Source organism: Lathyrus oleraceus, chromosome 5 (assembly GCF_024323335.1).
Source record: "Lathyrus oleraceus cultivar Zhongwan6 chromosome 5, CAAS_Psat_ZW6_1.0, whole genome shotgun sequence".
In the NCBI taxonomy this organism is placed as follows: Eukaryota; Viridiplantae; Streptophyta; class Magnoliopsida; order Fabales; family Fabaceae; genus Lathyrus; species Lathyrus oleraceus.
The window spans coordinates 245179149-245251237 of record NC_066583.1 but is presented as its reverse complement, the minus strand read 5'-3'; the positions used below and the strand labels follow the sequence as shown (position 1 = coordinate 245251237).

At 35.3% G+C, this 72089-nt stretch overlaps 1 long non-coding RNA gene across 1 annotated transcript; it reads left to right on the top strand.

Annotated features, from left to right (window-relative positions):
* Positions 1-33175: 33175 nt before the first annotated feature.
* Positions 33176-59013, top strand: LOC127083485 (uncharacterized). The gene is made up of 3 exons (XR_007788426.1): positions 33176-33440; positions 33530-33643; positions 58364-59013. It is a non-coding gene; the product is annotated as an uncharacterized LOC127083485 (long non-coding RNA).
* The last annotated feature ends 13076 nt before the right edge of the window (positions 59014-72089 follow it).

Here is a 72089-nt window from a genome sequence, read left to right as displayed (position 1 = left end):
CATTGCCAACTACCTGAGGGTGTGCACTTCAATTAGGGTTTTCCTAATCCTTCAAAGGTTGAGCATTATCTTGCCTGCAAGGATATGTTACCATCATCATGGTTATGTCATCCTCAAGGGCTCCATTGTGCTTGCTCAAGTTCCTTTGGATTAGGGTTTTGACCTCTGGTCAACCCTAATCAATCTTCTATTCCAACCAGGGATTTTAAAGGAAGTGAAGTATTCTATTGAGATGGAGATCACATGGTCATGTGGAGAGCTTATTGGAGCTAGGGGTTCATTTCTGAGCCATTTCCTCAGGTGGTAGAGGCTCAAAGTCCATAGTGCATTTTCAAGTCAACTGAGGGCTAGGAGGGGGAGAAATGGTTTGAGACACTTCATTCATGTCTTGAAGGGGTTTATTCATCATGTCAAACACATATATTGAAGATTTTGAGGGCAAGTCAAAAGTTTCCCAAAATGGAAAGTGACCTATAATTTCAAGTTTCCAAAAATAGTAAGTTTTTGGACCATCTTCAACTTGACTTTCCAAAAATAGTAAGTTTTTGAACATGTATGCAAATGTGACATGCTTCATTCATTCTATTGTGAAATGCTCATACATTGGCCAATTGATTTGAAATTTGGTATGCTGATTCCCAACATGTTGCATGATTTTTGAGACTTGGTTGTGCATTTTTATCATTTTTCATCTCTGTTTTAGACACATGATTGTATGGTGTGACAATGTGTGTCACACAATTTGATGTCATACTTGGGCATTTTCATTTCTAGGCCAATTGAGCTCTGTTGATTCTAATTTTTGGCATGATGATTGTGTTTAACATGTTATGTGCACATAAAAAGTTTCATGATTGTTTGATTCATTTCTGTTTTAATATGGAATTTTGATTCTTGATGTCCAATTATGTGCTTTGTAATTGCCTTTGCCATATCTTGCTCATGTAATGACTTTGCTTGATGCTTTAGACTTGGTCCTTTTTAGGACATGTTCTTACTTGTTTAAATGAGCTTTATGTTGAATATTGGTTGCTGTTTTGACTTTTTACTTTGCCCTTGACCCCAGGCTTTGCCCTAGGGGTTTGTACTCACAATTTGAGCTTTGCCTTTCAGGTTCAAGCAATTAGTTCTAATGGATGATGTGATCTTCTTGCTTGAGATGATTTTGCTTTGTTTGCTAACCCTTGGTTATGTTGTAGGTCCTTTGGTGGCTAACTCACTTGAGTGTTTGCCTCTTATGGCTTACATGTTGTACATATTGGGAATGTCTAACTGTTGTTAATTGTTTGGGTTGTCTGAATGTGAATAATGACTTGTTTGATTTTCTTACAGGTACTTTAGTAGCTTTAACTCATTACTTGAGTTGCTTTGCTTTGCTTGTGGTTGGCATACCACTTAGGTAATCTCTCTAACTCCATGTAGTCTGGAAGCCCTGTCGTTTATGTTTGGCAGGCATTTGGCTGAAGTCCTCCTTAAGAGGCAATGTCTGTGATTGTTTATATTTGTGCCATGTACTTCAAGTCCTCCTAAGTGAAGAGGCAATTGGCAGATAGAAGGGACGTGCAATCCATCCCCTGCTATTCAGTTGAGTCTTTCACTTTGCTCACACTAAGTGCTGACGCATTTTGAATAAATACCCAAAATCTTGTATATAGAGTCAGTCAGGTGGAATAGGGTCCCTCATTCTGGACCCCCACACCTTCTTTGTCTTAAGCTCACCCAGGCCAGGGTTAAGAGCTATGAGGTTTTACCCTCATTACCTTTCATCTGCTCACCCTGACGGTCAATGTCAGTGGTTAAGAGCATCAGACACCCCTTCCAGTGTTGGCTTGTTTGTCGAGGTTGATATGACCCCTTGACTAAAGCCCAGCCTTGTATGAGCCGCTTGTTTGCATATAGCGTGTGGTGATTGCTTTTGATGTTTATCTGCTTTTGCTTCTCACCTCCTTTTCTGTAGGAATCGTACGTTTAACTTTCGAGGAAGTTGAACGTATGTAGAATTAGGACTTGAGTTGACTCACTTCTTGTGTGAGTCAAACTCTTGATTAGATACCTCAACCTAGGGCTATTGTGGATTGTATAACAACTATTAGGCTCGAGTCAGTCTCCCTTTTAGTTCGTTATTCCCTCAGTCTCTGGTTAGGAGGAAGTTTCTCCCCTGTTAAGGGGAACTACGTCGCCCTGATCCTCATACCAGATGAGGTACGTAGGCAGGAGATCGTGCGAGATCTCTCCGGGCGCCCTTTTTCTTTTTTCAACCCTTTTGTGTTGTGTGTGTTAGGAGATGGATGTAAGCCCAGCGATTGGCATTCCGTTTCCTGCTGTTGTTGTTTGTTTGTGGAGTCTGATGTAAGCCCATTGAGTGGCATTCAGTTTCCTTATGCTGTTTGCGTTTCTTTTGTTCGGAGTCAGACGTAAGACCAACCATTGGCAGTCTGTTTCCTTTGTGTGTTTATTTTGACGTCTCAGCGTCTTTGTGTTGTGTTTTGTTTCGGCGTGCGTTAGCCGAACTACGACAGCTCTGATTCTCATTCTAGATGAGATATGTAGGCATAGGATGCGATATCCTAGCGAGCCTGTTTCCCATTTCCCCGAACTACGTCGACTCTGATGTTTGTTCCGACAAACTACGTAGGCCTAGGATGCGACATCCTGCCGAGTCCGCTTCCTCCGTCTTCATCCATCTGTGTTTTATTCCAGTGTGTGTGCATTCTTTTGAGCAGTTATTTAGCAACCTTATTCTATTCTCTTGAGCGTGGATCCCATCAAGTACGACGGACGTGAGGGGTGCTAATACCTTCCCCTTGCGTAACCGACTCCCGTACCTTGTAATCTCCGGTCGTAAGACCATTCCTTTTTTAGGTTTACTTCGAGCGTTTCCTTTCCCTCCTTTGGGATAAATAACGCACGGTGGCAGCTCTGCTTGTTTTGTTTTTTCCCGCCGGTTGTTTTTCGCGTATGCGACATATGGGATCGTGGCAGTTTCCTCCTGGTTGAGGGCTGATGTGTCATGGCTTCTCCTATAGCGACCGCTATGCAGAACACCACGAGTACAATATTTGCCGAAAACCCTAACTTTTTGGTCTTTTTGCTTCGTTTCTTCTTCAAAGGTCCTGAAAGAGCTAAATATCTGAAAACAACACAAAAGAAAGCATAACACAAGCAAAATGATAATAAAGACCTAATAAACATGTGCAACCCGAGTCAAATACACGGTGTGATTCAGTGTTATCAATATGTATGTACTTGTTCTATATAATGCACTTTCTTGATGTTTAATTTATGGTTTGGTCTAAGCTTAATCCATTTCTATGTTTGAAATATGTGTAAACTTTCTTAGGAATCATATTTAACATGCATTTATCATTAGGACCATTGTTGCATTTCATGTTTGCATGTTATTGTGTTTAGCTTATTTGTCTTGGAACTTATGTTAAATAAACTTGGCTATGTAGTGTCCTAAATTTCTTTTTCTAGTTCTGTGTCTTATTTATGATTATATTTCTTATATTAACTTCATTTTATGTGAATGGTTGTTGATGTTTATCTGTTGAAAAATGGTTGATTACGTGCTTATGAATATATTTTGATTCCGGTTGACCTTGTCCTTGTCTCTATTTGATGTTGTCAAAGGGGGAGAAGTAATGGAAACACAACTTATGATTATGATATCAAATTTTTTCAAAGGAATGCATAAAATCAGGGGGAGGATATCTATCAAAGTACGTGATATATGAAAGATTGTGCCACGGTTTTCCATCATCAAAAAGGGGGAGTATGTGAGGGCAACGGTTCTTAGTCCTTATTTTAATGATGTCAAACCTTTTAGTAGCTCATATTGTGTACTTTAGACGGGGTTATCATATCATAGAATGCATTCATTCTTTAACATGCTCAAAGTATCAATTTAATATGTCTATGCATATAGGAGCATCTCATATATGTAAACATTGCACTTGATCATTGTTGGTACCTTAGATCCATGAGAGAATGGTTTGGATTGACCAAAATACATCTTAAAAACTCATTTTTGACCATTTAAAATATTTCAGTCGACTCATGCTTTTGCACGGTCGACTCATTCATGCATGTCATTTTCTTTGTGACTCAAGGGTCTGAACAAGTCGAGTCTTTGAGTCGACTCATCTCCTGTTTGAGTCGACTCATAACCTGTTTTATTTGAATTATGTTGTTGCGGGTCTGAACAGGTCGAGTCCTAGGTCGACTCATTTCTGGAAAAACAAGACGAGTCGACTCATCTCCCTATTTGAGTCGACTCATCTCCCTATTTGAGTCGACTCATCTCCCTATTTGAGTCGACTCATAACCTGTTTTATTTGAATTGTGCTACTGCGGGTCTGAACAGGTCGAGTCCCCAGTGTGAGCAGGTCGAGTGGTCGCTGATTTTACTCATTTTTCTGCTGTGTATTTTTGCTAAAAAATTCTGCTGTGCGTTTTACTTGGTCCATACATCATATATAAATATATATATGTGTGTATATATATATATATATATATATATATATATATATATATATATATATATATATATTCTTAAGTCTCATTTTCAAAAACAACAAGAAAAGTGAAAGATATACATTAGAGTTCCTCTTCATCTTCTTTTTTCATTGCATGTTTCAACAACTATACATAACAATTTTTGTTGATCATAGTGCATTGTTGTGGTGATAATGTCCAAATAGGATTGTGTATCTTGGTTTGGGTAGAGGTTTTTAGTGGGTTTTTCTTGAATAAAATCTTAGGGTTTTGTCCTCCAAGATTTGGGGGGTTTTGCACAAATCTTTGCTTCATAGATTCAGCCGAGTGAAAGGTTTAAAGAACAGTGGGTTCATTCGAACGACTAACGTTAACCAGAGGATTATGAAGAAAGGTTTGGGTTCAAGCGTGTTGCGTTCGAAATCAGCCGAACTAGAATTTTGGAGAACTTGGAGTTCTTGCAATAAGCTAGCTACAATCGGAGGTTTCACGCATATTCGATCGAAATCAACCCAGTAGAGTTTTATAGAACTTGGAGTTCTTGCAATAAGGTAGCTAAATTTGGAGGTTTGTTCGGAATGTTTGAATCACTTGGTTCAACTCGAATCAAGGGAGAGAAGTGAATATGATCTACAACAACACTTAGGTTTGCTTGGTGGTGATTATTTTTTCTCTTGTATAAACTTTGCAATTGATAATAAATATCTCAATTGTAGTTTTAGAATTGGAGGTAGACGTACCCGAAACGAGGACGAAAAGGGAATTGCCTAAACAAATTTGGTGTTGTTATCTCTTTCTTTAACTCTTTAATTTCTGCATAAATTGAATCTTGTGTGAAACTAATTTGTAACTTCATCTTGCTTAATTGTTGTACATTAAAGTTGTTTGATAAATAGTTGCAATCACTTTGGTTGTAACTAAGAAAAATTATGCACAATCAATTCTAGTGAAATTAAGACTTGGTATAGTGTGCACACCAAGTGTTTAATAAAATTAACTTCACACAAGTTTATCAAAAAAATTCTTGTTTTCTCATTGTTTTGAAGTCATCATTGATGGTAGCCATATCAAGGAGTTGTGTATTTGATCGATTGATTAAGATTGTTGTGATTAACTTAATCTTAGTCATTCCATTAGGTTTCACGCATATTCGATCTTTCCAGTAACAGGTCATTTAGACTATCTTGGTCTAGGGAGCTTTCGTAACCTTGAAAAGCAATTTTAAAAAGCACTAAATTTTTAAATACCTGATCTATTCAACCCCCCCATCTAGATCGATACTATCGTCTAACAATCAAAACTATCTAAAGCCGATCAATAATAATGTTTGTGTTAATACATGCTAGAGAAATGATTTATAAATCATTCTCCTAAAGACATGCCACACAAAAAATAAAAGCGATGATCAATCACAAAGGCTAGGAGGATGGTCTATTACTTCAATCTACACTTTATGACACTTAAGATAAACGTATGCATCAATCCAAAGTACCTTAAATGATATATGATCAATTAGGAGCCAGATTTGTAATGATGAAAGTTCATCAAGTACCAATCCACACATCATGAACAAGATGGACACAAGCCTCCAATTGATCAAAGGGAAAAGAAATAGATGAAGAAGAGAGACATAAGAGAAGTCACATCCAAATTGGACCAAAAGTTTGATCAAGTCATCATCAAAATCAATCATCCATTTTGGTGGATTAGGGTTTTCACCCCATCAACACCCAAGATCCATTGAGTTTGATGAGACTTGAAGTCTAAACCATCATGACTAGTGAAATTCATAAAAATCAATTAAAACAAAGGAGAAAAGATAAATTTCATAAAAAAATAGAAAATCACTGAAATAAAATGTGAAAAAATAAAAGTCAGATGAAGAAAAATAAAAGAGAATATTAGAAATTATTTTGGGATTTTTCTGATGAAAAATGAAATTACTATGAATTTTTAAAGAAAAAGAAATTAAAAATAATAAAAGAAAAATAATTAAGATCAGAAAAAACACAGAGCGTTGGATCATGCCTCATTAATTGGCGTGGCAGATCCAACACTCTAAATGGTAGAGAACATGATGGAGCACACTGCAAGCCAAATACATGATCTAGTTTAAATCTAACCAATCAAAATATTTCATTCTGCCAACGTGTCTGATCAAAATCAGACAACCTGAGAAATTTTCGGCCGTCTTCTTCGGTGAGCTCTCATCGGAGTTTCATCATTTGGTAAATTTAAGACCTGAGACCACCACCATTGTGATCCTCTTCTCATCCCAAATTCAACCTTATGCTCCAAATTCATTTATGTGAACTGAGCAACGGGAATTTCAGAGAAGTTTCATAAATAAGCAAGTTATAAAAAATAAAATTAAATGATGAACACGATGAATCAACACCAGATAAGTTATGGGAAAGCGTTAGAGAGTGAAGGACTACATTGTGGTAACTTGTTTGAGTTCAAATGATGCTCAGAATTACCTTGTCTAGATAGTGATCAGAAGTTGATAAAGCTCGATCTGGCTAGAGCACTTCAGAAGGTCTTAGGGCTTGGGAATTGTTGCAAAAGTTTCAGAGGATGCCGAAGATGCTAATGGAATAAAAAAATTGGATTGAAACTAGCTAAAACTCAAAACATGGTAATTGAATTTTCTGGAAAAAATTCAAGTTGCAGCAAGGATTTCTTGGCTCTCTAAAGCTTGGAAATGAATGCAATAGCTTCCTCTATTTATAGGGAATGTGATTGGATCCAAATACGTCTGAAATGATGCAGAATTAATGCAAAATGAATTTGATCCGAGTGTGTGAAAAGTGTGACTTGAAACTCATCAAAACTTAGCCAAATGATGCGTTCCAAAGGTCAACTAACTTCTGGAAACTTGGTTAAACATTTTTAGGTCCAAAACACTTGCTAATTTGGCTTGGAATTGAGATTACTGAAGTTCAAAACTCGGGCAATTGCAATTTTTTCAATTACAAGTCACCATGTTCAACCCAATAGGGCACCCTACTCATGAGGCTTTTTGATCTCATTCTTTTTGCAATGTGTTAACATCATGGCCAAGATTACAATGTGCCAAGAAAGGTTGAATTTGGATGTTTGAGCACAAAGTTATGCCATGTTGAAGTTAGCATGAAAAACTGATCATATAACTTAGAAACATTTGAGTGCTTCATGGCTGAAAATGACTTATAATCTCTCAATAAATTCCATGACCTTCCAAGCATATTCTGACCTTGGTCCTTGAAGAAAACTTGTAGAGGGCATCACAAGTGACATTGTGAAAAAAGAATCAGCCTCATATGCTGAAAATTGGATAAGTTATGATCTTTGAAAGGTGGGGAAAAGTCACTTGAAAATAGGTCAAATTTCACTAAGTCCACATATGACCTATAATGTCTCCAAACTTTTGATGATCCTCCTAGCATAATTGGCTCTTGTCATGTAAAGAAACTTTGTATAGGAGGTTGATAAGAGTCATATGCAAAAAAAAAAGAATTCAAAAATGTTTAAAATTGATGGATTTGTGATCCTTTGAACCTTGACTTCAAAATATTGACTTTTTGGTCAAACCACTTGGAACAAGCTTGTGTAGTTGGACTTTCCTTGCATTTCAAAGCACATGGGTGATCATATTGTCATACCCTAATTTTTAACCCTAATATACCACATCTAATTTGCATCTTTAGCATACAAGCAACGTCACATCTTGGCCCTTCCCCTATCCATCTTTGCGTTTGCTTCTTGTAGGGATCACCGAACACCCCATTTGTTTTACCATAATGTTTATTTGTTCATTTCTTATCTAACCACTAATCAAAATATCAAAAATATATCTTGTTTCCCTTAAGTTTATTGTGAAATGTAGGGCTCCTCAAGTTAAAAGCATCCTAAAGTTTGGTGGCTTACTTCTCAAAGAAAGTCAAAGGTTCATGTGTTTATTTCCATACATTCTTCAACAAGTAACTTCAAGCTTTGAGCAATTTAATCAAGAGAAAATTAAGGAAACCTCATCATGAGTTCATATGATCACCCATGTGCTCTTAAATGCAAGGAAAGTCCAAGTGCACAAGCTTGTTACAAGTGGTTTGACCAAAAAGTCAACATTTTGAAGTCAAAGTCTTAAGGATCACAACTCCTTCAATTCTCAAAAATTTCAATGCCCATTTTTGCATATTACTCTTATAAACATATTATAAAATTTATATTTACATGACAAGATCCAATTATTCTTGGAGAATCGTCAAAATTTTGGAGAACTTATAGGTCATTTGTGGACTTAGTGAAATTTGACCTATTTTCAAGTGACTTTTTGCCAATTTTCAAAGATCATAACTTCTTCAATCTTCAACATATGGAGCTGATTACTTTTGAACAATTCCATTGATAATTCCCTCTATAATTTTTCTTCAAATACCAAGGTCAATATATGCTTAGAATGCCATGGAATTCATTGGGACATTATAGGTCATTTTCAGCCATGAAGCACTCAAATATTTCTAAGTTATGGAACCGGTCTTTTATGCCAACTTAAACACATCATCATTGTGTGCTTAAACATTCAAATGAAACCTTTCTTGGCTCATTTTAATCTTGGCCATGATGTTAACACGTTGCAAAAAGAATGAGATCAAAAAGCCTCTTGAGTAGGATGCCCAATTGAATTGAACATGATGACTTTAAATTGAAGAAATCACCATTGCCCAAAATTTGATCATGACTAAACTCAATTCCAAGCAAAATTAGCAAGTATTTTCGTCCTAAACATGTTTAATCAAACCTCCAGAAGTTAATTGACACTTAAAACACATCATTTTGCTGAGTTTTGAGAAGTTTCAAGTCACACTTTTCACACACTTGGATCAAATTCATTTTGCACGAATTATGCATCATTCCACACGTATTTAGATCCAATTACATTGCCTATAAATAGAGGAAGTTTTTTCCTTCATTTGCAAGCTTTTGAGAGCCAAGAAACCCCTGCTTCAACCTGAAGGTTTCCTAGAAAATTTAACTATCGTGTTTTGAGTTTCAACATGTTTCAATCGATTTTCTTGATTCTATTAGCTCCATCGGCATTATATGAAACTTTTGCAACAATTCCCAAACTCTGAGACCTCCTGAATTGCTCCAACCAGATAAAGCTTCATCAACTTCTGATCACCATCTGGACAAGGTAGTTATGAGCATCATTTAAACTCAAACAAGTTACCACAATATAGTCTTTCACTCTCTGATGCTTTCCTCTAACTTATCTGGTGTTGATTGATTATGCTTATCATTAATTTTATTTTTCCTGGCTTGCTTGTTTCTGAAACTTCTTTGAAATTCCCTTTGCTCAGTTTACATAAATGAATTTGAGGCATAACATTAAATTCGGGATGAGAAGAGGATCACAATGGTGGTGGTCCCGTGTCTTGAAGTTACCAAACCATAAAACTCCAGTGAGAGCTCACCGGAGAAGATGACCGGAGTATTTCTCCGGTGTTCTGAGTTAGGACCAGATACGTTGGCATTTTAAAATGTTTTGATTGGTTAAATTCAAATTGGACCCCGTATTCTGATTGCAGCGTGTTCCATCGTATTTCTCATCATTTGGAGTGTTGGATCTGCCACGTCAATTAATGAGGCATGATCCAACGCTCCTGATTTTTTTTCTGATTTTAATTCTTTTTCTTTTATTATTTTAAATTGTTTTTTCTTTAAAAAAAAATCATAGTAATTTCATTTTTTAATCAAAAAAATCCCAAAATAATAGATAAAATTCTCTTTTATTTTTGTTCATCTGATTTTTATTTTTTCTCATTTTATTTCTATGATTTCCTATTTTTTTATGAATTTTCTCTTTTCTCCTTTTTTTAATTGGTTTAAAATTACTTTTCTGCATTTTAAAATTCTGAAAATTTTATTATATGCTTCTAATTTTATTTCCAATCTTCCATAATTTTCTTGGCCATTTATTTGGTGTTTTGAAGGACTTTGTGGATTTTCCATTTTAATTTTATTTTAAAAATCATTTAAAAATACCCTTGATGCATTTTTATTTCATTTAATTGCATTTAAAATTTGTATGACCTTGTGGACTTATGTTGGCCTTGGATCATGATGATTTTAACTTCAAGTCTCATCAAACTCAATGGATCTTGGGTGTTGATTGGGTGAAAACCCTAATCCACCAAAATGGATGATTGATTTTGATGATGACTTGATAAAATTTATGATTCAATTTGGGTGTGACCTCTCTTGTCCCCTTTCTTCTTCATCCCCTTCTTTTCCCATTGATCAATTGGATGGATTTGTGTCCATCTTGTTCATGATGTGTGGATTGCTGCTTGATTAACTTTCATCATTTAAAATCTACCTTCTAAGTGATCATGAATCATTTAAGGTACTTTGTATTGATGCATAAGTTTGTCCTAAGTGTCATGAAATATGGATTGAAGTAATGAACCATCCTCCTACCCTTTGTGGTTGATCATCCATTCTCTTATGTGGTATAGCTTTAGGAGGATGATTTACATATCATCTCTCTAACATGTATTAACACAAACATTATTATTGACTGACCTCAGATAGTTGTGACTTCTACATAAGTCCAATTACGATTGTTTAACAATGCGTTAAATTTGTCCCAAAGGCAATGACGTTTTTTAAGTGAGATTGTAAGTCTCCTATTCCTCATGGTATTGTGTGAAAATGTTGCTCCTTTTCCATTATTTGAGAGCCAGTGGCAAACTTGTTGATTTTATCTAAGTTGGAGCTCTTATCATAAATGATGTATAGGTTCATATTTTCATGTTTGTGAGTGGATAGTTGAGTGTTCTCCAAAAAATGACCAAAACATCTTTTACTAACATTTTAATTGTATTAACTTTTACTTCAAAGTTATTTACCTTTATGCCTTTATTTATGTCATTTATTTTATACTTTATGTTCAACATTTCATATCATAATATTTGTGATTTTGTCATTTATTTTTCTTGTCCATTTTGTTAGAAAACCTAAAAAGAAACTTGTTTTCCTTAATTCATGGATTTGTGGTTACTATCCTTGGCATCTTTGTGGAGTTATGGACATAGAATTAGGATTTTGACCTTTGCTTTGGGACTTGTGACTTGAGACCTTGGAATTAATCTAATACCTTTGACTTTGGATTTTCTTTTGAGGACTTGGATTGGTTACTTTAGTTTCATCTGACACATGGATTACTATTTGCTTATTTTGCTTGCTTGAGGCTTAATCCAAAGGAGGGAAATTCTTGCTTGACTTATGTCATAAAGCTTGGTATCTCTTGGTTAGACATTTCTTCTTTAGCTTTTACTTTATGCTTTAGGATAGTCTCTCTTTCTCCTCCCCTTCTTTGATTTTCAAAATCTTCTCTCATTTTTCAAAATCTTCTTGTTTTAATTTGAACCACTTTCTCAATAAATCTTAACTTTTGTCAAGTGATTTTCAAAACCTTTTTCCCAATAAATGTCAATTTATCTTAAGCATACTTAGACCAATTTTAAAAGACTAAAACGGCCCAACTCTTTCAAACCATTGTGTGCCCTTTGTGCACTTTTCTTTTCTAAAAACGTTTTCTCAAGGCATTAGACATGAGTCATTTTCATAGTTGAGTTATAATTCTCCTATCTCCATAGTATTGATGATAATTCTTTTCCATCTGTGGGAGCTAGTGACATACTTGTTGATCCTTATCGAAGTTGGAGTCCTTCTCATGATGATGCAAAATTCTCATACTTATGGGTGACTAGCTGAGTATTCTCCTTAAAATGAAAAAATGTATTTTCCATAAAAATGAATCAAAACAAACTCCTTTTGTTATTTTTACCACGAACTACGAGGTTTTAATCCTCCATTGCACTTTGTTGGTACATAGGCATGAGACTTCAAAAGTCTTGGCAAACACTAACTCATAATAAAAATGCTTATTTTCCTATCCCTCTAATCTTTTCACAAACAACACCTTTTTCAAGCCAAAATATGGATATTTTCAAAGAGGTTCTCATCGAGCACCATGGATGTTTAGGGTGATAATACCTCCCCTTTGCATAACTAACCCCCAAACCCTTGTTCTCTATTTATTAGTTTTGTTTTAAAACCACTTTGGGGTTTGTTCGTATTTTTTTCCTTTTCCTTTATCAACAATAAAAGTGTGGTGGTGATTCTTGCTTTGCGAGTTAAGTTAATCAATAGCTTAATCTCAAAAAATTTACCGCTACAGAAAAATGGCGACTCTGCTGGGGAGTAGTCCCTAGTGGGTTAAGCCCATCTTTGTTTTGTTTTGTTTGAGAGCTCTTATGATAGGAGGATGGTATAGTCATGTTTGGCTTACGTGGAGTTAATCCTAAATAAGATGACTTGATATCCCTCACTCAGTGGAGGCCCCTTTAGGATTACTGATGTCACATGAGTAATCGTAGTTAGCATTACTTTTTCCGACCTGATAGCCCGAGAAGCCGAGGACCTTAGAACCCTTAACCCATATTGGTCTTTTAGGATGTAGTGCGTTGGCTATTCAGATATACACTTGAATTAGTTGTTACATGATACTACACTCAGACGAGTTTCTCTTGAGAATATTATTGGTTGATCAATAGTCATATAAACCGATAATATCCAAAATATGGAGTTACGACTCTGAGAACTTTTTAGAACCTTGTTCTACATGTGATTATATCCTTAGTACATACATTGTGGGTTGGTTCTTACCCTTGGCTCCATGCTTGTGACTCCGAACCTTGTTTGTGTGCTTTATGTCACCTTGTTTGTGATTGTTGCATCATACACTCATGGAATTCATAAGAATTTTACTCAATTTTCAAGGAAATTAGAGACTCCTGTTGCAAACATCGCAGATATTTTGATCATGGATATTTGAAGAAGGAATACCCGGAAATACAGTTTCAGATATCCCGATCTCATGGAATTAAGGAAGCTAGCATCTTTTGTGGATGATCTTAAGGGTTTCAGAGACTGTTTTGGAAAACTTTTATTTATACTATCTACTGATATTGAGGATGGTTTACTCTGCATTTTGGTCCAAGTCTATGATCTTGTCTATTGATGCTTCACTTTCCCTAATTATCAATTGTTGCCTACCATGGAGGAGTATGCTCACCTTTTGGGTGTACCAGTTTTTGATAGAGTTCCTTTTAGTGGGGAGGAAGGAATTATTTAATCTCGGGTTATATCCAAAGTCATTCATTTGAGGAAGTCTGACATAGATGCCAATCTCACTGTCAAATGAGGTATCAGAGGGTTGACTTTGAAGTTTCTATTGGAAAAAGCCTTTTCTTTTGCTAATGCCGGTAGCATGATGGCCTTTGAAACTATTCTTGTCTTACTCGTCTATGGTTTGGTCTAGTTTCCTAACATTGACAATTTCGTTGATGTTAACTCTATGAGGATTTTCTTGATTAGGAATCTGGTTCCAACTCTGCTTGGCGATACTTATTTCTCCATTCATCATAGGAATTCTAAAGGAGGTTGAACTATAGTTGGTTGTGCGCCTTTAATGTACAAGTGGTTTATTTCACACTTGTCGTAGTCTCCTGTCTTCCAAAAAAACAAGGATTATTTATGGTGGTCTTAAAGACTTATGTCTCTCACCAATGATGACATAACTTGGTATTCTTCTATTTACGACGACGTTGAGATTACTGATAGTTTTGGGGAGTTCTCTAATGTGCCTCTTCTTGGTACACAAGGAGGAATCAACTACAATCCGGCTTTGGCAAGACGTCAACTTGGGTTCGCTATAAAGGACAAACCTAATAACACTTTGTTAGAAGGTTTATTTTTCCAAGAAGGGAAAGAAACTCAAGGGTTGAAAGCTAGGATGGTGCGTGCTTGGCACAATATTCATAGGAAAGGAAAATGTGAGCTTGTATTGAGGAATTTTGTAGATTTGGAGCCTTACATTAGTTAGGTGAAGAAGAGAGCAAAAGAATTCAAGATGTCATACGCTTATGAAAGACCTATGTCCTTAGTAATGGTCAAATCTCCCAATATTAAAGGCATAAAGGAGTTGCAAGAGGCTTTGGATACGATGAACCAAGAGAGAGATGATTAGGAAATAAAAATTCTCACCTCACACCATGAGAAAGTAGAATTGTAGGAGCAGCTAAAGGAAGAGGACGACTTTATAGAATTACTCGAGCAATGTGCTATGAAGATATCCAGAGGCCAAGAGGATTTATTTTCCTCTAACAGTTCATCATCTACTCATATTCATACTTCCGGCATTTGGAAAGGCATTGTAGACCAGTTCGTGATAAAGAAGGATGCTATGAAAAGCAACTACGAAAGAGAGATCAAAAGGCTTTGCAAGAAGTGTCAGCTTGGAGTTGGATCGTCATCGAACATGATTCCATAGATTTATTTTCTTTCCGCTTATGATCATTGAAATTGTATCTCTGATTGTAACCCTTTATATTATTAATAAAATGAGATTTTAGTACATTGGAATGTGTTATTATTATGTTTGTAATTTATGTCTTAAAGTTCCTTGGAAAATAAGCAATATAAAATTTGCATTTGCATATCATGCATCATGTTGCATCTTGGTCTTGCTTTGAGCAAGTTCACCAGGTGTCTTATTTCTTTCTTGGTCTTCATTCAGACAAGTTGTCTCACCGGTACAATACTTGAGCTAATCAGTTGAAAAAGGGACCTCCTAGAGAAAGTTAGTCGTGAGCTCTATGAAGAGGTGACAACTTTGAGGGACGGTTACGAAAGGCTTACTGTTATGATGGAAGTTTTGGCGGCTGCTCAGAATCAGCCTCCACCTCCTCCTACGACTCTGCTTCAGAGGACCGTGATTTCTGAGATTGTCTCTATGCCCGTCTCAGTGGCTCCCATCAGTACTCCGCATCACCACATGTCTTCTGGTTTCCCTTGGGGCATGCCTCCTGTCGCAACCTGAAAAATACAGTGTGCGAAAAAACAACCGGCGAAAGAAAATGACAGAAGAGTCGCCATCGTGCGTTATTTATCCCAAAGGAGGGAAAGGAAACGCTCGAAGTAAACTTGAAAAGAGGAAAGGAAAAGACAAGGTCTCGCAACCAAATCTTGGGTTCGGGAGTCGGTTATGCGAAGGGAAGGTATTAGCACCCCTACGCATCCGTAGTACTCTACGGGATCCACTTTTGTATTTCTTGTCTAAAGGGTGTGAGTTTATCTTGTTCTATTTACTAAAAAAAGGGGTTAAATGAAAATGACTTGCATGGATGTCGCATCCACTGCATACGTATCTCATCTGAATATGAGAATCAGAGTCTTCGTAGCTCGGCTGACCTATGGATTGGGGGAATGTGTGCTCGCTAAGACATCGCGTCTTATGCATACGTATCTCATCTGGAATGAGAATCAGAGCAAGCCGTAGTTCGGCTAACTACGGGGTTATGGATTGGGTTTTGGACGAACGACGTTACTACGCAATCTACGGGATGCTCGACCTTTGGAGACTTACTCGCCTATAGTAGAAGGAGTAAACGTGTTCTTAGGAGAAGAAAAATCAATAGGTTTGCTTGCGTTATAGGAATGCTCGTGCAAAAGGAGTCCTGGACAAAGGAATCTGCATAAAGTAAACACAAAAACATTGCCTCCTATCGAGGTCTTCCAGCTAGGAAAGTAGTAAAATGCGGGAAAAATGTAAAAGGTACCACACGGATGAAAATCCGAGGTAACAGCAATTAAAGGAACGATAAACCCTGAGATCCCTCCAAGCTAACATCATCAAAGAAAGTGGGTCAGTACGGGTAACCGGAATGAACCTCCAGGGGGTATCCCACAAATAAAGTGGAAAACCACGCAAGTTATCCCTGCAAAAGTCATGTGAGCCCTCACAAAAACTCAACAAACAGGTTAGAGACAAAAAAATAGGGTAATCAAGGGTTTCCCCCAAATCAAAATGTAACCACATGAATCATGCCATTAAAATTCACAAAAAAGACATGCATCAAAAGGGTATCAAATTCACCCATAATACCTCAAACATTCAGAGTATTCAAATTCAAAGCTCAAAGGTAATGGGAATAAGAGCAAACCTGATTGGAGAGCTTGATTGAAATTGAGTTGCACCCGTGAGGTTTACAAAACAATCTTTAGGGTTTATGTGAGGCAGAGGTGATTCTGTGCAGTTGAGTTCCCTTCAGGGTTTGGAGACTGCTCTGAACTCTGTTAGCTCTTCTCTCACTATCTTTTTCCAGTCAGGGTAATAGGAATAGAATTCCTTTTGTTTCACTGAAACTTTGAATTTATAACCTGATTTTTGTGGACCTGTGGGCTCAAATGAGAGAGGTCCAAGTCCAAGATTTTTCTTTTATTTATTTATTTATTTATTTATTATTATTTTTTTCTTTCGTTTTCCATTTTTTTTTCGTTTTTTTTCAAAACACGTGGGCTTCGCCTAGCGAGCATGACAGCTCATGAACAAACCTTTGCTCCTTCAAGATCAACGTTTTGACTGACGAATAGACCCCTGTTGGAAGTAACTCAAGTTTTTCCCTTGTGTTGACTGATCATCTAAATAGAGCCCACAAAGTGTCCTGGATGATGTTCAAGCTTCTTGGATCCGATTCCGATTGCCATGATGAAATGCAAATGTTAAATGACCTAAAAATGAATGCATGCATGAGGTGTAAAGCGTATGCTTTCAGGAAAAATGAAGGGTAAATTTTGGGGTATTACAGCTGCCCCTATTCAATCAACTGGAGACCTGGAAAGAAGATAGCAGCGGCTTTCGTGCTTTCGAGGTATCAAGGGATTGAATATAATAAAAGCCCAAAAGTTTGCACTGAAGTGAAGTGAAATAACAATGCCTGTCAGAATCGGCAAAGAGGTGGTCTTGAAAGAAGAATCCGTCTGGTACGGTGAGAGTCAGTCTGAATACCGAAAAAGAATGTTAACCTGGATACCAAAATAAATGGTAACACAGAAATAACCATGGCCTGAATGCCGCTCATCAGTCTGAATACCGAAAAAGAATGTTAACCTGGATACCAAAATAAATGGTAACACAGAAATAACCATGGCCTGAATGCCGCTCATCAGTCTGAATACTGGAAATGACTTCGATCTGAACATCGGGAGATATGAGGTTATTAATATCGGTCTGAACACCGAGAGGCTGGCCTGAATGCCACAAGTTGCGTCGACCTGAACGTCGGAAACTTCTTCGATCTGAACATCGGAAAATTGGCCTGAACGCCACAAGTTGCATCGACCTGAACGTCGGAAACTTCTTCGATCTGAACATCAGAAAACTGGCCTGAATGCCACAAGTTGTATCGACCTGAACGTCGGAAACTTCTTCGATCTGAACATCGGAAAACTGGCCTGAACGCCACAAGTTGCATCGACCTGAACGTCGGAAACTTCTTCGATCTGAACATCGGAAAACTGGCCTGAACGCCACTTCGGTCTGAATACCGGAAACTTCATGCCTGTCAGCATCGGCAGAAATAGGGAACGATAATAGAGGCGGCGCATGGGCCAATGACACTTGTTGGGGATAACAAAGGTAAGTCATGAACAATCTTCAGTCTGAGTACTGAAAATAACTTCTGGCTTATCACTTGGGATACCGAGAATGTTTTCTGCTTACATGCGTATGTTTGAATTTTTCAATGGCGTAATGCTCCATGAAAATGGAAATGCTACGCGATTTGGGAGGATGCAATGCAATATGATTCTACATGCAGGGATGCGAAATGCTGGGTAGAATGCCAAGTTGAGGCAAGGGGATCTGCTGGGGAAATGATCACCATCTTCTGGACCCTGGCAAGGCTGCTGGAGATGCACAGCGCAAAGAATTATGTGGGGAAATGACCTGCCACACGGTGTTCTAGCAATGACGAAATACCGAGATTCTGACTGGGGAGAGAACGACACTGAAAACCTGCTGTTGGGGAAAGCGATAGTGGTTCTGGCAACCACGATCTGCGAGAGATGACTCAGCAGGGGAAGCAAACACCGATACGGTACCGAGGTTCTGCTTCAAGGAAAGAAACCATGGATCTGGCATTGGGATTATCGATCTGGCCTCGAACTCTGAGGAGCAGCCGCTTCTGCTGAGAAGATACAGTCTGGCACTGTCAACTCCGCTGGGGGTATATAGTCTGACACTGTCAACTCTACTGGGGAGTGTATAATCTGAAACCACCGCTTAGGGGGAGGTACAGTGGTGAGAACCTACTGGGGATTGAAGAATCCAACGCTCTGATCAGCTCTGCAGGGATAAGATACCGAATTCGTTTGTTGGCGACTTCACTGGGGAAAACATTCATAATCATCTGTAGGGGATTTTAAGGAAATGCCCTGAGGGTACTTGTTCTGAATAGACGATCCAAAGCACTTAAAATTTACAGCAATTTTAAATGTTTATTAAGCATGTACCTTTAAAGCTCTTATGTGTCATGATGCAATGTTTATCAAAAAATTCGGACGTCATTTTTGCAAACAAAACAGAAAAATGAAAATGAAAACAGAGATATACTGAATAACATGATTTTATTGATTGAACGGCCTCTGAATAGGCATTTACATCAGAAAGCAATCCCTGGAAAGAGGTAATCGCACTACAGAAAAAAAACAGACATTAATCTAATGGCAATGTGAAATAGATTTCTATTGGGTTCCAATTCTGCTATGACTTGCTCGTCTTCAAGATCCTCCAGATGATCAGCTTTCTGAAAGAGTGATTGGACTGTTTCCTATCCTTAAAAAGTTTCCAGTTATTGACACGAGATGAGATTCAGAACTACTTAGAACGCAGTCATTCGCTTAATCCCTAACTTTTGCCTGGATCTCCCTTTTCGGGTTTTCAATCCACCGGGATACCCATTTTTGCCTAAGTTGCCTTTTTAGGTTTTCAACTTACCGGGTGTACAATCTTTTCACTTTTAATCCCTAATTTTTGCCCGAACCTTTTTCATTTTCTTGGTTCGCCAGGATGCCCATTTTTGCCTGGACTACTCTTTTTTATTGTCCAGCGGGTCTATTTCATGCGAAGTATTTTTTAACTGCGTCTGAGTTCACCGAGGAAGTGAAGTTTTCACCATCCATCGTTGCAAGCATTAAGGCCCCACCAACAAAAACCTTGGTGACAATATACGGTCCATCATAGTTAGGAGTCCACTTGCCCCTGTGATCTGTCTGAGGAAGAAGGATCCTTTTCAACACCAAATCTCTGACCTGGAAGCATCGAGGATGCACTTTCTGATCAAAGGCTCTCTTCATCTGACTTTGATACAACTGCCCATGACAAATGGATGCCATTCGCTTCTCTTCGATAAGACTCAACTCATTGAACCTTGTCTGAATCCATTCAGCTTCGTCTAACTTGATATCCAACAGGACTCTTAGAGAAGGAAACTCCACTTCAACAGGTAGGACTGCTTCCATACCATACACAAGGGAGTAAGGGGTTGCCCCGGTCGATGTACGTACTGAAGTACGGTACCCATGCAAGGCGAAGGGTAGTATCTCATCTTCTGCACAATCTTCTTTATGTTCTTATTTGCCGCTTCAACAACACCGTTCATCTTAGGGCGGTAAGGGGAAGAATTGTGATGCTGAATGCTGAAGTTCTGGCATAACTCCTTCATCATTTTGTTGTTGAGATTAGAACCATTATCAGTAATGATTCTTTCGGGAATCCCATAGCGACAAATGATTTCTTTCTTGATGAATCGGGCAACCACATGTCTGGTGACATTCGCGAACGATGCTGCTTCGACCCACTTGGTGAAATAGTCAATGGCAACAAGGATGAAGCGATGCCCATTGGAGGCAGTCGGCTCAATCTTTCCAATCATATCGATGCCCCACATAGCGAAAGGCCACGGCGAAGACATCACATTCAAAGGATTCGGCGGCACATGCACCTTATCAGCATAAATCTGACATTTATAGAACTTCCGAGCATATTTGAAACAATCAGATTCCATGGTCATCCAGTAATAACCTTCTCTCAACAATTTCTTAGCCATTGCATATCCGTCGGCATGAGTACCAAAGGATCCTTCATGAACTTCCTGCATTAACATGTCTGCTTCGTGTCTGTCCACGCATTTGAGCAAAACCATGTCGAAGTTCCTCTTATACAGAACATCGTCTTTGTTCAAGAAGAAACGGCCTTCCAATCTTCTCAAAGTCTTTCTATCATTGTTGGATGCCCCTGCAGGGTACTCTTGATTCTTCAGAAAGCACTTGATGTCGTGATACCAGGGCTTGTCATCAATTAACAGTTCAGCAACAAACACATACGCGGCCCTATCAAGGCGCATCACGTCGATCTTGGGAGCATGGTTCCAACGGATCACCGTGATCATGGAGGATAGAGTAGCAAGAGCATCTGCCATCTGGTTTTCATCACGAGGTATATAGTACAGCTTTACTGTTGTGAAGAAAGTCAACAGTCTTCTCGTGTAATCTCTGTAGGGGACCAGAGTAGGCTGGAGAGTGTTCCAATCACCATTCACTAGATTGATTACCAGAGCTGAATCTCTGAAGATGTCTAAAGTATTGATTCTCAAATCAATGGCTTGCTTAATACCCAAGATACATGCTTCATACTCAGCTTCATTATTGGTGCACTCGAAAGTCAGACGAGCGGTGAAAGGCATGTGGGCACCTTTCGGAGTAGTAATGACAGCACCAATTCCACTTCCTCTGGCGTTGACGGCCCCATCAAACATTAAAGTCCACTTTTCGTCTAGATCAGGTCCCTCTTCAACAACTGGCTCTTCACAGTCTTTCATCTTGAGGAACATGATGTCTTCATCTGGAAAATCAAACTTCATCGGCTCATAATCTTCAACCGGTTGTTGAGCAAGATAGTCTGACAGAATACTCCCCTTGATGGCTTTCTGGGAAGTATACTGGATGTCGTACTCTGTCAGTACCATTTGCCAACGAGCAACTCTTCCGGTGAGAGCTGGCTTCTCAAATATATACTTGACTGGATCCATTTTGGAGATCAGTAAGGTTGTGTGAGACAGCATGTATTGTCTCAATCGCTTCGCAGCCCATGCAAGTGCACAACATGTTGTTTCAAGCATTGAGTATCTCGACTCGCAATCTGTGAATTTCTTACTCAGGTAGTAGATGGCATGCTCTTTCCTACCTGTCTCGTCGTGTTGGCCGAGAACACAACCCATGGAATTGTCCAGTACTGTCAAATACATAATCAGCGGTCTCCCTGGGACCGGAGGCACAAGGATAAGAGGATTCTGCAAATACTCTTTTATCTTCTCGAACTCCCTTTGACAATCATCATTCCACCTGATAGCCTGATCTTTTCTCAACAATTTAAATATTGGCTCACACGTGGCTGTTAGGTGAGAGATGAACCTTGCAATGTAGTTCAACCTCCATAAGAAACCACAGACTTGTTTCTCTGTTCTTGGCTCAGGCATTTCCTGTATTGCTTTCACTTTGGCCAGATCCACCTCAATCCCTTTTCCGCTAACAACAAAACCCAGTAGTTTTCCAGATCTCACCCCAAAAGTACACTTGTTCGGATTAAGCCTCAGCTTGAATTTCCTCAAACGCTCAATCAGTTTCTGCAAATTCACCAAATGTTCTTCTTCTGTCTGAGATTTGGCAATCATATCATCAACATAAACCTCGATTTCATGATGAATCATATCATGGAACAGAGTCACCATCGCTCGCTGATATGTTGCTCCGACATTTTTCAGACCAAACGGCATCACCTTGTAGCAGAAGGTGCCCCATGGGGTTATGCATGTTGTCTTCTCCATGTCTTCTGGTGCCATCTTAATTTGATTATAGCCAGAAAAGCCATCCATGAAGGAGAATACCGAGAACTAAGCCGTGTTATCCACCAAAACGTCAATGTGAGGTAAGGGGAAATCATCTTTAGGACTAGCCCTGTTCAGATCCCGGTAGTCAACACACATCCGTACCTTTCCATCCTTCTTAGGTACCGGAACGATATTTGCAACCCATGGCGGATAATTTTTGACTGCTAGAAACCCTGCATCCAACTATTTTTGCACTTCTTCTTTTATCTTGACAGCCATCTCTGGTCTTGTTCTTCTGAGCTTCTGCTTGACCGGAGGACAACCTTCTTTGAGCGGCAAGCGATGTACCACGATGTCTGTGTCAAGCCCTGACATGTCCTGATAAGACCAAGCGAAGATGTCAACATACTCTTGCAGCAATTCAATCAACCTCTTCTTCACATTGTCTTCCAAAGCAGCCCTTATCTTGATTTCTCTCTTGGTGTCCTCGGTGCTGAGATTAATCACTTCAATAGACTCTTGATGCGGTTGAATGACCCTTTCCTCTTGTTTTAATAACCTGGTAAGTTCTTCAGGGAGTTCACAGTCTTCATCACCCTCTTCTTCAACTTGAAAGATTGGATTTTCAAAGTCGAAGCGAGCCATAGCAGAACCGTTATCAATAGGATCCGGTGATGTGCATCTGCATGAGTGATGGTATGTGCTTATGAGTGTGAAAAAAAAAAGAAAAAAAGTGGAAACTAAACAAAACATTGCCATTTTTTTGAAAAACTGCAAAAATAGAAAGACAGGGAACGAAATATTTGAATGCAAAAAGACGTCCTTTATTTATGATAAAAATGCAAGTGTCACATAGCTGAGCCCTACAATGAGTCATTACGCCCTGGCGGAACGTAAGACTTGGATATGCATGAATAAACAAAGAAAATTACTCCTCTAGACAAGTGGCTTGGACAATCTCCTCAGAAGACCAATTGTTAAGAACTTCACCCGGGATCCTCGGACGCACCTAGTTATCGATGTCGCAATCACTACCCCCATCTTCATTGTTGACCGCAGAGACTAATTTGACTTCTCCTTCAACGATGTTAACGTTGGCTCCACCATGCTGGGGCATGGGATTGTTGACGACATTAGGAGCTGGTGCAAAGTTAACGGCCTTTGAATCAATGAGGTCCTGAACTACGTGCTTAAAAGCTTTGCAGTTCTCAATATTGTGGCCAGGTGCCCTAGAGTGGAAGCTACACCTAGCGTTGGCGTCATAACCCACCGGAAGCCTACCAACGGGAGGAGCCAGAGTGCGCAACTGCACAAGTTGTAGTTGTTGAAGACTAGAAAGCAACTGAGCGTACGACATTGGAAGAGTATCGAAACGCCGGTCCATCGTCCTTGGCCTCGGTTGATAGGCGGGTCTGTTATCCGGTTGTTGTGGTTGATACTGAGCTGGTTGACGCCGTGGTTGTTGTTGTTGTAGTGGTGCTGTAGCTGGAATGGTCACAGCCGCAACATACGGTTGCTGACGATAGTTTTGAAAGTTATTCCTCCGGTTATCCCTGTTCTGATAAGAAGATATGGCACTTGCATCCCCTTCTCTCCTCTTCTGTCCCTGAATGAACGACTTCTTCACCCCTGATGAGGATCCACCTCCACTCTGGGTCTCGTATGTCCTCAGGTAATTCTCCACCCTCTCTCTGGTAGAGACTACATCAGCAAAATTGGAGGCATTGCAACCCACCTGGCGCTCCAAATAAGGTCCTGGCAGAGTGTTCATGAACATGTTAGCCATTTCCTTCTCCAACATAGGAGGTTGAACACGGGAAGCTGTTTCTCTCCAGCGTTGAGCGTATTCTCTAAAGCACTCATTGCTTTTAAGAGACAAATTTTGAAGTTGAGTTCTGTCCTGAGCCATGTCTGTATTATACTGATACTGTTTCACGAAAGCCTCAGCCAAATCCCTCCAGCAACGGATGTGGGCTCTGTCCAGCCTCATATACCATTCCAGGGATGCCCCAGCTAGGCTGTCCTGGAAAAAGTACATAAGAAACTTTTCGTCATCGGAGTATGCAACCATTTTACGGAAATAGGCTTGCACATGGGTCTTCGGGCAAGAGTTGCCATTGTATTTGTCAAATATTGGGACCTTGAATTTCGGTGGCACTCTCACACCTGGGACCAGCCCCAAGTCAACAACATCTACTCCCTGAGGATTCTGTCCTTCCACTGCCTTCAACCTCTCTTCCAATCTTCTAAACATGGGGTCCACACCATGACCCATACCAAAGTCTTCCTGCAGCAGGGGGAACTGATCGTCCTGATCATCATGAACGGGCTGTTGACCGGAGGTGACATGTAGGATTGGGATAGGCCCCGGTCCATTGGGTCCATTAGCCTCTCCAGCTGGAGGATCAGTCACCGTCTCTAGTTGAGCAGGGGGATTCCTCTGTATCATCTGCCTGAGCTCTTGCTGTCCCTGAGCCACCCCTTGAACCACATCCATGAATTGATTCATGCGGATTTTCATCTTGGCGAACTCTGCCTGTAGGCTTTCCATTACTCTCTGTTGGTTTCTGCGGGTACCGTACCGGTGAATGCCTGGGTCAGCTATTCTGATAATGGAACACCAAACAAACTGAGAACACTGTGGCGGTACCTGTTATGCAAGACATGCTAATGAATATGTAAATGCAATGACATGTTTATCAATTCCAAAGGTATTCTACCCCCTTGATCCCAGTCTCTCAATAGATAAACGATAAAAAAAAAAGACTAAGCTGTTGATGAGAACCAAGAAAATTCCGACTAGAATCAAGTAGAAGATATAAACCCCACAGAAATGGATAAACATGTGTGAACGATTATGAATGCAAAATGATGTGAATGTAGTGCAAGGGCATGGGAATCAGGATCACTGTATCTGCTTGAACATCTGTCAGGTTGCACTGTCTGGAGAGAAATTAAGAGCACACTAAACAAAGTTCATGGGATGGATCATGTTATCCTTAATATCAACCACCCATTTTGGTGGATTATGGTTTACATCTTATCAACACCCAAGTTTCATTGATATTAAGGATACCTGATCGGATCAACCACGAATCAAGGGTTTGTTGCAAGTCACGAGCATGGAGTTTAGGTTAAGAACCACCCAAAAGGAGTGTACTAAGGTTTAAACCTGTCAAACATATTCTACAAAAGGTTCCCATAGTCATAATCCCATCTTTCGGATATTATCGGCGGAACGACTACTCGTATTCCAAAAATATTCTCAAGAGAGACTCTTATAAGTGTAGTATCGCGTAACAATGGTATCAAATCTTACACTTGAACGACTTTCGCACTACGTCCTACGAATAGGCCAAGATGGGTTTGGTAAACTAAGGTCCTCGACTTCTAAGGTCTATATTGGAAAAAGTAATGTCTAACCACAACTTACTTGTGTGACATTATTGATCTCAACATGACCTCCACCAAGTGAATGGGCTTGCAAGTCAACTTGCTAAGGAATAACTCCACACAAGTCGACAAAACTATGCCATTCTCCTATCCTAAGTGCACTCGAGTTCGGGTATAGAACTCATCTCACAAAGATCACCAAGCAGCCATAGCCAGCCAACAAATACAACAATGATATGTACACAATGCAATAAGGTAAAGCAGGTAAATAAATAACTGTACAAAAGCATGAACACCCAATAAACAAACAAACTACAAAAGCTAGGAGGGACTCGCTTAGGGAAACCGGGTCCCCAGCAGAGTCGCCAGCTGTCGCAACCTGAAAAATACAGTGTGCGAAAAAACAACCGGCGAAAGAAAATGACAGAAGAGTCGCCATCATGCGTTATTTATCCCAAAGGAGGGAAAGGAAACGCTCGAAGTAAACCTGAAAAGAGGAAAGGAAAAGACAAGGTCTCGCAACCAAATCTTGGGTTCGGGAGTCGGTTATGCGAAGGGAAGGTATTAGCACCCCTACGCATCCGTAGTACTCTACGGGATCCACTTTTGTAGTTCTTGTCTAAAGGGTGTGAGTTTATCTTGTGCTGTTTACTAAAAAAAGGGGTTAAATGAAAATGACTCGCGCAGATGTCGCATCCACTGCATACGTATCTCATCTGAATATGAGAATCAAAGTCTTCGTAGCTCGGCTGACCTATGGGTTGGGGGGATATGTGCTCGCTAAGACATCACGTCTTATGCCTACGTATCTCATCTGGAATGAGAATCAGAGCAAGTCGTAGTTCGTCTAACTACAGGGTTATGGATTGGGTTTTGGACGAACGACGTTACTACGCAATCTACCAGATGCTCGATCTTTGGAGACTTACTCGCCTGTAGTAGAAGGAGTAAACGTGTTCTTAGGAGAAGAAAAATCAATAGGTTTGCTTACGTTATAGGAACGCTCGTGCAAAAGGAGTCCTGGACAAAGGAACCTGCATAAAGTAAACACAAAAACATTGCCTCCTATCGAGGTCTTCCAGCTAGGAAAGCAGTAAAATGCGGGAAAAATGTAAAAGGTACCACACGGATGAAGATCCGAGGTAACAGCAATTAAAGGAACGATAAACCCTGAGATCCCTCCAAGCTAACATCATCAAAGAAAGTGGGTCAATACAGGTAACCGGAATGAACCTCCAGGGGGTATCCCACAAATAAAGTGGAAAACCACGCAAGTTATTATCCCTGCAAAAGTCATGTGAGCCCTCACAAAAACTCAACAAACAGGTTAGAGACAAAAAAAATAGGGTAATCAAGGGTTGCCCCCAAATCAAAATGTAACCACATGAATCATGCCATTAAAATTCACAAAAAAGACATGCATCAAAAGGGTATCAAATTCACCTATAATACCTCAAACATTCAGAGTATTCAAATTCAAAGCTCAAAGGTAATGTGAATAAGGGCAAACCTGATTGGAGAGCTTGATTGAAATTGAGTTGCACCCGTGAGGTTTACAAAACAATCTTTAGGGTTTATGTGAGGCAGAGGTGATTCTGTGCAGTTGAGTTCCCTTCAGTGTTTGGAGACTGCTCTGAACTCTGTTAGCTCTTCTCTCACTATCTTTTTCTAGCCAGGGTAATAGGAATATAATTTCTTTTGTTTCACTGAAACTCTGAATTTATAACCTGATTTTTGTGGACCTGTGGGCTCAAATGAGAGAGGTCCAAGTCCAAGATTTTTCTTTTATTTTTTTATTTTTTTATTTTATTTTTATTTTTTTATTTTTTTATTTTTTTCTTTCGTTTTCCGTTTTTTTTTTCAAAACACGTGGGCTTCGCCTAGCGAGCATGACAGCTCATGAACAAACCTTTGCTCCTTCAAGATTAACGTTTTGACTGACGAATAGACCCTTGTTGGAAGTAACTCAAGTCTTTCCCTTGTGTTGATTGATCATCTAAATAGAGCCCACAAAGTGTCCTGGATGATGTTCAAGCTTCTTGGATCCGATTCCGATTGCCATGATGAAATGCAAATGCTAAATGACCTAAAAATGAATGCATGCATGAGGTGTAAAGCGTATGCTTCCAGGAAAAATGAAGGGTAAATTTTGGGGTATTACACCTCCCAACTTTGTGCCTGAGGGGTACCAACCTGATGTTCCAATGGTTAAACTTGTGATGTCAGTACCACCTCCCGTGGTTCATGTTGTTCCTTATGTCAAAGAACTTGTTTTTCATGCTAACCAAAGCGAGACTGTTGGTGTTTATGAAAGAATGAACGAGTTCCAAGATCAATTTCAGGCTATGCAGAAAGAGATTTAAGCTTTGATGGGGAAAGATCTGTTCGGGAAGAATGCTCATGATTCATGTTTGGTTCCTAATGTGAAGATTCCACACAAGTTCAATGTTCTGGATTTTGAAAAATAAAAAGGTAACTCCTGTCCTTTGAATCATCTGGTGATGTACGCTCGTAAGATGTCGACTTAGACTGATAATCATCAATTGTTGATCCACTATTTTCAAGATAGTTTGATTGGGGCCGCTCTGAAATGGTATATGAGGATAGATATTACTCAAATCATAACGTTCAATGACTTAGGTGAGTCTTTTGTTCGCCAGTACAAATATAATGTTGACATGGCATCGAAAAGAGATCAACTTTGTGCTATGTCCCGCAAAGAAAAAGAAACCTTCAAGAAGTACGGGCAAAGGTGGCGCGAGATTGCTGCATAGGTTAGTCCTCCGTTGGAGGAGAAATAAATGACAAAGTTGTTTTTGAAGACATTGAGTCCGTTCTATTATGATCGGATGGTTGCAAGTGCACCTAGTGACTTTAATGAAATGGTGAATATGATTTTGAGGTTATAAGAAGGTGTTCGTGAAAGACGGTTGAAAGAAGGTAGTTCGTCCAATGGTTCCAGAAAGTATAGGAATGGGTTACCTAAGAAGAAGGAACACGATGCAAATGTTATCTCGCAAGAGAGACGTAGGAGGCTTCCAAGGAACAGTCAACATCATCAACATGTGGCATATGTAACCCCAGTAATCAATGTTGCTCTAGTTTCTCAAGCAGCACCGAGTTATCAACCACATTTCCAACAACTCGCGAATCAACCGAATCATCAAAATTGTACCTAGAGACATGTACAATTTGACCCCATTCCGATGACTTATACAAAGTTATTTCCTGCTTTAATTCAGAAAAATTTGGTGCAAACAAGAACTCCATCGGCTGTTCCAAAAGAGTTTATGTGGTGGTATAAAGCTTACCAACATTGTGCATTCTACCAAGGAGCACTTGGCCATGATATTGATAATTGTTTTGCTTTGAAGGCTGAGGTAAGAAGGTTAATGCAAAGTGGTATCTTGTCATTTGAAGATTCTAATCCCAATGTGCAAGCTAATTTACTGCTCAAACATGACAATACAACTGTAAATATGGTCGAAGGATATCCTGGGAAATACCGAGTTTTTGACGTCAATCTAATCAGAAGATCCTTGGTTGAAAAGCACACCACTCTATGTGAATTAAGTTATTAAGAGCATGACCATGCTTCTTTCCAAGTTTTTTCTAGAGATCCTCGAGGATGTGCTATTGTGAAAAGATACTTGTAAGAGATGTTGGATAATAATCTTATTCAGGTAACAAGGGATAGAAATAAAGATGAGCATGAGGTGAATGTCATAGTTCCCCGTTTTAATCTCCCAGAACCGGTTGTGATTGCATATAACGTTCAGAAGACCACTGTTTCTCCATTGATCATTCATTTGGCGGGCATAACGCCTTATGAGTATGATAAAGTTGTTCCTTACAAGTATAATGCTACTTTGGTAGAAGACGGCAAACAAGTTCCTATTCCTTCTCTTTCGTCTGTTGTGAACATCGCCAATGTAAGTGGTATGACCCGAAGTGGTCGGATAGTTACTGTTGCAGCTCCTAAGAGGATTGAAGACGGGGTGATAGAGAAATCAAGTTCTGAGAAAACTCCTATTGTACGAGCCGGCCAATCCAGTATTGTAAATCAAAATGCTCATCAAGATGAAGTGTTGAAATTGATCAAGAAAAGCAATTTCAATATGGTGGACCAGTTGTTGCATACTCCATCCAAGATATCTATGTTATCCTTACTGATGGGTTCGGAAGCACACCGAGAAGCTTTGCAGAAGGTCCTAGAACTAGCCTATGTAGACCATTATGTGACAATTGATCAGTTTGATGGCATTGTGGCCAATATTACCGCATGTAACAATTTGAGCTTCAGTGATAAAGAGATGCCTGAGCATGGGAGGAATCACAATTTGGCCTTGCATATCTCTATGAACTGTCAAGAAGATGCTATATCCAATGTACTGGTGGATACTGGATCCTCTTTGAATATTCTGCCTAAGTCTACACTGTCAAAACTTGCTTACCAAGGTACTCCTATGAGATTCAGTGGAGTTGTTGTGAAAGCCTTCGCTGGATCTAGCAAGACTGTAATTTGAGAGGTTGGTCTTCCAATAAAGATAGGCCTGTGCTTATTTTAGATGACTTTTCAAGTGATGGATATTCATCCCACCTATAGTTGTCTCTAAGGAAGTCGGTGGATTCATGAGGTTGGGGCAGTTACATCAACTCTACACCAGAAGTTGAAGTTCATGAAGAATGGAAAGTTAGTGATCGTGGGTGGTGAGCAAGCCATGTTAGTGAGTCATCTCTCCTTGTTTTCCTATATTGATGTTGATGAAGTTGAAAGAATGTTGTTTCAAGCTCTTTATGTTAACAATATTGTTGTTAAGAAGAAGGGTGAATCCATGTCATCCTTGAAAGACGCCCAGTCTGTGGTGGAGAATGGTCAATCTGCTAGATGATGACAGATTGTTGAGCTTGCTGAAAACAAGAACAGAGTTGGTTTGGGTTTTTCACCTGGTGCAACCTAGAGAGATTTGAAGCGAATTCAAGAAGTGTTTCACAATGCTGGTTTTATTCATTCTAAGGATCAGTCTGCTGCCACCATCTTAGAAGATAATGAAGAGCAAGGAGTGCCAGACTTTGTGACACGTGGATCAGTGTGCCAAAATTGGATTGTTGTTGATCTTCCTTCTGCTATTCACTTGTCGAAGTAATATGTTTGCTTTTTGTTATTTTCAAAATCCTTTCACTATGCCCAAGGTGAAAGTGAATTTATGTGGGCTTTGTTTCAAATTTCATTATCATTAATAAAATGTTATTTCATTTATCCACATTATGTTTTTCCTCTTTGCTTATTTTGGAAAATGGTAACATAAAAAACAAAATAATAATCACTTTTATATCTGCATCACAATGTGTGTTTATTTGTTCATATTCTAAAATCAAGCATAAAATCATTTTGCGGATTAATTGTTAAAACCATTGAAAACAATGACCATATGTCGTCTCCCAACTTTGAATTTTTCTGTGTTTGAAATGAAAGAAGAGGATGATGAAGAGATTCCTGATGAGATTTCTCGGTTGCTTGAGCACGAAGAGAAGACCATTCGACCTCATAAAGAGTCGTTGGAAGTGATTAATTTGGGTTTCGAAGATAACAAGAAAAAAGTCAAAATTATGGCACTGCTTTATCCAGATGTTAAGAAGAGGATGGTAGAGCTTCTTAGATATTATGTGGATGTGTTTGCTTGGTCTTATCAAGGTATGCCAGGTCTTGATACTGATATTGTGGAGCATCGATTACCGTTAAAACCAGAGTGTCTGTCGGTTAAGCAAAAGTTGAGAAGAACTAACCCTGATATGACTATCAGTATTAAAGAAGTTCAAAGGAAGATTGATGTTAGGTTCCTTGTTACCGCTGAGTACCCTCTGTGGGTGGCTAACATTTTGCCTGTTCCAAAGAAAGATGGTAAAGTTCGAATGTGTGTTGATTACACAGACTTGAACAAAGCCAGTCCGAAAGATGATTTTCCTCTGCCACACATTGACATGTTGATAGATAATACAACTAAATTCAACGTCTTCTCCTTTATGGATGGATTCTCCAATTACAATCAGATCAAGATGACACCCAAAGACATGGAAAAAACAATATTTATTACACCCTAGGGAACATTCTGTTACTAAGTGATGCCTTTCGTTTTAAAGAATGTTGATGCCACATACCAAAGAGCCATGACTATTTTTTTCCATGACATGATGCACAAAGAGATAGAATTATATGTCGATGATATGATTGCTAAGTCAAATACTGAAGAGTAGATAAGTCGATGTTAATGAGACTTTTAGTCATACTTTCTTTGAATTTGTAATTAGTTTAATGTGTAATATTTTAAAATAATTTTCAATATATAGACTTGTGTAGCGACACTATATTATGAACAATTCTAGAGGAAAAAACTTTTTATCATTTATCAACTTAATTCTAAACTCTTTCAATTATCATTTTCATTTCTTTCAAATTTTAAACTTTTTATCAACTTAATTCTTTCAGTTATCAAATTTTAAAATTTTTGTTATGTTTTTAATTGGTTAGGCTTTGAATCAATTAATAATTTTTTTTGACGGATCGTGAAAGAAGACAAGTAACAATGTAATACTTAACTTTGTGAAAAACATGTTCTATTGTTCTACTTTGTTCTCTTTAATTTTTATTCATAATAATTTTTTATATTTTATGAATTATTTTTTATTTATAATAAAATTTACAATGTTAACTCGAAAATATGAATCAGGTTACTCAAAATAAATAAATGAAGCTTTTATTACACCGGAAAGGGTCTCTAGATAAATTTATTAAAAAAAAAAAGAGTAAATATGAAAATATAGGTGATTGTTCATTGATGTTTCTATAAAATAATTTAAAGGTTGAATTCCATTTTTTAAAATTAAAATTAATCTAAGGTCAACAAGGTCTTAACCAATATTAGATGGGTTGAATTTACTACCCATTGAAAAAGAAATTTTGTGAGAAATCGATTATGATAATTTAATAAAAAAATTGCATCTCAAAAAGCCAAAAAATATATATTTAAATTAATTATATTTAAAATTTTAATTTTATAAAGGTCTAACTCTTAAAGTTCGCTTTAAGTCTCAATTTTGGTTTTGAGGACCCTGTGACCAAGCAGCTATTTTCTTTACCAAGCCTTTCAAGCGTGAAGACTTTGTAAAGTTAAGTATTTACTTGGAGTAGAAAAATCAAGTTAAGGGAGTGTTGAATATTTAAGTTGATTTTTGGTTTGTTAGTTTTTGGGCCTTAAAAATTTTAAGTCCATATTTGTTGGTAAGTAGGTCCAACATCTAGAAGCATATTCTAGAGAGATCCATGGAGCTCTCTAGAAGATAAGAATAAGTTAGTATTTTTGTAGAATAGTAGAGAGACTTCTAGATAGTTATTTATAGTCATTAGATTAAGTTTGTGGTGGCAAAATCATAGTCATTGATTTAAGAATGTCATTAATATAAATAGAGGTTGTGTACTTGAGTTTGTATCAAACTAAAAATTATAAACACTCAATAATAAAACCAGTCTTCCCTTTCCCAAAAATTTCATATCCTCTCCTAAATACATAACACTTTTTCCACTTACCAAAAAACTTCCTTCCAATATCTTGTATTTTTATTATAAAATTATTTTTATATATTCAAATGCATTAAATTTTTATTATTGGGACCCTTCAACCATTTTGCAACAGCCGTAGATGCCTTCCACGGTTAATACCAACTCAACTTGAATCAATGGATATAAAAGCTATCATGAGTTTGATTTAAATACAGGTATGCATTGTACTATTTCTTTAGATGTTATTTCTCTATCTATTTGTTTTCATTATAATTTGTACTAAATCTTATTCTAAATTATGCAGCTTCATTCTAACCGTTGAAGATGAAGTTTGTTCATTCAGCAACATCTATACCATGCAATTTGATTGATACTCTTTTTCCAGTGTCAACGATCATGATTTCCTTGATTAAATAAAGTGAGTTTTTATCTTAGTTAATGATTTTTGTTGTCTTTGGGATTCGGAAGTTTATGTGATGGAGTTTTGTTGAGGTTAAATTTGGTCATTAGAAATTATATTTTTCTTCTCTATTTATTTCATTAACTGTGTTTGAAGGATTATAATAGTTGGTTATAATATATGTTTGCTAGGTATTTGCTGGATTCTTGCACTTATGCTTGATTTGATCCAATTTAAGTGCTTGGATTATTGCACTTACCTTAGATTTGATAATAGTTGTTGGATTATAGGTTCAATTTGTGTATTTTTTCATGACCTAATTAAGTCTAATTTCTAGTTGCATTTATCTATATATTTTAATTTCCTTTTGGGATGTGCGTTCAAGGGCTCTCACTCTTATAACCAAAACTACATATATTCTTATGTTTTAATATTGTCCATAATGAATCAACATGCATTCAAACAGAACCTACAAATAATGCTCAAGAAGTAATGCAACTTTTGTTGACTAGTGTGAATTTTATCATCATATTTATTGATTTTGATTTTCCAATAATAAGTACATGTCAGGTATAAAAAATTTATTTCTTCTTTTCTAGATCTGGGATGGATATGCGTGCATTGGGGATATAAAGAGAAAAAGTGGGTATGCTATCAAACTTTAGTGATCATAATTCATAAATGTTTCTTGAAGCGGGAGTTAATGGCAACACTCAAAAAACTTTGACTCCAGGAATTTCTGAACATTTTATTGAAATCCTTTGCTTCAAACTTTAGTAGTGGGAATGTTATCAAACTGTTGTGATCATAATTTAGAAATGTTTCTTGAAGCAGGAGTTAATGGCAACACTCATAAACCTTTCACTCGAGGAAATTTTGAGCACATCATTGAAATCCTCTGCTTCATATGAATCTAATGTTTGCCATTGTTATGATGTGTTATGCTTATAATTTGTAGGAGATACATTGACTCTTTAAGTTAAAATATTAAATAAATCATGAAATGCATGGGATAAAAAATAAAAGTAGTTTATCTACATTATTTGGGAAATTAATAACTACCGGGAACAATGTGATGAAGGAAGCAACCCCATCATCAATGAATGAACGGGATAATGTTATTAAATGATGGAATCTAGCCCATCGTCAATTCCTTAACAATTACCAAACACAATGCTTGGACCAGCATTGCGGCAACAAGACATAATAATTTCTAATCCTCCTCCAACTTGAATTATCACAATACCACATGATGATATGGATTCATCTAATCTTGCTCTAAGTAGCATTATCACAAAGCCAATGGATGAGATTGTATTCACCTGATCCTCCTCTAAATTGCATTATCATAATGTAATTCTCAAAGTTGCATTGTAACAAATTTAAATTACATTATCGAAGCTGTATTATCACAATACCATCCTACAAGTGACTTCATATGTATTAAGGAATGATTAATATAAATAATTTGCTTAAATATGTAAGGAATGATTGTTACAAATATTTTACTTAAATGTGTATTAAGATTATTTACATTACAAAATTTAAATGACTGCATTTTTTACTTTATGTATGTATTTATTTTATAACAAAAAGGATAAATTAAGATAAATAATCATATTACAACAACCAACAAAATAAGTTAGGAATATCATAGGTACTCTTAAGTAAGCCAAAATAGTAAAAAACAACAAAACATAAATTCTTATTCTTATTTTTTTTCAAACTGAGTTGTGCGATTAAATATGATTTTTTTAAGCTATTTGTAATACTTTGGGGAAATTGTTACATATCATTAGATATTTTCACATAGAACTATTCAAATTCCTTTACCTGGATGGAACCCTCCATGTCATTGTTTACCAAATGGTTCTAGTACTCCTAGGTATATTTATTTCTATAAGATTTACTCATTAAGAAAAAACATTGTATTTACTTTTCATTAGTAGTTTGAAACTTGAATGCTTTAGCATGATTTATCGTACAATATTTTAGCTAATTTCTTTGTTTTTATTTGGTTATGTGCATGTATTTATCATGCTTGTACAAACACATGAATGTAAATTTGAATACCAAAACATGTTCAACAACTTCATTGAATCAGTATGTGTCCAAAAGATATCAACAACAACATTTGATTGTTCCTATTTCTTGTGAAGTACGTGCGTTTCTCTTCGTGAATTAGACTCATCAGATGTTGGATTACAGTCAATAGGCCTCTCTTGCTTGTCTTGTATGTATATCTTGTCCTTACACCTGGGTATTGCTCGTGAGGTTTTATGGATCTCTATCTTTCAAAGCAGCTATTATGTACCTGAGAGTCATATTGTATTTTGTCATGTCATTGACAAATTGCCTTTCATCATCTTTGAAATGACCCAATATGGCCATCTAAGTCCTTAGCTAGTTTATAAGTGTGAAACTCACACCTAACCATAACCTTCCAACCGCTACCACTTGGCATAGATCTCATCATAAATTGACATTTAACTTTCATACTATAACTGCCTTTCTTGCTATAACTTCCTACAGAGGAATTCTTCCTCTTATAGTTTCCTCCTCTCTCACAATCCATAATCAATTTATCTTTATTTTCTCTAATTCCATTTGTGGTATCTGAACAAATAGTAACAAGAATAATACCATGTTATTTACCAATGAATTGTGCTAACACGTCATCTCGGGAGGGAAATATTTGTCATTTACAACATATACAAAATAATTTATCAATGTCAGTGAGATACCGAAAGTCTATTAAGTATTTAACAAATTCAAATCAAAACATAAAACTAAAACATACAACGTCAGTGGTGAAGTACTGTGTAACATCCGTTGGGGAACCATCAGGATCTAGACCGCACAAATGAAGCATTCTGAACTACCAGATTTTTTACACAACACAAAAATATATAAAAAATTTCAAATATCCAGAAGTTTTTTATCTATACCAAAATTTTCTAAATATTCGGTAAGAGATATAAGTTTCCATAGAAATACTGATTTTTTTAAAAAAAATATCCAGTATAAATGTACCATATTTGTTATAATATGCGATAAAAATGTAACAAAATTTAAAAAAAATACAGGATTTATTGAATATATGCAGTAAAAAAGCAATAAAATATTATATTTTTAAGAAAAACCAGTAAAAACTCATACAGTTTTTTAAAATATTCTGTAAAATTGCATAAATTCTGTCTTTTCTGAAAATTTATCGTATCAAATTTTTCTGCATAACTACAGGATTTTTTCATTTTTTACAAGTTCTCTGAAGTGAAATTATGTTACTGATTGTAAATTTTGGAAAGGTAAAAAATGGGAAGGACATTTTTATCATTATGAAAGTATGTGGGGTGATAGTTAAAACTAGGACGTGACAGGATAAATTCTCCTTCTAGAAGCCTATTCTAGAGAGATCCATGGAGCTCTCTAGAAGTTAATGATAAGTTAGTATTTTTTTAGAACAATAGAGAAAATTCTATAGAACGATTTATCTCAATTAGATTAAGTTTATGGTTGAAAAATCCTAGTCGTTTATTTAAGAATGTCACTAGTATAAATAAAAGTGATGTACTTGAGTTCGTATCAAGTCAAAAATTATAAACACTCATTAATAAAAGTAGTGTCCATTTTTCCAAAAGTTTCATATTCTTTCCCAAATACATAACACTTTTTCCACGTACCAAAATCATTCTTCCAATATCTTGTATTTTAATTATAAAATTAGTTTTATCTATTCAGATGCATTCATATTTTATTATTGGGCCAGAAAAATACAATAACCCATTGATATCTATAAGAACTATTACATAATACCAAACCCTAATATTCAAATGAGTTGGTATTAATAGTGGAAAGTACCTATGACTGTTGCTAAATTGTTGAAGGGACCCAACAATTTCTCCTAAATCTTGGTTTAAACTATGTAGCCTCATTCTAACAATTGAGGGTGAAGTTTGCTCATTCAACATCATCTTTACCATGCAATTTAATTGTTATTGTTCTTCTGTCAGAGATATTTTTTCCGTTTCATCGACTGTGATTTTCTTGATAAAATAAAGTGAGTTTATCTCTATTAAGGATTTTTGCTGTCATTGGGTTTTTGCAATTTCTATTATGGAGTTTTGTTGAGATGAAATTTTTGTCGTTAGAAATTTTATTTATCTTTTCTATTCATTTATGTAAATGTGTTTGCTAGATATGCTCGATCTCTTCATGATGTAGTATGCAATTTTGTATTTGCTTGATTCTTCTAGTTTTGCTTGATATGATCCTATTTGAATGGCTAGATTCATGCATTTACGTTAGATTTGATCATATTAATTAAAGTGGTTGAATTATAGGTTAAGTTTGTATATTTTTTATGCCCTACTTGAATCTTCATTTTTTAATTCTCTCTTGGGATGTGCATTCAAGGAACTCACTCTCAATCTATATTCCTATGTTTTATAAATGTTCACAACTATATAAGTGGTGAGTTCAAACTCCTCATCATGAATGAAAGGGCTAATGTTCTAGATATTAGTTTTGTTCAAGATCATAATATGTAGATGGAATTTGGTCCATTGTCAATTACTGAATCAATACCAAGAACTACGATTGGAACATCATCACTACAACAAAACATTATACTCTCCGATCCTACTCCAAGTCCCATTATCACAATATCAATAGATGGCATTGGATTCAGTTATCCAAGTCGAATTATCACAATGTCATTCTCAAGGTCGCATTATCACAACTTCGAATTACATTATCACAATGGCATACGAGCTGCATTACGACAATTACAAATCACATTATCACATTGACATCCTCAAAGCCGTATTATCACAATGTCTTCCGACAAAGGACTATTTTTTTACACAATCTTAAGGCTAAATATCTACCTTCTTGTTATATGTTGACATGTGTTGACTTCACATGTATTAAGGAATGATTAATACAAATAACTTTCTTAAATAAGTAAAGAATGATTGTTACAAATAACTTACTTAAATGTGTATTAAGGTTATTTACATTACAAAATGCCTGCATTTTTTTACTTTATGTATTTCTTTTTTAGAAAAATAATAATTAAGATAAATAATCACATTACAACAACTAACAAAAACAAGTTAAGAGTACCAGAAATACTCTCAAATAAATGAAAAGAGTAAACATAAATTCTTATTGTTATTTTTCCAAACTGAGTTGTGCGATTAAGTATGATTTCTTAAGTTCTTTGTTATGCTTTGGGGAAATTTTAGGTTACAAACATAAAAAAAATTGATAGGCTTATTACATAACTTTAGATATTTGCATTTAGAACCATTCAAATTTCATTACATGGACGACACTACCCATCTCATTATTTATCAAAGGTTTTAGCACTCCTAGCAAGGCCAGCCTTGAACAAGGGCAAGACGACATTTAGTCCAGGGTCTCAAAATTAAGGGGTCTCATTTTATTTTAAAATAAGAAAAATATATAATTAATATTATATTAAATAAATTATAAAATGAAAAATAAACATGAATTTGTCAAGACTCACTAGAAGCAGGGCAAATTTGAAACAAGCATGGTAGTAAAGGTTGTGAGTTTGATTCTCTTGAATTTATTTTTTCTAGTTACAGTTGCATCCATTTTTTCTAATTACCGTTGTAGGTTTGATCCTCCTGAGTTCATTTTATTTCTAATTACTATTGCATCCATTTTTCTATGTCGCATCCATTTTTCTATGTCGCATCCATATTTTCGAATTACAGTTGCGTAGTTTTGTTTTTATTATTATTATAAATGTTAATGATTTAAACTATTTAAAGATGAATAGAAAATATAAAAATTAAATGTAGTTGAAGACTTAATATTTTTTCTTTCATTTTTTAATTATTGACTCTATTTATTTTGTAATTGTTAATTTTTCTTTTCTTTTTTTCATTTTTTTTGTAATTTTATTTATTAATTGTTTAATATTCTTTTAGAAACACTAAAATATAAATACTTAGTTGATGAATTTGCTTCAAAATAATATTTCAAGAAAGACTCTTTTTAAGTATTTAGAGATTTTAAGTTGTATAATTTTTGTTTTTATAGTTTAAATAGTACTTTGAATTTTTTTTATTGATTAGGTTAATATAGAATTGTAATTTTTATATATTATGTTTAATTATAAAATTTTATTTATTTTTAATTTAGTCATTTTAAAATTAAAATAGGGTTTTTCATATTGATTTGGTAAGTCCTGGATAGTGACACGTGTGATTACGTTTAATTAATTAATTTTTTTAAATTATTATCATCGTTGATGTGTCGGTATCGTGTACGATGTTGGTGTCGTGTATGATGTTGAAGACGTGCATACCGCTGAAGCTTTTGTTGGTTTTGTAAACATGGAAGGAGGTATTTATGTGAATGTATAAAGGATTCTTGTATTCTTTTTCAATAATATTTAGCATAAGATCGTTCTTTCTTTGTTAATTTTATCATTTCATACACATTTTTAGCAAATAATTGCTTTTACACATTTTGAGTATAATCTAACCATTCTATGTTTTTTGCAATTTTATTCATGTCTTATAGATTGTCACTAATATATTATATATTTCATTGATAGTTAGTCATCTATTATGTTCTTCATAATATTTTGAATGTTTTTAAACTTTATTCTGTTGGCGTCAGTTTTGATATGTTATTAAGAGATGTTACAAAGTAGAGTAATTTTCACTTGTGAGTAACTATATCAAGGTTGATCTTAATTCTATTTTTATTATTTATTTAGACTTATGAAAAGGTTCTCGCAATATTCAGGTTAGAGGAGGAAGTAGTTATACCTAATGTCGAAGCTAAAGAATACAAGAAATTGGTAAAGAAGTGAGTGCGGAAAAATATTTTTATTTCACAAATACAAGAAAGTTTTTTTAAATTGTATTTTTTATTAATGGTTGTCGCATCGCGCGAAAAACCGGCGGGAAAAGAAAGAACAACAGAGCCGCCACCGTGCGTTATTTATCCCAAAAGAGGGAAAGGAAACGCTCAGAGTAAACCTGGGAAAAGACATGGTCTCGCGACCAAAGAGAATGGGTTCGGGAGTCGGTTATGCGAAGGGAAGGTATTAGCACCCCTACGCATCCGTAGTACTCTACGGGATCCACGCACAAAAGGAAGGAATATTGGTTGCTAAACACTGCTCACACACACACACACTGGCTGAAAGAAACGAAAGAGACTGACTGAAACTGACTCGGCAGGATGTCGCATCCTGGGCCTACTTAGTCTATCAGGCATAGACATCAGAGTCGAAGTAGTTCGGACTGGGGAAACGACACATGCTCGCTAGGATATCGCATCCTATGCATACGTATCTTCTCGGACGAGAGAAGAATCAGAGCATTCGTAGCTCGGCTAACACGCGCACAAACAAAACAAGACACAGGCAAAGGCAAACGTGGAGCCCGACTGCCAATCACTGGACTTATGTCAGCATCCGAACCAAAACACACGCACACTGGAACCCAAATGCCACTCGATGGACTTACATCGGCTTCCAAGCACACAACAACACAACAAGTTAATAGGGAGTCGGGGACTCGAGCCTATAACTGTCAAGCACACACCAACAAGACAGACAGCAAATGCTAAGGAGTCACGGACTCGAGCCTAGCAAAGGTCAGACAACACACACAAAAAAAAAGAAAAGGGCGCCCGGAGAGATCAGCTCAATCTCCTGCCTACATACTTCATCTGGTACGAAGATCAGGGCGATGTAGTTCCCCTACGCAGGGATAAAGGACTAGCCTAACCAGATAACAGAGGGAGACACAACACTAGGGAGACTACGACTCGAGCCTAGATGTTATCATGCAAATCAACCCTAAGTTATGGTTTCTAGCTAAATGGCACAAGGGCCAACCTATCTTAAGCATGGCTCACACAGGGAGCAAGCCACACACACTTAACTTGCACAGGAAGCAAGCCAAGCAAAACCTAACTTGCACAGGAAGCAAGTCTAAACTAATCCTAACTTGCACAGGAAGCAAGTCAAACTATCCTAACTTGCACAGGAAGCAAGTCAAACTATCCTAACTTGCACAGGAAGCAAGTCAAACTATCCTATCTTGCACAGGAAGCAAGTCAAACTATCCTAACTTGCACAGGAAGCAAGTCAAACTATCCTATCTTGCACAGGAAGCAAGTCAAACAATCCTACAAGCACAGATAGCACACGCTATACACAAACAAGTGGCTCAAACAAGGGTTAGGTTTTAGTCAAGGGGTCATATCAACCTCGACAAACAAACCTCTGGAATGGGGTGAATGTGCTCTTAACCTTGCCATTGAGAGGCTAAGGTGAAGCAGATGAAAGGTGAGTGAAGATAAGATTTCACAGCTCTTATCCCTGGCCTGGGAGAGCTCAAGACAAGAATGTGTGGGTTCAGGAAGTGGGAACCCTTCTACACATTTAAGACTGACTCAACTGTACAATTGTACAAGATCTTGGGTTTTTATCTGTAATGCATCAACACAGTGGTGTGAGCAAAGCAGATGACACACTGAATAGTGGGGGATAGATTGCATATCCCTACCTTCCACCAATTGCCTCTTCACTTAGGAGGTCTTTGACTCTATGCAAGGACAAAGTTAAACATCCACAAACATCGCCTCTTAAGGAGGGCTTCAGACAGTTGCCTGGCCAAGTAACAGGCCAGGTCTTCCAGACTACATGAAGATGAAGAGACATACCTCAATGCAAATTGCTTATACAAGCAAAGCAAAGCAAAAAGTTCACAAGGAACTAAGCAACTAAAGCACCTGAAACAGTCAAACAGATGTTAGTATGCAACTTCAAACAAAGCAAAAAGAAACAGACATCAACCAGTCAATCAGAGGCACATGGATGTGCAAGGCACAAGGCTTTAGGCATGTGAGCCAAGCCACCTACAAAACAAACAAGTTAGTCATGGCATTTAGGCAATCTCAATCAAAAGAAATTGGTCTCGTTGGTCATTTGTTGGTCAACCTGAAAACACAAGCTCAAAGGTGAGTAGCAGGACCACTAGGGCAAGCCTAGGGTCAAAAGTGAATGAGAAAGTTAAAACAGCAAAGGGCAAGAATCCCAAATCATGTTCAAACAATTAGGAAACACAACCAATTGGATTCACACTCATATCAATCATCATCATCATTTCATGAACCATTTAGGTCAAAACATGGCAAACAGGAGCTCATAGAAGTCAACAGCAAGACTTGCATCAAAAGCAATCTAAACATTTTCCAAAAATCACCAAATAAATCATGATCAAACCTAACACATAGCATGGTAAGCATGTCAAATTTCATCTCATTTGGACAAGTGGAAGGCAGTCAATGAAAATCAGAAAGTCAAAGCCAATTTGAACATGCTCAATGAAGTCAACCAAACATGCATCAACTTAGAAAAATCATAAGTCAAGAATGGTGTATGATAAATGAATGGGATCAAAACCATGGCAAAAATGAGGATGTCTAGTTATCTCATGTAAAATTTCATGTCCATCTAATAAAGTATGAGAATTTCACAAATGAAATGGGAACATGTGTCACACAAGGGCAACATTTGACTAGGCAGGGAAGAAGAATCTCAAACAAATGGAAAATGACACAAATAATTCCAATAAAATTCACATGTAAACTAGACATATAAGAGTAGGTTCATGCAAAAAATCAGATCAATTGGAGGTCAAGAAGCATGGTAATGAAAATCATGAAGTTGGACATCAATGGTGTGACACAAATTGTCACACCCTAATTCAAAAAATCATAACTCACAAACCACAAATGATAAATGCACAAACTCTACACCAAAATCACCATGAGTGTGTCTATTTTAAGCACAAAAAATTTGAGAGCCATTGGATAAAGTATCATCATTTCACAATTGATTTGGCAAGGTGTACAAAATTTGGTCACATGTCACAAACCCTAAGGCCATTTAAAAACCACTCATTCAAAAATTCTGGAAAAATAATGATAAAAAAGTAGAGATCATGATGAACACAACACAAAAAATCCCATTGAATTTGGATCAAAAATGAGCAAGTTATGAATTTTGGAAGATTGGTCATAAAAATGTGAAATAAAAATGAAATGATAAAGCAAGAATGGCATAAATGTAATATTGGAATCACTTAATCTAAACGATGCCGTTTTTGGCCCAGAATTGGAATTTTTTCATTGGCTGGTGAAGTGAAGGCAAGCATGCAACGTGAGAAATGGGGAAAAAAGTTCTGGGCAAATATTTGGGATGAGGGGTTTGATGAACAGTGCAATCTCATCACCTTCAAACACGATTTTTTTCCAGAAATTGAAATTGGATATATGGAAATGACCAGCAAGTAATGACAAGCATGAATCTAACAACCATTTTCATTGAAACCTCGTGTGTATCATGAATCGAGCACAAACACATTTCCACACTAAACTTGTTTCCAAAATAGCTTCATGAACACACAACCATTTCAAAAAATAAACACAACATGATAACCAGCATAGAAAGACCTTTTGAAAACATATCACAATTTAACAAAATAGGGAGGTCGAGTTTTTACCAAACTTGAAGGGCAGTAGAGATTCAGCTGGTATTTTGATAATTTTGAAGTGAAACTTTTGCCCTAGAGCTTTGCCTTGATGTATGATGAAGGTTGCTCTTTGTCAAATGCTTGTGTAATGTCCATTCAACGTGATGGAAGGGTGTGCTGCTTTGTGTTGCTGTGTTATATTGGCAAGGCTAGGTTTCTTGAGGATGTCAAGTTGGTTGTGGTAAGCTGCTAATTTCATGACAGGAAGTGTTGTGTATGGATGATGAAAACATATTGCAAGGCTAGGCTTGGTTTGAAGACAGAAAATGGAAATGGCCAAAAGCAGCAAGGTGGTTTAAGAGAGTGTATGAAGTTGGTTAGGTTTTGTTGGTTATATTGGCAAGCAGGATTTGAAGAAGCAAAGCAGGGTTGGACTGGCTTGTAGCAAGGTTGTCACTTTGATGCTTTTTGACAGCAAAAGGAATGCAAAGCAAGGGTGTATGCAGTTGGTCATGTGTTAGGCTCTTTGCTTTTGCTGCAGTTGGATGGTGCTGCTGTCAGTTTCTTATGACAGAAAAGTCTCCCTAAAATCTGCTGTTGAGGGTCCAAGGCATGGTCATGAAAGATGGGCAGATGTGGTACTGAGCCAAGCCAGCTCTTTTGAGTTTGGACAGGAGATTTAAAATGCCAAGGCCAAAGCAAGGTTGGTTCTGCTACTGCAGGGTTTGACAGATAGTGTTAAAATGCCAAATGCCAACTGAATGCAGTTTTGGATTAGTTTGTGCTTCTTGGTTGGTCTGTTGGTTAGCAGGTTTTGAAACACAAGGCAAGGCCAAATGGATGCAGTTAGGAGGAGTGACCTTTTTGCTGCAAAATATGTTTCATTTTGATGAATGCTAGTGGTTCAACATAATGAAAGGTTGGTGAAAAGGCAATGGCTAGGTTTTGTTCATTGGAAGTTTGGAATGATTTTGGTCAATGCATCAGAAGTGAAGCTTGAGAAATGTGTAGTTTTTCTTGTGGTTAGAGGCTGCTGCAGTGTTATCCAAAATAATAGAAAAGTTTTTATGCCAACTAACAAGGTGAGGTTTTTGAGGATATGAACAAATGGCTTTTTTGCTGCTATTACTGTTCTCCCATGACAGAAAAATTGCCTGAATTCTGCTGCTTGGTATATGGCATGGTATGGTCTCTTTGAATTGCACAGCAGGGTGAGGTTTTGAGCAATTGCCAAGGTTTTTCCCTTGCTGCAGGATGTTGTGACAGGTTTTTTTGAAGAATGGCCAAGGGTGTGTGGTAATGCCTCAGTGTAGTTCTCTTGATTTTTCTATCCCCTCTGGCTTGTGTGCCTGCTACTTGTTTTTCATTTTGACAGAAAAAATGATGTGATGCACTCTGCTAGGTTGTGGTACAGTCCAAGGCATTGTTGTGTTCTTTTAGTTGTAACCGACTTTTGCAAGGCCAGTGAGATGATTCTTGAGGGAGTGAGTTGTATGCCATGCTGCTGCTAATGCTCTTGTCCTTGACAGCAAAATGGTGGGTGAAAAATCTGCTATGGACAGTACAAATTATTGTTGGAAGTATGGTAGCATTTGTCCTTTTCTCCCCAATTTCAAGTAAGCAAGCATGGCCTCTTTTCTGTGGTTTTAGGCTGCTAAGGAGGGTTCATAATGACAGCAAATGTGCTCCCAAAGTTCTGTTTGAAGGTACCAAGGCATGGTTCAAATGCAAGCATGGAGTGGTATAGTGAAACTTGTACTTTTCTTCCAATTCAAGCAACCAAGCAATGGCCTTACATGTACTGCATAAAATGAACTTGCAAACACATTCTAAATGATATTTTTGAGCTGTTCCAATTGGCCAAATGTAGAAAAAATGTTTATATCAAAAAGTCAACTCTTGGTCAAACTTGCATTTAAATGAGAAAAGTCAAAATATGCCATTTTGATTGGTGAAGTTTTGGCTCATGAAATTTATATTTTTGGAAAGAGGGGATCAAATGTGACTTGTAGGAAAAAACCCCACCAAAATTGGCCAAACGGTTTGGGAGATATGGCCCTTTGAAGTTCAAGATTTTCTGAAATCGATTCGATCATAACTTGCCAACCACACATGGGAATTGAGGGTTCTAGGACTTTTTGGAAATGGGAGAACAAGATCTTCAACTTTCATGTTGGGCAAAAATTCATTTGAGGCTTGTATCAAAATGTAAGTTTGAGGATCAAGACTTTCCATTTATGGCAGGTTTCAGTTACAGGCCCAGTTTCCATTTCTGGAAACTTATGATCTGGCTTCAAATTCTTCCATGATGGTGTTTGGTATGATATATGATGACTATTTGGACATGAATGAACTCTCACAAACCAATTCCAATCATCCAATCACTGATTAAATGGACAGTTGACCAACAGTTGACTTTTAGGGTTTCTGATTGATTGTGCATTGACTGATGACTTCAAAACCCTAATTCCTTGAGAACTTGACTTCAAATGATGTCCCAAGTTGTATGAACTCTTGATTATTGATCATGGTGCCCAAATTCCACAAGAATGACCACCATCCACTGCTTTGACTGACAGTTGACTTTTTTAGGGTTTTTGACTGTCTGTGTATGAACTGCTGACCTCTGAGTCCTCAACCCTTGACCAAAATACTTCAAATAGACCTCCAAGCCATGTGAACTTGTTGGACAAACCCCAAGGCCTTGGTTCAATGAGAAATTCCTTTGCTTGCTTGGTTGACTGATCAGGAGATTAGTTTGACCTAATTCTTGATTGCTTGCTCTTGAGGCAACCGAGGGACAATGCAAATGCTATGCAATGGATCATGATATGCTATGACCTAATATGAAAATGTATGCATAATGATAGGTGCAAATTTGAGGTGCTACAATGGTCATTTTTTATTATTTGTACTAAACCTCTAAAAAGTCGAGACCGATCCTGACTCTTAGATATGTTTATCTGTATTTAAATTTACTCATTAAGGAAAAGCATTCTATTTGTTTTTCATTGGTAGTTTGAAAGTTTAAGGCTTCAACATGATTTATTTTTTCTTTTTGTATAACTAAATTTCTTTATGTATTTGTAATACTTGAGCAGACACAAATGTAAAGTTGATGGCTGTAGTTTTCCATTTAAATATATATATATATATATATATATATATATATATATATATATATATATATATATATATATATATATATATATATATATATATATATATATTTATAAAGGGGCTATTAAGATCAAAGTACAACCGAAAATTCTAACCTAAGTTTACGCATAAGATGTATCTATCTTGGGATCAAGAGAAAAAATAAATATAAGTACAAATATAGAAACACTCAGACAACCATTTGAAAAGAAAGAGCACCAATTTACCACGGGCCTTTAAAGGTGTAAGTTCGATCTCTCCGTGGTAGGGCCCGTATGGGTTGTGTATGATTTCTCAACTACAAAAACTACATACAACAACACCCAATTTACCACGGGCCTTTAAAGAACTGTGGTTTCATCTCTAAACTCATGTGCCAATATTTTTTTAATTAAAAATTGTTAACATATTACCACGGTTATTTAGATGGTTATGGTGGAATGACTTACTCAGTTTAAATAAATACAACTAGCATGTCTCTTCCCTTGCCATTTTGTCATTTCCATTAGTGAAACCATTTTCAACCTTAACATTAAGTGCTGAGAAACGAAACAAACCCTTTTCAATCAATGTCATCTCCATCACTCACTTACGAAACAAACCTTGTTCAATCAATGTCATATTCATCAGTCATTAATGAAACAAACCATTTTCAACCAACGTCGTCTTCATCATTCAATGTTCAACCACGTTCATCATTCTTGGCTTACATACCGTCGAGGAGGAAGACAACACCAAATTCATCATTTTTTGCTCAACAACATTTACTTAGCTCTTTTACTTATTCGTCACATTTCCATTACGTGCACTTTTTTCCCATGCATCAATTACCAATTTTGTTGATGTTGATGTTGATGTTGAATATTTTATGTTTATGCTATTGATTTTGAATGTTTTTAGTTGTTGTTCTTCTTTAATGTTTATGTTGTTGTTGTTCATGATTATATGTTGATTGATTGCATGTTTATGGTTGTTATTGTTTATGGTCATATGTTGTTGTTGTTCATGGTTACATGTTATTGTTCTTGAAGGTTTTTGGTTATATGTTGTTGTTCATGTCTATTTTGAATGTTTTTGGTTGTTGTTGTTCTTGAATGTTTATCTTGTTCATGGTTTACATGTCCATCAAAACAAATAAGTCCATATATTGTTGTTGTTGTATTTATGTTGTTAATGGTTTACATGTCCATAAAAAAAAGGATCCATAATGTTGTGGTTATTGTTGTGGTTGTTGTTATTTATTGAGTGTGTATTAGACATATTTGAAATCATGGTTATATGTAGGTCAAATAGTTTTCTTCTATTTAGTTTTCATGTCCATCAAAAAACAATATCAATATGTATGAAAAGAGTTTGTTGTTTAAGTTTTTGCTTATTGTAGCTCTTGAAAGTTATGTTGTGGTTGTTAATGTTGTTGTTGTTGTTGTTGAATGTGTATGATCACATTTTTGTGCACGTAAGTATAGAATTGAATATCTCATTATGATACATTCATCGTTTTATATAAAACTAATTCCTCACTTATTTTTAAATTTTGTTTCACTATTTAGGCACATTCACCGTGTTTGTATAAAATTAAAAAAATAAGATATTTATAGATTCTTGGATCCAGTTAGTATTTGATTTACAAGTAATAGTCCAAAAAAGACTAAAACATACATAGATTTACAGTTATATGGGAGAAAAGATTGTTACTTAGCACCTTATCTCCATACGTGAGTAATTTTGAAATTGTAATTTTTTAAAGAGGGATTTTGTTCCTTCCCTAAATTTTGTTACTAGTATGCATTTTTTAGTGGTGTTGTGGTTTTTTTATTATAGTTAATTTCCATGTTTTCCCAAATACTAATTATATATGCTTGTGTTCTTTCAGTAAACATTTACAATTGATCATCAAATCTCTTCGGATGAATATGTTAACTACACTGTGTTCCTTATATAATCCACTTGAACCTAAGCCGAAACAAATTATTACTAGATAAGTTTATGTTAATGAGACTTTTAGTCATATTTTCTTTGAATTTGTAATTAGTTTAGTGTGTAATATTTTAAAATCATTTTCAATATAGGCTTGTGGAGCGACACTATATTATGAACAATTCTAGAGAAAAAAACTCAAAATTTGTACGCCCAAGGTAAATGAATTACTTGTGACATTCATTTATATATATAGTGTGGGTATTATGTTATGAAATACATATTAAACATTGTCTCTGTCAACATTGTTGATTATTAGGATCAAATATATATATATATATATATATATATATATATATATATATATATATATATATATATATATATATATATATATATATATATATATATATATTATATCATGAAATATTTATAATAACATATTAATTTTTAAGTTTGCTATTACATTTCATCATGGGTGTGTGATGTGAGTGGTAGACCTCTAACATATACTATGTGTCTTTGGTTCATATAGTTTGTTAAACCAATGTCACTAAATGTTAAAGTTATCATTCTAGGATTGATTTTATAATTTGCTACACAAGTTTGATGCATTATATATATATATATATATATATATATATATATATATATATATATATATATATATAATATATATATATATATATATATATATATATATATATATATATATATATATATATATATATATATATATATATATATATATATATATATATATATATATATATATATATATATATATATATATATATATATATATATATATATATATATATATATATATATATATATATATATAATGTTAACCCATCAATTTCTTATAATCTTTCTTAACATAATACCCACACTATAATCTGTCAACATTGTGATTATTTAAACATTGTCTCTGTCAACATTGCACTTAATTATCGTTGTCAATTCCCATACCCTGAATGTTGCAATTTTTTAACCATAATGTTTGTAATTTTCATTCCATCCTTTATTAATATTGTTATTCACATCACACCTTTTTGGACGCTAGCGCACACATTGTCTTTCTCTCTTCTTATTCCTCTCTTCCGGTTTTATATTTATATTGGCAAGTCTCTTTAACTATTTATTTTATTAAGTTGTTCTCACCAAATCCCAATTTTATCTTGTGTTATGTCACTATTTAAAGTTATGTGTTGTTTATCTTGAATTATTTAATTATTTAAGATTGTTTATTTGCATGCATCCTTGCATTTAATTCAGTTATTTCAATTATCATTTTCATTTCTTTCAAATTTTAAATTTTTTATCAACTTAATTATTTCAGTTGTCAAATTTTAAAAAATTTGTTATGTTTTTAATTGGTTAGGCTTTGAATCAATTAATAATTTTTTTTTGACGGAACTTGAAAGAAAACAAGTAACAATGTAATATCTAACTTTGTGAAAAACAAGTTCTATTGTTCTACTTTGTTCCCTTTAATTTTTATTCATAATAATTTTTTTATATTTTATGAATTATTTTTTATTTATATTAAAATATACAATGTTAACTCGAAAATATGAATCAGGTTACTTAAAATAAAAAATAAATTAAGCTTTTATAACACCGGAAAAGGGTCTCTAGATAAATTTATTAAAACAAAAAAAAGAGTAAATATGAAAATATAGGTGATTGTTGATTGATGTTGTTATCAAACAACTTTTAAAGGTCGAATTCCATTTTTTGAAATTAAAATTAATCTAAGGTCAACAACGACTTAACCAATATTAAATGGGTTGAATTTACTATCCATTGAGGAAGAAATTTTGTGAGAAATCGATTATGATAATTTAATAAAAAATTTGCATATCAAAAAGCCAAAAAATTATATATATATTTAAATTAATTATATTTAAAATTTTAATTTTATAAAGGCCTAACTCTTTAAGTTCGCTTTAAGTCTCAATTTTGGTTTAGAGGACCCTGTGACCAAGCAGCTATTTTCTTTACCAAGCCTTTCAAGCGTGAAGACTTTGTAAAGTTAAGTATTTACTTGGAGTAGAAAAATCAAGTTAAGGGAGTGTTGAATATTTAAGTTGATTTTTGGTTTGTTAGTTTTTGGGCCTTAAAAGTTTTAAGCCCATATTTGTTTGTAAGTAGGTCCAACTTCTAGAAGCATATTCTAGAGAGATCCATGGAGCTCTCTAGAAGATAAGAATAAGTTACTATTTTTGTAGAATAGTAGAGAGAATTCTAGATAGTTATTTATAGTCATTAGATTAAGTTTGTGGTGGCAAAATCATAGTCATTGATTTAAGAATGTCACTGATATAAATAGAGGTTGTGTACTTGAGTTTGTATCAAACTAAAAATTATAAACACTCAATAATAAAACCAGTCTTCCCTTTCTCAAAAATTTCATATCCTCTCCTAAATACTTAACACTTTTTCCACTTACAAAAAAACTTCCTTCCAATATCTTGTATCTTTATTATAAAATTATTTTTAGAGATTAATTGGAATACACTGTGTAAAACCATTTTACACTATCATCCAATTAAAACTATCCATTTTGACATGTAAGCATGTAATTAAAAATAAATATAATTATTATTATTAAATTATAATAATAACAATTTCTCCATGTTTCTCTCTTTCTCTTTCTTCTTTCACGTTTCTCTCTTTCTCTTTCTCTTTCTTCTTCCACTTTTCTCTCACTCCCTTTATTTCTCATTTCAGTTATATCTCTTATTCTTCCCCCACTCCATCCATCTATTCAAAATTGATCTTTATACTTTTATAAATTTTATCTCACAAACTATATTTGCAAATCTCTACATACATGAGGTTAAACCCTAAACTAATAATATTTTCTACTTTTTTATAATTGTGTGACTTTCCAATTTTTTCTTGTTTTTTTCTTCTTTTAAGATTAAATTTAAGTAGAATCATTTATGAACTTATACTGATTGTTGAAACTTTAAAAAATTTAAAGCAATGGTAGCTTGGGTTTTAACAAATAATATGAGATTTGATTAAAAGAGAAAGATATAATAAATTGTCTCTATAGATTGAGCATGAAAAAGAAAATAAAAATTAACGATCTCTCTACATAAAAACATTCAATATTAGACAAAATTTGAAAAAAATTCAAAAGTTAAGAATTAATGGATAAACACATAACTTTATAAAGAATGAGAAATGTTTCTCTAATCCCTCATAGACTCCAACATAAAAAAAATACACAAAAGACCATTAGATCTAAACACAAAAATCACAGTAGAGTAAAAAGTAAGTGCAAAAAGCCAACAACTTAAATAAGGCTATGATGAAGTCACCAAAGAGCATATAAGCAACTTGTTGAATTTTCCTGTTCTAAAAGGCTTGATAAGGCATGACTTGAATAAAAACCTTCAATTAAATAAGGCTATGATGTGTTTTTCAGTTGTTCAAAACTGCAGGCCATGCGTCGACGCATAGACCTGCTATGGTCGACCGTTCGCGCGCAAATACTGTTTTTAAGCAATTCCCACCTTGTTTGAAAAGCTGTTAAGTGGGTTGGTTGGTTTGTTACTATAAATAGAAGTTCAACTACTTGTATCAAAGCAACATTTGACAAATTGATTCAAGTGTACAAAGAACAAGAAAAAGTGAAATAGGTGTCCAAGATTCTTCATCTTCATCTTCAACATCTCACAACACATCAATTACACACAACCATTTTTGAAGTGCTTTGTGATTGGTTAAATGTGATAACGTTCGAAGCCGAGATTGGGGAATCCGGTTCGGGTTGAAGCTTGCGACAAGTTTTTTCTTGAATAAAACCTTTAGGGTTTTATCCTCCAAGATTGGTTTGATTTTGGGGGTTTTTGGACGATTTCTTCATCAATTTTCAGCTGAGCGAAGGTGATTGAGAAGAGGAAGTCTTCATCAATCTAGTAGCGGATTCAGTGATATTGAAGGGAAGATTTCAGGTTCGATTTGTTGTAGTTGAGATCAGCCGGGCCGAGGGTTTGAAGAACTGAGAGTTATTCAACAAAGGGGCTGGAATCGGAGGTCTATCAACAACAATCGAAGGACTTGATTCACCTTGAATCAAGGAACAAGGAGTGGAAGCAACATTCAACGTCTTGAGAATTCTGTTGTATATTTTCTTGTCAATCCTTGTATAAACTGTTATACTCAACATGTGATATCTATTAAAGCAATCTCAATTCTAGTTTTAGAATTGAGGGCAGACGTACCCCAAAGCGAGGACGACGGGGGAACTGCCTCATCAAACCTTTGTCTTCTCTATTTTTCAGCATATTTGTTTTGGCTTAAAAATAAGTGATTTTTTTATAAGCACTTTTATCAAACCTTGATATTAATTGAGTAAGAAGTTAAAACTCTGTTTTTGAATCCAAAGTACAATAAGATATTGTACTAGACTAATTGGAATCACTTACTCAACATAAATATCACTTGGAGTGTTTTTACACACCAAGTGTTTGATAATTTGCCTAAACCAAAATTATCTTAGTTGTGTATCTAGTTTGGTTTGCTCTTTGAATCATTGGAACTAGGAATCCTAGCAAGTGAAATAAATCATTGATAGTGTGACTAGTGTAGTGATTCTTATTCTACATTATCACTAATCCATAGGCCGCTTCCGCACTTAAAACAAATTTTCAAAACCAATTTTTAATTGGTAGCGCCGACTCAAATTTTAATTGGGATCTATTCAACCCCCCCCCCCCCCCCCCCCCCCCTTCTAGATTTGTGCCATAGTCTAACAGTTAGTGAATAAAATTAACATGATAAAAAAAAGAGAAAACATGTACATGTAATTTTAAGATACCTTGTTTGATTTAAATTTGGACATTTAGGCTTAGTATGACCCTTTTTCATGCAATAACTACAAGTAGAGGAACCTTTTCTAACCATCTCCAAACTACTTTTCACTCGCAAAGTCCGCGGACGTCCTTTAGTTGCTATAAGTGGAGGGTCATGCAAAGCTATGCTAACATCAGATACTTTTGGCATATCTTCAGATGTTGAATCAACAAACTTCTTATTTGACTCTTCAATATCCAATAAATCAAGTTTTGCAATCCCATTTTGCAAACTTTGAATAGCAATATCGTGATGTTTTTCGGATTGTGAACCTCTTTCTGATAGTTCGAGGGAGTGAACCATAATACTATTAAACAATGAAGTGTTAGAAGCGTTGCTTCTTCCTTCTTGAAATCCTTCAATTGTCACTTCTTTTACCTTTTCTTTTTTAGCATTAATAGACCATCTATGTAAAACATACTATGAAGGGAGACAATAAACCTTTTTCTTTATGAATACACATAATACATGTCTACAAAGAATACCTGAATATTCAAACATGTGACAACTACAATTTGCTTCTTTTGAAGTGACATGAAAATTAACATAGTAGATAGGCTTCTCTTTGTAAATTTCACGAACTTTATACGTTGAGACTTCAATAGAAAACTTAACCTTTTCTGTGATAAATAATTGAGAACCAACCAACTCATCTTGAAATATTCTAAACATTTTTCTTGTATAAATTTTTGAAGTTTCTTCTTCCATGGGATATAAAGTTCGTAAAAGTGGCTTTGAATTTCTTGTTTTGAAAGTCTTCTCTCTTTCCTTGTTGTAACGTGCATCAAGAGCTTTTTCATATTGTGTCACAAATTGGCTTAATGAAGTACTTGAATTCAAAAAATCCTTAAAATATTTATTCATACTTTCACTCCTTTTAGTGGTAGACATTCCTGCACAAAAATTGTGACGTACATAAGCAGGAATCCATTTTTCTCGAATGGAGAATATCTTGTTTAGCCATTGATCATCTTGTAATCCATATTTATCAATCATTGCTTCCCAATCAGAATCAAATTCTTCAACAGTGGTAGATTGGTGGATGCACTTGTAAAATTGATTTTTAAATTCACCATGTTCATGATAGACACGACTCAAGTATTCAGGAACTTTTTTCTCAATATGCCACATGCAATAATGATGATTAACCTTTGGAAATACCTTTGCAACTGCATTACTAATAGCAGCATCTTGATCTGTGATGATAGTTTTAGGAGAAATTCCATTCATTGCTTCTAACCAAGTACTTAGCAACCAAAAAAAACTCTCTATAGTTTCATCCCATAATAGAGCACAACCAAAAAGAATGGATTGTTGATGATGATTAACTCCTGTGAATGGAACAAAAGGCATTTTATATTTATTTGTCAAATACGTCGGATCAAAAGTAACAACATCACCAAAGTATTTATATGCCATTTTGGACCTTGAATCAACCCAAAAACAATTTGCTAATCTTCCTTCAGCGTCCATTTGAAAAGCATAGAAAAACCCAGGATTCTTCAATTGACAACTTTTAAAATATGATAACATCATTTGAGCATCTCCATTTTCTAACTTTTTTTGTCTCTTTTCAGTTAAGTAATTGATAACATCTTGTGGACTAAATCTAACATTATCAACACCACTACTTTCAGTACATAAGACAGATCTTATTTTACTAGGGCCTACACCAGAATCATGCAACACATCAATAAGTTTTTTTTGCACATTAGTCTTCTTTCTATGTACTCGAAGAAACTGTGAACTTTTAGGAGAAAAATCATGATTATGCTCCCTTACAAATCTTGAAACAATCCATATTTCTCCATTTTTCTTTAAATACAACATTGCCTTGCATCTTACCCTTGTTTCATCGTGTACGATAATACTATTACTTTCTTCTTTCACATATTTTTTTGCCCGAAATCCCTCCTTTGAACAGAGAAATTCTCGACCTATTATCATACCATTTGTTCTTGATTTAGTAACACGACCCATACGAAAACTAAAACCTGTATTCTTAGCATACCTTGTGTAGTAAATTCTTGTCTCTTCAATTGATGCAAACTCCATTCCTTCGTATGGCTCTAAGGGAGGCTCTGTTGGTAGTCTACTATTGAGAGGATCAATATCAACAACACTTTCAAGCATGTCATCAGAGCTAACTATGGTTGAATCTTCATGTATGTTTTGCATCTCTTAATCTGTTATAATAATACAAACAATATTTGCACAACTGTTAAACATGATAACAAAAATAATATTGCACTAGTAAAGCTAGTAAAATTGAATACAATACTTATATCTTTCTCTTTTAATCAAATCCTATATTATTTATTAAAATTCAAGCTACCATTATTTTAAATTTTATAAAGTTTCAACAATCAGTAGAAGTTCATAAATTATTCTACTTAAATTTAACATTAAAAGAAAAAAATAAGAAAAAATTGGAAAGTCAGACAATCATAAAAAAGAAGAAAATATTATTAGTGTAGGGTTTAACCTCATGTATGTAGAGATTTGCAAATATAGTTTGTGAGATAAAACTTGTGAAATTATAAAGATCAATTTTGAATAGATGGATGGAGTGGGGGAAGAATAATAGATGTAACTGAAATGAGAAATAAAGGGAGTGAGAGAAACGTGAAAGAAGAAAGAGAAAGAGAGAAACGTGAAAGAAGAAAGAGAAAGAGAGAAACGTGGAGAAATTGTTATTATTATGATTTAATAATAATAATTATATTTATTTTTAATTACATGCTTACATGTCAAAATGAATAGTTTTAATTGGATGATAGTGTAAAATGGTTTTACACTGACAGTGTATTCCAATTAATCTCTAATTGTTATGCACTGTCAGTGTAAAAAATTTTATACTGTCAATGCATCACAATCATCCATTTGTATTACTTTTTAAGTGGTTAAAATAAAAGTCAAACATGTTAAATAAATCAATGGTTGTGATTAACTGACAGTGTAAAAAATCTTTACACCGTCAGTTTATATCAATTAAATTCTTATTTTTATATATTCTAATGCATTAAATTTTTATTATTGGGCAAAAAACCACAATAACCCATTTATATGTATAAACCCATTATATAATTCCAAACCCTATCTTTATATTCATTTGGGAGTCTTCAACCATTTTGCAACAGCCGTAGATGCCTTCCACTGTTAATACCAACTCAACTTGAATCAATGGATAAAAAAGCTATCATGAGTTTGATTTAAATATAGGTATGCATTGTACTATCTCTTTAGATCTTATTCCTCCATCTATTTATTTTCATTATAATTTGTACTAAATCTTATTTTGAATTATGCAGCTTCATTCTAACCGTTGAAGATGAAGTTTGTTCATCCAGCAAACATCTCTACCATGCGATTTGATTGGTCTTTTGTCAAAGATATTTTTTTTCTAGTGTCAACGACCGTGATTTCCTTGATTAAATAAAGTGAGTTTTATCTTAGTTAATGACTTTTGATGTCATTGGGATTCTGAAGTTTATGTGATGGAGTTTTGTTGAGGTTAAATTTGGTCATTAGAAATTATATTTTTCTTCTCTATTTATTTCATTAAATGTGTTTGAAGGATTATGATAGTTGGTTATAATATATGTTTGTTAGGTATTTGTTGGATTCTTGCACTTATGCTTGATTTGATCCAATTTAAGTGCCTGGATTATTGCACTTACCTTAGATTTGATCATAGTGGTTGGATTATAGGTTCAATTTGTGTGTTTTTTCATGACCTAATTAAGTTTAATTTTTAGTTGCCTTTATCTATATATTTTAATTTCCTTTTGGGATGTGCGTTCAAGGGCTCTCACTCTTATAACCAAAACTACATATATTCTTATGTTTTAATATTGTTCATAATGAATCAACATGCATTCGAACAGAACCTACAAATAATGCTCAAGAAGTAATGCAGCTTTTGTTGACTGGTGTGAATTTTATCATCATATTTATTGATTTTGATTTTCCAATAATAAGTACATGTCAGGTATAAAAAATATATTTCTTCTTTTCTTGATTTGAGATGGATATGCGTGCATTGGGGATATAAAGAGAAAAAATGGGTATGCTATCAAACTTTAGTGATCATAATTTATAAATGTTTCTTGAAGCAGGAGTTAATGGCAACACTCAGAAAACTTTGACTCCAGGAATTTTTGAACACATTATTGAAATCCTTTGTTTTCAACTTTAGTAGTGGGAATGTTATCAAACTGTTGTGATCATAATTTAGAAATGTTTCTTGAAGCAGGAGTTAATGGGAACACTCATAAACCTTTCACTCGAGGAAACTTTGAGCACATCATTGAAATCCTTCGCTTCATAAGAATCTAATGTTCGCCATTGCTATGATGTGTTATGCTTATAATTTGTAGGAGAGACATTGACTCTTTAAGTTAAAATATTAAATAAATTATGAAATGTATGGGATAAAAAATAAAAGTAGTTTATCTTCATTATTTTGGAAATTAATAACTATCGGGAACAATGTGATGAAGGAAGCAACCCCATCATCAATGAATGAACGGGATAATATTATTAAATGATGGAATCTAGTCCATCATAAATTCCTAAACTATTATCAAACACAATGATTAAACCATCATTGCGGAAACAAGACATAATCATTTCTAATCCTCCTCCAAGTCGAATTATCGCAATACCATGGGATGATATGGATTCATCTAATCCTACTCTAAGTAGCATTATCACAAGGCCAATGGATGAGATTCTGTTCACCTGATCCTCCTCTAAATTGCATTATCATAATGTAATTCTCAAAGTTGCATTGTAACAAATTTAAATTACATTATCGAAGTTGTATTATCACAATACCATCCTACAAGTGACTTCATATGTATTAAGGAATGATTAATACAAATAATTTGATTAAATATGTAAGGAATGATTGTTATAAATATTGTTCTTAAATGTGTATTAAGGTTATTTACATTATAAAATTTAAATGACTGCATTTTTTACTTTATGTATGTATTTATTTTATAACAAAGAGGATAAATTAAGATAAATAATCATATCACAACAACCAATAAAATAAGTTAGGAGTATCATAGGTACTCTTAAGTAAGCCAAAATAGTAAAAAACAACAAAACATAAATTCTTATTCTTATTTTTTTTCAAACTGAGTTGTGCGATTAAGTATGATTTTTTAAGCTATTTGTAATACTTTGGGGAAATTATTACATATCATTAGATATTTTTACATAGAACTATTCAAATTCCTTTACCTGGATGGAACCCTCCATCTCATTGTTTACCAAATGGTTCTAGTACTCCTAGGTATATTTATTTCTATAAGATTTACTCATTCAGAAAAAGCATTGTATTTACTTTTCATTAGTAGTTTGAAACTTGAATGCTTTAGCGTGATTTATCGTACAATATTTTAGCTAATTTCTTTGTTTTTATTTGGTTATATGCATGTATTTTTGTCATGCTTGTACAAACACATGAATGTAAATTTGAATACCAAAACATGTTCAACAACTTCATTAAATCAGGATGTGTCCAAAAGATATCAACAACAACATTTGATTGTTCTTGTTTCTGGTGAAGTACGTGTGTTACTCTTCATGAATTAGACTCTTCAGATGTTGCATTACAATTAATAGACCTCTCTTTCTTGTCTTGTATGTATATCTTACCTTTACACCTAGGTAATGTTCGTGAGGTTTTCTGGATCTCTATCTTTCAAAGCAGCTATTATGTACCTGAGAGCCGTATTATATTTTGTCATGTCATTCACAAACTGTCTTTCATCATCTTTGAAATGACCCAATATGGATATCTAAGTCCTTAGCTAGTTTATAAGTGTGAAACTCACATCTAACCATAACCTTCCAACCGCTACCACTTGGCACAGATCTCATCATAAATGGACATTTAACTTTCATACTATAACTGCCTTTCTTACTATAACTTCCTACAGAGGAATTATTCCTCTTGTAGTTTCCTCCTCTCTCACAATCCATAATCAATTTATCTTTTTTTTCTCTAATCCCATTTGTGGTATCTGAACAAATAGTAACAAGAATAATACCATGTTATTTACCAATGAATTGTGCTAACATGTCATCTCGGGAGGGAAATATTTGTCATTTACAACATATACAAAATAATTTATCAATGTCAGTGAGATACCGAAAGCCTATTAAGTATTGAACAAATTAAAATCAAAATATAGAACTAAAACATACAATGTCAGTGGTGAAGTACTGTGTAACATCTGTTGGGGAACCATCAGGATTTGGACCGCACAAATGAAGCATTCTGGACTACCAGATTTTTTACACAATGCAAAAATATATCAAAATATTCAAATATCCAGAAGTTTTTTCTATATACCGAATTTTTCTAAATATTCGGTAAGAGATATAAGTTTCCATAGAAATACTGATATTTAAAAAAAAATATCCAATATAAATGTACCATATTTTTTTATAATATGCGATAAAAATGTAACAAAATTAAAAAAAAAATACGGGATTTATTGAATATAGGTAGTAAAAAAGAAATAAAGTATTAGATTTTTAAGAAAAACCAGTAAAAACTCATACAGTTTTTTAAAATATTCTGTAAAATTGCATAAATTCTGTCTTTTCTGAAAATTTATCGTATCAAATTTTTCTCCATAACTATAAGATTTTTTCATTTTTTACAAGTTCTCTGAAGTGAAATTATTTTACTGATTGTAAATTTTGGAAAGGTAAAAAATGGGAAGGACATTTTTGTCATTATGAAAGTATGTGGGGTGATAGTTAAAATTGGGACATGACAGGATAAATTCTCCTTCTAGAAGCCTATTCTAGAGAGATCCATGGAGCTCTCTAGAAGTTAATGATAAGTTAGTATTTTTTTAGAACAATAGAGAGAATTCTATAGAGCGATTTATCTCAATTAGATTAAGGTCATGGTGGAAAAATCCTAGTCGTTTATTTAAGAATGCCACTAGTCTAAATAGAGGTGATGTACTTGAGTTCGTATCAAGCCAAAAATTATAAACACTCAGTAATAAAAGTAGTCTCCATTTTTCCAAAAGTTTCATATTCTTTCCCAAATACATAACACTTTTTCCACATACCAAAAACATTCTTCCAATATCTTGTATTTTAATTATAAAATTAGTTTTATATATTCAGATGCATTAATATTTTTATTATTGGGCAAAAAAAAAATACAATAACTCATTGATATGTATAAGAACTATTACATAATACCAAATCCTACCTTTATATTCAATGGAGTTGGTATTAATAGTGGAAAGTACCTACGACTGTTGCGAAATTGTTGAAAGGACCCAACAATTTCTCCTAAATCTTGGTTTAAACTATGTAGCTTCATTCTAACAATTGAGGCTGAAGTTTACTCATTCAACATCATCTCTACCATGCAATTTAATTGTTATTGTTCTTCTATAAGAGATATTTTATTCTGTTTCATCGACTGTGATTTCCTTGATAAACTAAAGTGAGTTTATCTCTCTTAATGAATTTTGTTGTCATTGGGTTTTTGCAGTTTCTATTATGGAGTTTTGTTGAGGTGAAATATTTGTCGTTAGAAATTTTATTTATATTTTCTATTCATTTATGTAAATGTGTTTGCTAGATATGCTTGATCTTTTCATGATGTAGTATGCAATTTTGTATTTGCTTGATTCTTGCAGTTTTGCTTGATATGATCCTATTTGAATGGCTAGATTCATGACATAGCATGGATTGTTCATGATTTGTCTTGATATGACATAGTAATATTCATCACATAGTATGGATTGTTCATGATTTGTATATGATTCTATAACCCTAACTTTTCTAGAAACCTAGAGTTTCTAACTAGAACCCACCTCAAGAAATTGAAGAGGAGAAGTTGTGGAAGATGATGGTGTTGGTTCTAAGTTTTCCTTCTTCTTCTTCTTCTCCACTAGCCTTGCTTTCCCTTCTTCTCTTGAGCTTCCTCTATCTTACTATGCTTTCTGATACATAGAACAAATGAATTGGCTTATGATAGGTAGCAACATATGGGGATGAGTGATTCAATGTTACTAGCAAGTGGCCATCATGATTTGTGTGGTTAATAAGTGGGTGAAGGGGTATAAACAAATATCTCAAGTGGTACTATCCATAATATTTGTTCTACCAGAGCTATTGACCCATTATTAGTGTTACCATAATATCCTAATTAATAAAAGGTCATTCCCAATAATATTAATGGAGTCAACCTGAACTCACTATTTACTCTATTTATCTCAATCGACAACTTTTAGAGCACATAGGAACTCAATTGATCTCAATTAATAGAAATTTAGGTGTTTAAGAAAATACGGGGTATTACATCCACCCCCCCTTAAATAAAAATGCGTCCTCGAATTTTAAATATTACCTGGAAGAGATGAGGGTAAGCTTCTCGCATTTCTGGCTCTAGTTCCCAGGTGGCGTCGCCTGAGTGTGATTCATCCCATCGAACCTTAACAAGAGGAATCTCCTTATTCCTTAATACCTTAAATTCTCTTTCTGCAATGCAACTTGGTAGAGGTTCGAAAGTCAGATATGCTTCTACTTCTATTGAATCTGGAAGAATAGGCTAAAGAGAATCTGGAATGAACTTCCGGAGTTGAGATACGTGAAAAACATCATGCATTTCTGATAGAGAAGGTGGTAAAGCTAATATGTAGGCTACTTCTCCAATCCTTTCTATAATCTGGTATGGCCCTATGTATCTCGGACTTAGCTTTCGTGACTTAAATGGTCCTTTCAGTCTCAACCTCGGAGTCACCTTCAAAAATACATGGTCACCTTCATCAAATTCCAATGGTCTTCTCCTGTGATCCACATATCTCTTTTGGCGATCTTGTGCTTTCTTCATCTTATCACGGACCATCCTTATCTTTTCGGTAGTCTCTTGAATAATCTCCGGTCCTAAGATCCTTTCTTCACCAACTTTCGTCCAACATAAAGGTGTTCTACATTTCCTTCCATATAAGGCTTCACAAGGGGCCATCCCAATACTTGCATGATAACTATTGCTATATGCGAATTCAATCAATGGTAAAAGCTCCTTCCAATTCCCTTCACTTTCAAGTACACAAGCTCTTAACATGTCTTCCAGTGTCTGTATTGTCCATTCAGTCTGACCATCCATCTGAGGATGATTAGAAGTACTCAAACACAATCTCGATACAATAGCTTGTAGGAATTGTCTCCAAAACCTGGAAGTAAACTTTGGGTCTCTATCGGACACAATGCTAGTAGGAACACCGTGCAACCTAACAATTTCTGAAATGAACAACCGTGCAAGATGACTTGCCTTGTAAGTAGTCTTCACGTCCAAGAAGTGCGCGAACTTAGTCAACCGATCCACAATCACCCAAATTGAATCATAACCACCTTGGGTCCGAGGTAACCCTACTGCAAAATCCATTGAAATACTATCCCATTTCCAAACTGGAATCTCTAAGGGCCCTAATAAACCAATTGGCTTCTGATGTTCAATCCTTACCTGTTGGCATACAATGCATTCTGACACATACTCTATGATATCCCTTTTTATTCCAGGCCACCAATAGTTCTTCTTCAAGTCTTGATACATCTTCGATGAACCTGGATGTATAGTAAACACCCCTTTGTGAGCTTCCTCCAAAACTTTCCACTTCAGCTCGACATCATTCAGAACACAAATCCTTTGATTAAACAGAATGACTCAATCCGGTGACTGAGTGAAACCTAGTTGAGTTGACATCTCTTGCAATTTCTCATCTATCATTTGTCCTAGTCGGATCTCTTCCCTTAGGTTAGAAGTAACATTCAAATTTCCCATTATCACACCATCCTGCGTCCAACTAAACTGAAGATTAAGATCTTGGAATTTTTCCAACAATGCATATTCTAACATCATCAGCTCAGCTTTATGTATCTCTTTCCGACTTAAGGAATTTGCAACCTTATTCACCTTACTCGGGTGATACTTACGCTCAAAATCAAAGTCCTTCAAATACTTCATCCATCTCCTCTGTCTCATATTTAACTCTTTCTGGTCAAACAAGTATTTCAAACTCTTATGATCACTAAACATCTCAAAATGCACTCCATACAAGTAATGTCGCCAAACTTTCAATGCAAAGACAACAACATCCAGTTCAAGATCATGATTCAGATAGTTCTCTTCATGAGGCTTCAACTGACGAGAGACATAGGCTACAACTTGACCACTCTGCATTAACGCCCCTCCTAATCCTTTCTTAGAGGCATCACAAAATACTTCATAAGACTTACTAGGATCAAGGATGACTAAAACAGGAGCAGTCGTTAGCTTGTCCTTCAAACTCATAAAACTCTTCTCACACTTCGAATCCAATTTGAAAGAAATTTCCTTTCGGGTAAGTCTAGTCATTGGTAATGCTATCTGTAAAAATCCCTTTATAAACCTTTGATAGTAACCTGCCAAACCTAAGAAACTTCTGACTTCGGAAGCATTCTTCGGTCTTTCCCAACTAATAACTGCTTCAACTTTAGATGGATCCACCGATACCCCTCCTCATGATATTACATGACCAAGAAACTTCACTCTGTTCATCCAAAATTCACACTTACTTAACTTGGCAAAAAGTTGTTTCTCTTGCAGTATTGATAGAACAATCCTTAGGTGTTATCCGTGCTCTTGAGGAGTACGAGAATAAATAAGAATGTCATCAATAAAGATCACCACAAACTGGTCCAAGTAAGGTTGAAATATCTGATTCATATAGTCCATGAAAACAACTGGGGCATTTGTTACACCAAACGGCATTACAAGGAACTCATAATGGCCATATCGGGTTCTAAATGCGGTCTTTGGTACATCCGAACTCTTAACTCTTATTTGATGATAGCCCGACCGTAAATCAATCTTCGAGAACACACAGGCTCCTTTTAACTGATCTAACAAATTGTCTATCCTTAGCAGAGGATACTTGTTCTTGATAGTAACTTTATTCAACTGGCGATAATCAATACACAACTGCATACTACCGTCCTTCTTCTTTACTAATAACACTGAATCTCCTCATGGTGAGACACTAGGTCGAATAAAATGCTTGGTTAACAACTCTTCCAATTGATTCTTCAACTCTCTCAATTCTAGTGGCGCCATGCGATACGGAGAAACGGAGATTGGAGTCGTCCCAGGTATCAGATCAATAAAGAATTCCACTTCCTTTCAGGAGGAAGAGAGGAGACATCCTTAGGAAAAAATTCCGGAAATTCACAAACAACAGGGATTTATGTAACGCTCAGATTATCGCTAGATTCCTTGGTAAGAACCAAAAGAACTGACTTTTCATTCTCAAATAAGAAATTAAACATGCCAATCGTACCTTCCAAGATCGTAGTTAGTACATCCTTTGGAGTAGCTTCACTAGATGGAATGATAATCAACTTCACTTCACATCTAATAAACACCGAATTGGCGGAAAGCCAATCCATCCCTAAAACCATATCAACCTTCTTAAGTAGTAAACAAATAAGATCAATCTGGAAAATTCTACCATTCACCGAGAGCGAACAGTTTTCACAAATCAACGGTGTCTCAACCACATCATCCATGGCGGTAGTAACCACCATATGAGGAGACAAGGGAATTACTTGCAAGCCAAGATGCTTCATGCACCGAATTGATACAAAAGAGTGTGTCGCCCCACAATCAAACAATACAAAACAAGGATGATTATTGACGAGACACGTACCAGCAATTAAGGCATTGTTGCTCTTAGCCTTCCTTGCATCCAAAGTATAAACTCGATCGGTACTCCTTCCCTGCATCTGATTCCTATTCTGAAGACATTCCCTAGACATGTGTCCCTCCCTCTGACAAGTAAAACACCTAATTCCACTTACATCACATTTTCCAAAATGATACTTCTTACATACTTGACATTGAGGAGGTTGGTTAGGCCTTGCATGTTGCATCTGTTTTCCCTTGAAAGCCTGAGATCTAGGCCTAAACTGGCTTCCCGGCCTTCCCTGGTCTCTCTGTCCAATCCTATACTGATCCCTTTCTTCTTGAACTCTCTTCAAACTGTTCTCAGCCACATAACATTGCCTTAACAATTCAGCATAAGAAATGAATTCCCTTTGAGAAACACTATGTGAAATTTCACCCCTCAGACCAAAAAGAAACTGATCAATCTTCCACCTCCCATCAGGTGCGTACGCACCTTGTCTAGAATAAGCATCCATATCTTCGAACTTTTCAGCATACGCAGCTACTAACGTAGTACCCTGTCTAAGCTGTTGAAACTCAAACTCTTTCTGAGTCCTCAAAGAACTAGGAAAATACTTATCCAGGAAAATAGTCTTGAAATGCTCCTAATCCCTAGGTATTCCTTGATTGGTCATAAGAGTCGAAGCACTCTCCCACCATCTCACAGCTGGACCCTTCATCATGTGAGAAGCAAACACAACCTTATTTTCTTCACTACAATTCACTATCCAAAAAATCCTTTCCATGCCAGTTATCCACTCCTGAGCCTTCACAGGATTCAGCCCACCATGGAATTCCGTAGGATTCATGCGGAAGAAATCTCGGAAACTGCCACCTGCAGCTACCTGTGGGACCCCTTGAGGATGCAAACCACCATTCCAGTGCTGCATCATCTGTTGCATGAATTGATTTTGTTGTTGTTGCAATTGTTGCATAAACTGAGGCCATTGAAAACCTTCACTACCACTTGGCGGTTCAGAGTCTGAATTCTGGGTTCTAGGTCTACCACGACCTTTGCATCTATCATCCATGATCCTGAATGTCATACAAATAGGATTAAGTTGATCAAGCTCAATACTATGAATATAACACCAAGGACAATGATGACAACCCACATATGAGGCAGAAAGAAATACTTATAATATTTCATGGCTAGGTCGAGGATACGACCTGCTCTGATACCAACTGTAACACCCACATATAATATATGTCTAGAATACATATTATACATAGTGTAAAACTGGTTCTGAAATACATAAGCGCCTAGAAGCACAGTGTACATATACAAATACATGCCCAAAATAAATACAACATGGCACAAAATGTACATAAGAGTGCCCAAAATAAAACTACTGATCTAGATCATTAGACAATGATCTCAAAAATACCTACATAGCGGAAAGAAAAGCCATCAGTCATCATGTAAGCAAGACATCACTCTATCTTGCCCTTACCCTTCTCCTGCTCAGAACCACCTAAAAAATAATCAATAACATAGGGTGAGATAATAATCTCAGTGGGTTCCCTATCTTATGGGTCCACTCGACTCTACAAGGTTTTCTAATCAATATTCAACTCATATCCAACTCAAGTCAACAAGGGAACGAAGACTTGAGCGATGAGGAAACTAACTCGTAATTATATGGCAACATGCATCTGAGTTCTCATAACTCAACCACGATCATTATTCAGATCACAACACATCAATTCCTGAACAGGCTTACGTCTAAGCCAGGCCAGTTCATGCATGCTCGTATGATTCGACTTTCACGGTGGATATCGGGTCATATATGAGGCTTAATCCCCAGTTCAAGCGACTGTCACCCGTATGGGACTCTAACCCACCTAGGGTATCTTTCACCGTATGGGACTCCAACCCACCTATGTGTCCACCTTTTCCCCATGTCCGCCATGGTTGGGGCTCAAACCCAATTGAGGCTCGAATCATTGGACCCACATCCCAATGCTTACTCATATAAGCATAACACACATTCTGAATACATGATCGGTTCCACAATCATCGGTTCCACGAACCATAACAAAATCCATCAATCACAGGTGACTTCATTCACCATAATACACAAATAATAACATGGCATGTTCCATACAATGCGTCTCATTCTCAATCATGGCAACTATTCGTCCACGACCTCCACATAAGCTTCGTAAGAATGAAATACCGTATTCTCGTATTATCTAGGTTGTAAACCTAACTCAAGACCTAATTTCAATCCTAGGTTAACTCACTAGATTCATCATGTAATTTTCACCCTTTGTATGTATTCAACATAAGCATATCATCACAATTGATTAATGGATGGAAGAATGCATATAGAAACACTTAAGAAATGGATTTTAAAGTTTTTAACTTAAGTCAATCGATTGGTTAGGGAATCCCAATCGATTGGTTCCTCTCACATTTTTGTTTTTCAAAATTTGCTGAGTGTCAATCGATTGATCCTGAGTGTCAATCGATTGGTCCTGCTAAAATTTTCCACTGTTCATATACAGCAAGTTTGTGCAATCGATTGTAATGCATTATCAATCGATTGGTCCGACTAAAATTTCATTTTTCTACAAAACCAAGGGTTGTCAATCGATTGATGACAGGGACCAATCGATTGGTCCACTCATATTTTCATTTTTCCACTTCTCAGAACACCATTTTTCCTCTGTAAATCCATTTCCAACAATATACCAATTCTTCTTCCAACAAAGCCCATCATACTACATGTTCTTACACACATATTTATCAAGGATTCCAAAGTCATATTCACAACCATAACAAATCATATTATCACAACAATCACAAAGAACATATCAGGCACATGTTCATAAAAATACCAACATCAAGAGTAATATTCATCACATAGCATGGATTATTCATGATTCTATAACCCTAACTTTTCTAGAAACCTAAAGTTTCTAACTAGAACCCACCTCAAGAAATTGAAGAGGAGAAGTTGTGGAAGATGAGATGATAATGAAGATGATGGTGTTGGTTCCAAGTTTTCCTTATTCTTCTTCTTCTTCTTCTCCACTAGCCTTGCTTTCCCTTCTTCTCTTGAGTTTCCTCTATCTTTATATACTTTCTAATACATAAAACAAATGAATTGGCTTATAGTAGATAGCAACATGTGGTGATGAGTGATTCATTGTTACTAGCAAGTGGCCATTATGATTTGTGTGGTTAGTAAGTGGGTGAAGGGGTAGAAACAAATATCTCAAGTGGTACTATCCATAATATTTCTTCTACCAGAGCTATTGACCCATTATTAGTGTTACCATAATGTCCTAACTAATAAAAGGTCAGTCCTAATTAATGTTAATTGAGTCAATCTGAACTCACTATTTACTCTATGTATCTCAATCGGCAACTTTTAGAGCACATATAAACTCAATTGATCTCAATTAATAGAAATTTAGGTGTTTAAGGAAATACGGGGTATTACAAAATTATAAACACTCAATAATACAAACAGTCTTCCCTTTCCCAAAAATTTCATATTCTCTCCTAAATACTTAACACTTTTTCCATTTACCAGAAAACTTCCTTCCAATATCTTGTATTTTTATTATAAAATTATTTTTATATATTCAAATGCAATAAATTTTTATTATTGGGCAAAAAAACACAATAACCCATTGATATGTATAAACACATTATATAATTCCTAACCCTACCTTTATATTCATTTGGGACCCTTCAACCATTTTGCAACAGCCGTAGATGCCTTCCACTGTTAATACCAACTCAACTTAAATCAATGGATATAAAAGCTATCATGAGTTTGATTTAAATATAGGTATAAATTGTACTATTTCTTTAGATCTTACCCCTCCATCTATTTATTTTCATTATAATTTATACTAAATCTTATTCTAAATTATGCAGCTTTATTCTAACCGTTGAAGATAAAGTTTGTTCATTCAGCAACATCTCTACAATGCGATTTGATTGGTCTTTTGTCAGAGATATTTTTTTCTAGTGTCAACGAATGTGATTCCCTTGATTAAATAAAGTGAGTTTTATTTTAGTTAATTATTTTTGTTGTCGTTGGGATTCTGAAGTTTATGTGATGGAGTTTTGTTGAGGTTAAATGTTAGTCATTAGAAATTATATTTTTCTGCTCTATTTATTTCATTATTTGTGCTTGAAGGCTTATGATAGTTGGCTATAATATTTGTTTGTTAGGTATTTGCTGGACTCTTGCACTTATGCTTGATTTGATCCAATTGAAGTGCCTGAATTATTATAATTACCTTAGATTTGATCATAGTGGTTGGATTATAGGTTTAATTTGTGTATTTTTTCATGACCTAATTAAGTCTAATTTCTAGTTGCATTTATCTATATATTTTAATTTCCTTTTGGGATGTGCATTCAACGACTCTCACTCCTATAACCAAAACTAATATATTCTTATGTTTTAATGTTGTCCATAATGAATCAACAGACATTCGAACATAAGCTACAAATAATGCTCAAGAAGTAATGCAACTTTTGTTGACGGGTGTGAATTTTATCATCATATTTATTAATTTTTATTTTCCCATGATTAGTACATGTAAGGTATAAAAAAATTATTTCTTCTTTTTTAGATCTGAGATGGATATGGGTGCATTGGGGGTACAAAGAGAAATAGTGGGTATGCTATCAAACTTTATTGATCATAATTCATAAATATTTCTTGAAGTAGGAGTTAATGGCAACACTCAGAAAACTTTGACTCCAGGAATTTTTAAACACATTATTGAAATCCTTTGCTTCAAACTTTAGTAGTGGGAAATGTTATCAAACTGTTGTGATCATAATTTAGAAATGTTTCTTGAAGCATGAGTTAATGGAAACACTCATAAACCTTTCACTCGAGGAAATTTTGAGCACATCATTGAAATCCTTCGCTTCATATGAATCTAATGTTCGTCATTGTTATGATGTGTTATGCTTATAATTTGTAAGAGAGACATTGATTCTTTAGGTTAAAATATTAAATAAATTATGAAATGTACGGGATAAAAAATAAAAGTAGTTTATCTATATTATTTTGGAAATTAATAACTACCGGGAACAAAGTGATGAAGGAAGCAACCCCAACTTCAATGAATGAACGGGATAATGTTACTAAATTATGGAATCTAGTCCATCGTCAATTCCTAAACCATTACAAAACACAATGATTGGACCAACATTACGGTAACAAGACATAATACTTTCTAATCCTCCTCCAAGTTGAATTATCATAATACCCCCGGATGATATGGATTCATCTAATCCTACTCTAAGTCGCACTATCACAAGGCTAATGGATGACATTGGATTCACCTGATCCTCCTCTAAATTTCATTACCATAATGAAATTCTCAAAGTTGCATTGTAACAAATTTAAATTACATTATCGAAGATGTATTATCACAATGCCATCCTACAAGTGACAATTTTTTATATTGTCTTAAGAATAAAGATCTACCTCCTAGTTATATTATCACATATACGGACTTCATATGTATTAAGGAATGATTAATACAAATAATTTGCTTAAATATGTAAGGAATGATTGTTACAAATATTTTGTTTAAATGTGTATTAATGTTATTTACATTATAAAATTTAAATGCCTGCATTTTTTACTTTATGTACGTATTTATTTTATAACAAAGAGGATAAATTAAGATAAAGAATCATATTACAACAACCAATAAAATAAGTTAGGAGTATCATAGGTACTCTCAAGTAAGCCAAAATAGTAAAAAACAACAAAACATAAATTCTTATTCTTATTTTTTTTCAAACTGAGTTGTGTGATTAAGTATGATTTTTTATGCTATTTGTAATATTTTGGGGAAATTGTTACATATCATTGAATATTTTCACTTAGAACTATTCAAATTCCTTTACCTGGAAGGCACCTTCCATCTCATTAAGAAAAAACATTGTATCAACAACTTAATTGAATCAGGATGTGTCCAAAAGATATCAACAACACCATTTGATTTTCCCTGTTTCTGGTGAAGTACATGCATTTCTCTTCATTAATTAGACTCATCAGATGTTGCATTACAGTCAGCAGACCTCTCTTGCTTGTCTTGTATGTATATCTTGCCTTTACACCTTGGCAATGCTCGTGAGGTTTTCTGAATCTCTATCTTTCAAAGCATCTATTATGTAACCGAGAGCCATATTGTATTTTTTCATGTCATTCACAAATTGTCTTTCATTATCTTT